Source organism: Carassius gibelio, chromosome B12 (assembly GCF_023724105.1).
Source record: "Carassius gibelio isolate Cgi1373 ecotype wild population from Czech Republic chromosome B12, carGib1.2-hapl.c, whole genome shotgun sequence".
Classification (NCBI taxonomy): Eukaryota; Metazoa; Chordata; class Actinopteri; order Cypriniformes; family Cyprinidae; genus Carassius; species Carassius gibelio.
This window is the reverse complement of record NC_068407.1, coordinates 19,484,187-19,555,578: the sequence shown is the minus strand read 5'-3', so window position 1 is coordinate 19,555,578 and position 71,392 is coordinate 19,484,187. Positions and strand designations below refer to the sequence as shown.

General features: G+C 38.3%; 5 protein-coding genes, 2 long non-coding RNA genes and 3 other non-coding genes across 10 annotated transcripts; 5 read left to right on the top strand and 5 right to left on the bottom strand.

Moving 5' to 3' along the window:
* Nucleotides 1-15,137: 15,137 nt before the first annotated feature.
* On the top strand, nt 15,138-17,224 carry LOC127969023 (uncharacterized). Its single transcript, XR_008156209.1, has 2 exons — nt 15,138-15,953; nt 16,986-17,224. It is a non-coding gene; the product is annotated as an uncharacterized LOC127969023 (long non-coding RNA).
* A 1,559-nt stretch (nt 17,225-18,783) lies between these two features.
* foxk2a (forkhead box K2a) lies at nt 18,784-27,835 on the bottom strand. The gene is made up of 9 exons (XM_052570575.1): nt 27,356-27,835; nt 26,231-26,425; nt 24,920-25,061; nt 24,629-24,775; nt 23,865-24,058; nt 23,439-23,635; nt 22,763-23,044; nt 22,015-22,215; nt 18,784-20,416 (listed from the first exon to the last, which is right to left on the bottom strand). The coding sequence occupies exons 1-9, from the start codon at nt 27,646-27,648 to the stop codon at nt 20,265-20,267; spliced, it is 1,803 nt and encodes a 600-aa protein (XP_052426535.1). The 5' UTR covers nt 27,649-27,835; the 3' UTR covers nt 18,784-20,264.
* A 703-nt stretch (nt 27,836-28,538) lies between these two features.
* wdr45b (WD repeat domain 45B) lies at nt 28,539-34,053 on the bottom strand. Its single transcript, XM_052570576.1, has 10 exons — nt 33,682-34,053; nt 31,954-32,028; nt 31,443-31,544; nt 31,238-31,325; nt 30,926-31,020; nt 30,655-30,845; nt 30,406-30,491; nt 30,214-30,315; nt 29,987-30,108; nt 28,539-29,838 (listed from the first exon to the last, which is right to left on the bottom strand). Exons 1-10 carry the CDS (start codon nt 33,746-33,748, stop codon nt 29,732-29,734), a joined length of 1,035 nt encoding a protein of 344 aa, XP_052426536.1. The 5' UTR covers nt 33,749-34,053; the 3' UTR covers nt 28,539-29,731.
* A 227-nt stretch (nt 34,054-34,280) lies between these two features.
* Nucleotides 34,281-34,353, top strand: trnar-ccu (transfer RNA arginine (anticodon CCU)). The gene has a single exon. It is a non-coding gene; the product is annotated as a tRNA-Arg (tRNA).
* Nucleotides 34,354-35,219: 866 nt separating this feature from the next.
* trnaq-cug (transfer RNA glutamine (anticodon CUG)) lies at nt 35,220-35,291 on the top strand. The gene has a single exon. It is a non-coding gene; the product is annotated as a tRNA-Gln (tRNA).
* A 135-nt stretch (nt 35,292-35,426) lies between these two features.
* mrpl58 (mitochondrial ribosomal protein L58) lies at nt 35,427-39,570 on the top strand. Its single transcript, XM_052570273.1, has 6 exons — nt 35,427-35,636; nt 35,752-35,779; nt 35,862-35,921; nt 38,873-38,955; nt 39,042-39,211; nt 39,311-39,570. The coding sequence occupies exons 1-6, from the start codon at nt 35,442-35,444 to the stop codon at nt 39,393-39,395; spliced, it is 621 nt and encodes a 206-aa protein (XP_052426233.1). The 5' UTR covers nt 35,427-35,441; the 3' UTR covers nt 39,396-39,570.
* Nucleotides 39,571-40,057: 487 nt separating this feature from the next.
* On the bottom strand, nt 40,058-40,130 carry trnar-ucg (transfer RNA arginine (anticodon UCG)). Its single transcript has one exon. It is a non-coding gene; the product is annotated as a tRNA-Arg (tRNA).
* A 904-nt stretch (nt 40,131-41,034) lies between these two features.
* On the bottom strand, nt 41,035-44,644 carry si:ch1073-357b18.4 (uncharacterized protein LOC797129 homolog). The gene is made up of 4 exons (XM_052571111.1): nt 44,207-44,644; nt 43,840-43,911; nt 42,674-42,954; nt 41,035-41,905 (listed from the first exon to the last, which is right to left on the bottom strand). The coding sequence occupies exons 1-4, from the start codon at nt 44,346-44,348 to the stop codon at nt 41,288-41,290; spliced, it is 1,113 nt and encodes a 370-aa protein (XP_052427071.1). The 5' UTR covers nt 44,349-44,644; the 3' UTR covers nt 41,035-41,287.
* A 7,834-nt stretch (nt 44,645-52,478) lies between these two features.
* Nucleotides 52,479-55,551, top strand: LOC127968917 (transmembrane protein 100-like). Its single transcript, XM_052570342.1, has 2 exons — nt 52,479-52,686; nt 52,782-55,551. Exons 1-2 carry the CDS (start codon nt 52,611-52,613, stop codon nt 53,285-53,287), a joined length of 582 nt encoding a protein of 193 aa, XP_052426302.1. The 5' UTR covers nt 52,479-52,610; the 3' UTR covers nt 53,288-55,551.
* A 4,086-nt stretch (nt 55,552-59,637) lies between these two features.
* Nucleotides 59,638-65,491, bottom strand: LOC127968748 (uncharacterized). Its single transcript, XR_008156112.1, has 2 exons — nt 64,995-65,491; nt 59,638-63,173 (listed from the first exon to the last, which is right to left on the bottom strand). It is a non-coding gene; the product is annotated as an uncharacterized LOC127968748 (long non-coding RNA).
* Between the last annotated feature and the right edge of the window lie 5,901 nt (nt 65,492-71,392).

The window sequence follows — 71,392 nt, the reverse complement described above, 5'->3', positions numbered from 1 at the left end:
CATCTCCTCCGGCTGACGGATCAGGGACAGACTCATAACCTTGCGCTTGTGAATCCTGGCCACACACAGACAAACACACAGCACATTTGCATTCATCTCATTACAAATTTATTTTCTGATTCATATTAATGGCAGCCGATAAATTATTTAGTCAGCTTTTTCTTTATTTCTCAAGGGTCATATCAAAGGCCATTTCTAAATCCTTCCCATTATCTATTCCAGAATAAATTGGCTCTGTCCCACTGGTCCCCCTTTGACCTTGCTGACTACAAACTTCAGAGGGAATAATCAAGCACTTTGAGGCACTATTCTTCTTAAATCCAAAGAGCAGTGACTTAAAAAATCCAGGTTGGGTGGCAAAACAATTTTCTATTCAGTCTATGTCATGATAACACTACTGTAAGGACTGTGCAGGTCAAAGTAACAGTTCTTCATTTTAATGAATGCATTTTTGTTGTAGTACATTGTTGGATCACCCAATTTAAAAACCGTTTTGGTCTTGAAGAAAAAAAAAAACATTGAAGGGAGCTGATAATGGCACGTTTTGTGTGATGTTTCAGTGCTAAAATACAATGGAGTGACATTTTCTTGTTGCTTTCTCTCTCTCCCTCTCTCTCATGAGAGGCAAATCCATTACAGACTGTCTTTATGAACTCGACTACGGCTTTAAAATGCTTAGGTCTGCTTTTTGCTACACTCAAATGGAAAGGACTCGGACTCAGAGAAAGTGTTTCATCATTATTCTAATTAATGGAGAAAATTAAATGGATCTGTTGTGTTTAAGTGAATGATTTTTCATATACCTCCTCGCTAACTTCAGCAGAGGGGATTTATACTTCTGCCTCCCACTCCAATTATGAAATCCATATCTCCTTCAGTTCCCCTCTAAATCTCCGTCCCTTTCTATCTCTCGTCTGTGTTCAGTTATCAGAGCGCTCAGCGTGTAATCAGCTGTATGATCTCGCTACTCAGTACAGCTTCACTTGGTAAATGTTGTCATATATCTTGGGAGAACATTTATTGCTGTTGGAAGAGGAGATTACCGCTAATGAGCCTTCCTGTGAAAGAAATAATCAGTAATTATGGCCACTGAAATGTACACTTCATGCTGAACACAGTAGCATCAATATATGATAACCCAAGTACATACAATGAAGGTCACACTGCAAATCAGTGGATGATAAAAAACGGGTCAGAGTATTTTCAGAAGTCATTTTCAGCACACGGTAAATACACATATGCCAGTCCTGTGTGACAGCTAAAAGTCCCTATGAAAAAGGAATAAAGAAATAAGCTTTATTATTTTTTTTTATTATTATTCTATATAATTATTAACAAAACAGTTTACAACTAGAATTGGTCATGTATTTTAATTAATCTACACAGTTGTAGTTTATGTAGAGGTTTGTTTAAATAATTCCTCTCGTTCCCAGAGACAGACGTCAATCTTTATTTATACAACAGTTCTTTCTGGTCCTTGAATCTGATTGGATGAGAGCCTTTTCCAGTGGTGCAATATTTTAGTTATAATACAACTCATTTCACGTTTCACAGTTTGTATCACTCCACTTGCAGTATTTCTCACAGTGAGAGTAATGGCTAAAGTTTGTTAGAATACAGTTTTTTTTTTTTTTAATATGCCATTTGTTAATAAAGATAATGTCTATTTGAAAATTTTCAAGATGTGAGCTCCAGGACGTCAGGGGCCATCCAGCACACATGAACCCTCGTAAGAGCAGCCTCATCTCAGCCAAATCTTCTGTAATTCGACAACGGCTCTGATGCCTCCATAAACATGAGCTATAAATTGTTTGGGTAAATCTAACGGGCAGTCTTTGGTCACATTTATATATTATCTGTTCCACAGCAAATACTTTTGGTTAAGGACAAAGTATCAGAGCGCTACCTTAGTACTTTTATGATGGCTGTTGTTGTTTATTAAATATTATTATTCAATAAATAAATGCTGGGTTCAGCCTATTTGGGTCATTTTATCGGGTTGGTTTTAATATTTTTACCCAGGTTCCGGATAGTTTTTCTGTAACCAAGTTGCAGGGTTATTTTTTTTTTTTTTTTTACCAACCGCTGGGTTAAGCCTAGTCTCAGCCTCAGACTACATGCCCATCGACCATTGGCTAAACATCTGATGCATATGGCACACCAGTATTACAACCAACAGTGGAAATGCATCATATACATTGTATAATTTTCACTTCCATTGAGGTACTGTTTACTAACAAGGTGACAGTGCCAACTACTGGCCTGGCATGTATAATATGTATATGGAAACACTTCAGGAGTTGATCATTGGATTGGTTGAATAATACAGGATTTCCTGGAGACATGTGTGTCGCGTTCATTAACATTCTGCCTGGAAACAAAGATGCCGTGGCACCAAACAACGAACCCTCTCACGAAAGGAGAAATCCGCCGTGTTTACATCTGTTAGGTTCAGGATCAACTAATCGCTGGATTCCCACAAGTATGTGAGATATTTAAAGTTCACAGCATAGAACTTTTAAAATATGTCCGAGAGTTTTACACAATGGTCTGTTATTGTGGCTACATTTCCACACCACGAAACGTGATGCATGTCGGTCAAATGAACTCACGGGCAGGCCTTGGCCAATGAAATCTTCCATGGATTCCAGACTTTCAGCCACCAGTCTGAAGGTCTGGCTATGCACCCATAGTTACGATTGAAATGCAAGGCAGGGGTCCAAATTTTGCAGTTTCCCTGCGAACATCAGCCCATCACCAGATCAGATTTTGATGACACACCGACACAAGAATTAGCACTATTTTGGTAAAAAGTGCTTACAGAGAACAGTTGAATACACTTCTATTAAAATGCTACTTTGTAAAAAAAAATATATGTTAAATTTTTTATGTGGAAAATTATTTTTAAATGAGTTTAAATGTCTATAATATTGTAAACTATGCTGTATCGTCCCAAATAAATTTCCAGTAAATTTTAAGCCAGCAATATAATAACTTTTAAACAATAGTTGATTTAAGTAAAAAAACCCAGAACCCAAAATAACCCAGAATGTCAAAATAACGTAGCATGTGTTCTGTCAAATATATACTTAGCACTGGGTTGCTAAATAACCCAAGTTGAGTTGATTTTAACCTAAAATTTTCTGTAGTATTGTGTAGTATTTAGTCATGAGAAACTGTGTGTGTGTGTGTGTGTGTGTGCGCGCGTGTGATGGTGATTTTAGTTGCAATATTCTGCCTTTAGATGACAACAAGAGACTGTTTTTATGAGTGAGTCAACAGTAAAGACTTTTATATTGAAAGAGACTGAAACAGGATTGTTAACAAATTACAGCAGCGCTATCATTTGAAATCCCCCTGAACAGATGAAAGGATAGTAAAACAAGATATTGCTTTCCTCAGCGGATATCCAAATGAATGTTTTATTGTGAATATGAGATTGAGCTGAAGAATGAATCCTGTATCAGATTCAGGTAATCAAACTCAGTCCATCTCTTTCTCATAATACTCTACATAATACAGTGAGCTTTTAATACAGTAATACACTAAGCTTTTTATAAAGCAACTCAACGTTCCTCTGTTATTAAAGTGACACTTTCAAATTAGTAACAGAGGATTGGGTTTAGCTGTTAAACTGTGAAACTGAGAAAGGAAGTAGTTCTTCACAAAAGAGGATTTTTAAAGACATTCTGTTTCTATTTTATTTACACACTTGGTCATTCAAATTGTTGTATAAATGCAATATCACAATCGTAGCAGTGCAATATGGCTGTATATCAGCACGCTGTGATTACCTACAGCGTGTCTAGGGCCGAATCACAGCTGTGCTGATATTCAGCAATATTGAACTTCTACGATTGTGGTATTGCTCTTGAATATCCATATTGTAAACAAATGCTAATGGTCAATACTTTAGACTGTGATTGGCCTGAAGACAGTGGCAGCAGAAACACTCATAACTTTTAACATAATTTTCTAATTTTCCTTGTGGCGTATTCAAGCCGCGCGCATCGGTTTGAATCTGAATAGCGCGTTCAGTGCGGGTGCGTGGTCACATTAGATATAATGAAGGTAGACGTGAAAAACGGACATCGCGTAGTTTTCATATGGATTACTTTATCACAGAATATTTATTTTCGGTGGCACTTGTTTAGTTTAAAAGTAGACATGTCAAGCTTTCTATAGATATCTCTGTCATGTCTCTTCGTTGAGTATTCACGGAGTTACAGTTCATTTAAATGACGTGTTTGTAAATGAAGATCACCACAGACCAAGGCTGCAAACAGCACACCTTGTTTGTTATCTTTATTTTATAAGTGGACAAAGTTTTGTTGTTATTATGTCTGTATACAAAAAAAGTAGACCCTTTACAGATTCGATTGATGCATTGCTCTTATCGCTACGATTAAAACTCAAAGTGTAATTTAAGTTCTTTTAGGGGTTATCAGGAAACAATGACTCATAACGCATATATGCTTTAATTGACTCCAGAGGGTTAAGGTCAGCAGGGTTTTTGATTTGCACCACACCCTTTCAGCAACCATGATGAGGTTAAGAGTGAGGAGGAAGTGCATTGAGGTGTGCAGTGGAATAACCAGTACATGATCAGTGGAGCAGTGTCATGTGTAAATAAGGTCCAGTTGGTTGCCTGATTTGTGAGTAGCCATAGTTAACATTCTCTTGAGATCAAAAGATTGAAGCAGAGTGTGGAAGTCTGCAGCTTCAGGTTTATCTAGGTGGATGTTGAAGTGTCCAAGCATAACTAGTGGAGAACCATCCTCAGGAAAGTCTTAGAGCAGTACATCTAATTCATCCAAGAAGTTACCTTGTGGTCCTGGGGGGTCGATAAAATACTACAAAATGGATTTTAAAAGAGTGGGTAATAGTGACTGAATGTGATTCAAATAAGCTGTTAATACCCAGAGAAGGCAAAGGAATAGACTGGCAATCATTAGAGATAAGCAGTCCAGTACTTCCACCTCTTCTACGGGGAGTGTGGAAAAATTAGAAATTATTGGAGAGTGCTGCAGGAGTAGTAGTGTCCTCTGGTTTAATCCACGTTTCTGTCACAGCCATGAGCTTTAGCCTTGAATGACTAGAAAGAGATGTAATGAAATCTGCTTTGTTTATGGCATACTGACAATCACAGAGACTAATAGAAAAAGAAAGTAGTGTATTAGTAGACATAGGCAAAGTTTGCAGGTTGTTAGGATTGCGCTACCTATAGTGTGTGATGCATGGTTTGCAAGTGGTAGTACTAGTAGGTATATAAAAACACATAGTAAGAATTGGTCATAAAAACTGAAACAGAACTAAAGCAAGGTGAAGAAAAGAGGATTAATCAAAAGCGATACTTATGTCTCTTGCTGGTGTCCCTGCATTGTGGAGTCACACGGCAGAGTCAATGGTCTTTGCACTCTTTGGTCTTCACAAGATGAGGGCTTCACATGAGGGCTGCCGCGGTATACTAACCTTTTTTATACCGTTTGACAAAAACAGAAATTGAATTCAGCTGAAAATACTCTACTGTTTATCGAAACAAAGGGCTAAGCAAGCGCACAACACTGAGAAGTTGTGCGATAGAGTGCGAGATCAAATGCAACTTCAGGACAGCAAACAAAACAAGCATTTCCTAGCAACTACTGTACAACTGTGCCAAACACTAATGAGACAAGAAATAAATACATTTACGATCTGCTTTTAACTTCTGCTGATTGCTTGCTTCTCTCAAAGAGTATTTCTTTACACCATGATTTGGTAGCGCTTGAACACACTTTACTTATTTTATCACAACACAGAGCTAAGCAAGCGCACAACACTGACAAAGTATGCAATAGAGTATGAAGCCAAACGCAACCAAACACAACTTCAGCACATCTTAACACAGTAAACATCCAATGAATGTCCTCCAAGCACCCCATTAGCATCTCAAACCGGCCAGTAACATACTGGCAGTGAACAGTATGTCAGCAGAGGAATAGTGAAAATGCTGTCAGTCATTGGGAAAGAGAGGCTAGGTCTCCATGCCTTACCACGGTACACTGACTTAGGCCCCATTTGATTTCCGAGGGCTGGTGTACTGTGAAGAGAAGCAATGCATCAAAACGCCTGCACAGGGGCTGCAGATAACAGAGCTCAGCCTGAGGAATAATAGACTTGATTGAATTAGCCATCTATTTCTCACCCTGCTCATAAATCTGGGATGCCTTGATCTCAGTGGCAGCCAAAAGGGGCCTGGACTGAAAAGAGAGGCAGCCTCTCAGCCACGGCAATCACAATGCGCCTGAGCCCAGAGAGAGCCGAGTGTCACGCAGTTAATGCATGGCTGCTTCGCCTGTATCTTAAAGCTTCTCCCTTTAATCTGGGAGAGGGAGGACAGGGACCTTGTCCAGCTAGATTGAGAGAAGTCTCAGTCGCTGAGCCTCTGGATGGCAGAGGACACCTCATTATATGAGAGATTCAGAACAACACACATAGATACAACCAACAAATTTACTGAACATTATATTGCAAAACATCTAAAGCATCTGACAATGTTCTAAAACATTTTACTACTTCACATGACAGCTATTACCTTATACTGGAGATTCACAGAGAGATTCAGATCCGATTTGATCCTTTAGACAATCAAAACTACTGTGAGTTACTGTTCTGAATAACGTATACTTATGGATAAAACCCTTTCTTTTGATGCCCTTTAGGGAAGACCTAAACAAAAACTTCTACGATATTTATATGTGAAACTAATAATTCACCCAAAAATGAAAATTCTGTCATTAATTACTAAGCCTCATGTCACTCCAAACCCATAAGACCCTTGTTCATCTTCGGAACACAAATGAAGATATTATTGATGAAATCCGTGAGCTCTCTGACCCTGCATTGACAGAAACATAGCTATACCATGTTCAAGTCTCAGAAACGTATAAGGATGTTGTTAAAATAGTCCATGTGACATCATGGTTCAACCGCAATTTTGATGAAGGTACAAGACCTTCTTAAACAAACAAAAAATTTAATTAAATAAAAAATTAATACAAAATAAATAATGACTGTATTCAACAATTTATGTTATTTTCTTTGCGCACATAAAGTATTCACATAGCATAATAAAATTAAGGTTAAACCACTGATGTCACATGGACTATTTTAACAATATCCTTTCTAACTTTCTGAGACTTGAACTTGGTGGTTCCGTTGCTGTCTATGCAGGGTCAGAAAAGTCTCGATTTTTAATAAAAAATATCTTCATCTGTGTCCCAAGATGAACAAAGGTCTTACTGGTTTGGAATGAAGGTGAGTAATTAATGACAGAATATTCATTTTGGGGTAAATTATCCATTTAACGTTTATTACAACTGTGACAGAGTGTTATAAGATCTCATTAACAAACTTCAATACATTATTATCTTAAACTAGAAATCCACATTATCTTGTCATTATTACTAGCTTGATATATCAGTTCACATCAGTACAGTAATTCTGTGCTTCTACAGGCCTTATTATAAACTAATAATTAACAAACTATGCTATTCATATAAATTGCAAAGTTAAGGTTTCAAGCAGACTTGAATACAAGACTAAATGCACTAAAATGATCATTCTGTGTGAACAAGTCATAGTTGACACGATGACCACATCATCAACAGTGCTGCGTTGTGTTCGTGTGGCTCCTCGTGAACAGCTCTGTATGTGTGAGGACTGACGGAGAGAAACTATTCAAATCTGCGAATGAATCATAACACATCTCTCTGTTTGTGGGATTATTTAGTAGCAGCACATCAGGCGAGCTGTCAGAGTCCAACTGAGACCGTCCTCGCTCAGCTTTTTACACACTGTGCTGATTTAAAAGGACCGCTCACCCAAAAATGATCATTCTGTTTTCTTTTACGCACACAAACCTCTGACATTTTTGAAAAACATTTCTGTCTAAACAACATTGGTCCTCTTAGACATGTATGGAGGGAAAAAAAACACACAGAAGGACATGACATGAAGGAGAGTAAATGATGATAGAATGATAATTTTGGGGTAAACTATCATTTTAAAATTAAATGAAGATACATAGAATAAATACATGCATTTCATGAATGATGGCACGGGTTAACCATTAAAAAACAAATAACAAAAGATTTTCTTCCTCCATTTTTTTTTTAAATCAAGAGAGAGTCTGCTACATGGAAACTGGAAACAACAAGGCTTTTCTAACACAGCACAGCCCTCAATCCTGTTGGGCCCTTCAGACTCGGTCTCCGAAACATGGCAGAGGCCTATCAGTATTCCTGTCTTACGATGCCCTTTCATGAAGGCCAAGCTGGGGTGAGCTGGATAACTAAGGTACATGCTGGAGGAATTTTCGGAAACCTGACCAGCAAGCAAAGCTGCTTGCAATCGAGTCTGCCTGCCAACGTCTGTGGCAGCGCTTTATATATTATACACACGCTGCGGCGCAGACACTGGAAACATTAAATGATTGTGTTCTGCTACGTCTTAATAATTTAAGTCATCCGTTTTGTTGGCTCTAAACCGAGACAGTGGTTATAATGCGTGTTTGCCCCACACTGCGAAGTGAATGGCGCGGCTCAGGAAAATGTGTGCTGATAATTATGGGTCCTGAGATGACAATGACTCAGTTAATTGCTCTAACCTTTTCTTGCCAAGCTGGAGCTGCATGTCAGCGTTGGAGGTGAAATTTGGCTTGTTGTTGTTCAGCTTCATTGATTGCTGTATTTGCTGATTTATGATTCATGTAATCCACAGCCGACAGGCCGTACTAAGACATGACGCTCACAAACAACATTGCACTGTCATTAAAAAAAAGTTACAAGTTTATAAGTGGTTGCTGATTTAAAGACAAGCACATAGATTGAACCCAAACAATGTTTCTCCAGTCATTCACAAATCACATTACTACTATTTAGATATTTTTCATCAGATGTCCCATGGCAAACACAATAAAAACTGAATGATGAAATAATTAAATAATGATAAAATTAACTTGATAAAAGAAACAAACTATTCATTCCATAAATTACATTTTGTATTAATCTGAAATATTCATAAGCATTTATATTTCTCTGTAGTTGTCCATACATGAATGTTTAAGAAGCTTTACTCGTTTAATTGTGTATTTTCTATGCACAAAGGTATGATAGTGTTTGTGTGGTAGAAGCACATCATTTATTCCAATACATATGAGACTTTAATCATTTTGAAAAGCTGAATTTCTTTCCAAATAATGTTCTAGTTCAATATTTATATAGTTTTATGCCACCTGGGCCTTAATAAGTAGATACTAATGTAAATTTCTATTTTTCTATTCATCTATTCATAGAATTTGCATATCTGCACACAAGGCTGCAACAAAATCCTTTCGTTTTTGGGCACACAGTCTGAATTCGAGTGGCTGTAACCTTTAAACCATCTTGGATTCATTGATTAATTGAAATTAAATTTCAAATGCAACATTTAACACCAGAAGTGTACACAGCAATTTCTGATGTATTTAAGCCATTCACACTCCACTGAAGGCACATTCTGTTGAGTTTGTATGCTCCCTAGGATTCAGTTTAAATAGAATTCACACTTTCAGCATATCTCACCAGGAAACTGAAGCAATGCTACGCTGGTTTTGTAAAAACATATGCACGGTGACATTCCCTTGAGAACAGGTAGGATACAGTTATTGATATTTGAGCCAGTAATGCAGCACAAAAATGGAGCAGGAATGTCGTCCTTCACACGATTATGCCAGCATCCATTCACTGAGTGCCAGAGGAGCTCCTAAAACGCTGTACGCTTTGTGAACAAGGCCAAGTCCACCAATCGGTCTTGGCATGGCCCAGTGGGCTGCGGGAAGTACTACAAATTGCTCTCATCCACCGAACCTGCCAGATCCCACAGTCAGAGGACAAATGTGATAGATGGTCCGTCTTCTGAGCTGTCAGAGGGTTTATTTTACAATTAGACATCTCCAGGTGGCGTAGCTAAACACAGAAGCCTCGTCTCCAGACGTGAACCCTGTTTACGTCAGACTCAGGTGAGTATCTGACAGGTAGGTCTCTCATAAATGTTGCCTGAAATCACATTATGCCAGACCTTCGCCCCGTTCCTGATGGGGTTTTGCCACATGTCCTTGACGCACAGATACAGGCGTTGTGAGGATCGTAATTACATTGGGTGCATGCTTCAAAGCACAATGATGCTAATTCAAAACAACTTGATCCTTGGGTAAACTAGAGTATTTGCCGATATGAATACACATATATAACAAATGGCTTTTGTTACTATCATACTTATGAAGTGATTATTCATGCCCAGATCCCTTAGTCCCCAAATAAATGAAAAGAGCTTAGCTCTGCAGACTCATTAAACAGACAACGGTTAAAACAACTCAGAATAGATCAATGAAGCACTAGCTTATCATACTGATGTTTTCAAATGAAAGCCGCAGCGGTGAAGTGTCAAATTGCACACTTCAGTCCAATTAAATTATCTTCCACGCTGTATTCAAGGCAAAATATGATTGTTTGTTTTCAGAATGCGAAGAATCTCATAAATTCCAGCCCTGTATCTATGGCAGGCTGTCTCCAAAGGAAAATCTACCTGATTAAAAAAATAGACTCCGATACTTCAGAAGAAGCACAGGAATAAACTGGAAGTCCCTTTAAGGCAAGTCAGTTATTGTGCAGCAGTTTCCTATTTTCATTATGTGAGTAGCTCTATCTATTGTAAATATCTGAATTAGGTCAAGACATTGGACTGCATTCCTATACCACATGTCTTCAACTCAGCAATAAAACCTGACAACAATGTTTTGGACATTGCTTCTATAACTCAAATCATGCTAAAAACTTTTTAGGATGCATATTACTAGCATTTTGGCTGTTTAATAGTACGTATAATGCATATAATAATGCCTTATTCTGCATGACTGTATTTAAGATCCTTTAATCCTACCTTACACTTAAACTTAACATTAATAAGCTGAACCCTAAACCCTTAGTTAATTGTAAATGTGTTCTATAATCTATTACACTTTTTAAATGATTAGTGTTTTTTAATATAAACTTTAAGTAAGTGTTATATGATGAAAAGGTAACCTCAATTCAAAAATGATGGAAATAAGCATGCAAGATTGAATATCCAATTTAGTCCATTACCTGTAATTTAAACTTGAACCTCTATCATCTGATAACATACAGTAATATTTCATGCATCCCTAATCAGAGATTTTACATCCTAACTTAGATGAAAAGATGAAATTCAGAGCAAGAATAGAAAATGTAGCTGTAAATCATAAACTGTAAGATCAAAACGCTCATGTTATTTAATCCCAGCACAAAACAATAAGACAATTTTAAAACTGCCCCCAGAAACGTGTCTAAATCGGGTTTGTCCTTAAATTATTATTTTAATTTCTCAGCACAAGCGCACTGTCTGCTTAACGCAATATTCAGAGATAAGAGCCTCATTTATGATCTGCAAGGAGAAACACAACAAAGAAATAAAAGATGATGCAAAAGAATGTGTCTGCGATACTCAAGACAAAACATCGGATGAGAAATTCACTTCTGAAAATTGGAAGGAAGGCACTCGACTTGTTTTGTCTCCAAGGAAAGATGTTTTTAGATATTAAAGATTATAAGAAAGATTGTAAGGCCATTTCAATAGCAAATGTCTCACGAGAAACCAGGCAGCGTCAAGTACCTGACAAAACATTAGCCGGAAGATAAAAGCTTCTTTACTTAACATCCTCAGCGCTGATGTATTCATCCTGCAATACGCAGATTTCTGTCCAATCACATGAGAGAATACATTCTGCGGCTAATCAGCAATCATGTTTATGCCTGTGATTTATCTGAAGCTTATTGTCTTTTAGTCTTCAAGATAAAGATCGCTCTTTTCTTCTTTTAACAGGTTGTAAATTGAAGTTGGCTCCTGATGAATGCAGTGGTTTAAGTCTTACTCCATTAGTTTCAGTTGGGAACACAGTTCAGGATACCTGTCGGCAGGCAGAAGATACATTAGCCTTGTCGTACCAATAGGGTTTAATCACGTACATGCAGCCAAGCGCCTCACGTGGGCTTCAATACACAAATATCCCTCGAGCTTTAAAAAGAATAGCCAGGAATGATGACAAAATCATAATCATCACAGATGGATGAATCAACCGCGGGTTTAGATAAACCTGCTGTGTGAGGATCTGTTGGGCGAGATAAGACTGATCTCTCTTTCTCTCCGCGAGCTGCAGGCCTTGTGATTATCTGCTAAATCAAACGCGTGGGGATCAACTTTTGTGTGTGGGTTGAACAGGACAGAGCTGCACTCGACGCTGCTGCAGGGTGGGAAGATGCATTCTGTTACTAAACACATGTATTCGATCTGCATCCAGTCAGTCGAGCCCGTCTAACTGAGACCCGCCAATGAAAACATGCGCACGGATTGTCTTTCAGCTTGATTAAAACACGAGAAGAAGTGACGTTTATCACGCCGCTGTCAGATGAGATACATGGCTTTGTTGGCACGCTTCCATACGTACAGCAAAACGACACACGCATACACTTTAGCTATTATTCGAAGGATTTCTTCAACAGCCACACAAATCCTACCCAGTAAGCCATTACTGAGACGGATAATAAAAAAACAAATTAGCCTCTTCCCACTCCTTTTTCTGAATTATTGCACTGCGGTTGTGGCACGGCTGATATTGAACGCTCACAGGGAGGTGATGATCATGAATGTAAACACTCAGCGAATATGAGAGCTTTGAGCCGCGTGGCCATCCATAGATAAACAACCTCGGACTGATGTAATGAACCAGTGCACTTTGACCCCAAGGAAGACACAAAGAAAACAGTTCTCCCACACTTCGCCCGCAGCGTCAACAGTCTGATCTAGAAATTACAGCCTTGCAGCTTGACTATATCCTTGATATGAAGCCCGCAGACTCACTGGTAGCCTACGCAATGCAGTTCTCGTCCCGGGGACCATCTGATTCCTCAAATTACTTTCACAGGCTGTCATTTCTTATATAAAACATCCCCGGATTTGGGGAAGATGCAGGTAAGAGGCGTAGAAAAAGCGAAACGGGGAGCAACAATGCCTTTGATAGCAGAACAGGCATGTCTGCTTAAATGCTCGGGGAAGCTCAAGCGTGTCAGGACTACAGATCCTTTGGGAAATCAAGACTTGGAGGAAGGCAGACGCTCTGGAAAGATCCCCAGCTCTGAGCGCTGAGATCTGACATTTTGAAATGTGAAGTTTTGGACCACCTGCTGTAAACGGAGGTCCATTCTGAGGCCTGATTAGAAAGCATTTGTCTTGTTACATCTGGTGCTCGGCTCTGGTTCTTCTGCTGAGAATCTCTCCTGTAATGAGATCAAGCTCTGAGCGATCGCTGTGTGATGTCTATGTCTCCATTCATCTTCTGACGCTGAATTATGCAGCGCCGATCTGTTCTCTGCAAAAGCTGTTCTGAAAAAAATAAATATTTGACATCATTTCCAATAGGCTTTAGAACCCAAGGAGATCTTGTAAAAGCTTGCATTAGTGATTTGAGGACGAAAGGCCATGAGAGACTGATGTGATGAGTGTGTGGGGGGCTCACAAAACAGAAGAATGGGTAACACTTTATTTTAATAGTCCACTTTAGATATTCTCGAGTTAGTAGACATGTAGTTGCAAAGTAATGAGAATTAGTTGAAATGTAGTTGCAAGGTTCCTTATAGTTAATAGGATGCCTAAAGTGGACAATCAGAATAAAGTGTTGCCAAAGAATGCATTACAACAATTTTAGATGTTACAAAATGTTTTAATGCAGAAAACGTCATCTATTGATTGGGAGAAACAGAAACATTACTGCTGCAAGCTGTCGGGATTGTTGTAAAAACTTTTTTTTTTTTTTTTAAGAATTATTAATTTAAACATTTCCATAGGCTGCAGATTCAGACTATTAAAAGCGCATGGGCACAATCTTTTCCTCTGAGTAATGAATGATCTACTGTCCTTCACATAAATGATTAGCTCGATACACAACATAATGTAAAGCTGTTGTGAATTTCACAGCTTCCAACAAAATGGCCACTCTGACCCTGCAATGCAGTCTATGACAAATACGGAGAGTTTAGCTTCTCTTAGTTCAACAACTGCAGCACAAAACAGCAAGTTGAGGTTGAATTCAGGTAAATGACAAAAAACATCTTCTCCACATGACGGGTGAGGACTTCAAGGGACAGTTTTACAGCTGTATTTAACATATGATCCGTCACAGAGCTCGTCTTCATCCTGTCACTCACACATGAACATCTGCATGCATTGTTAACATAATACTGCTGTCAGGAAAAGACTGTCGCTTTCTTTCACCCTAACGTTCCACTCAATTCTTGAATGTCTTCTATGAACAGTTCGAGGGGAAAAAAAGCAAGTTTTTTACTAGCTTTTGTCCCGCAGGACTTAATTATTTCCAACACCTTATTATGCTTGTCCCTAGTCAAAATATTGTATCCTCTGGCATCATCACTCTGAATGCCAGCTGCTCATTTCTGGAGGAAGATCTCCACGGTGTGGTGGGAATCTATGAAACATTACTGAGGCATGCTTTTACTTCTCACATTGATTATTTAATACAAGAAAAGGCTGTTATAATGAGCTCATATGCACTCATACATTAGAAAAGAAGATATAAATGAATGTTTTTGCTCCCTTTGTGGTGCCTTTTTAAATTATTTTATTCTTACAAAATGCATGTCTGCAGTTGCTCGTGGTTTGCGAAGATCATTAGCGCCATCTGCCGGTCAGACCATGTTAGCAACGGCTTTATTTTATTTGTATATTTTCAAATAAAATATCGTTGTCGTTTCTTTCGATAGTTCATCGCTAGGATGTTTGTATCGTAAACACTTGCGAATATTATTTGTACAATCTTTAAATATACAGCTAGAAAATGTACATTAAATTTACCTTAATTTTTCATCACACATCTCTAATTTTCTAAATCATTCTTTTTTTTTTCCCCCACACACATTGGTGATCTCAATGGTAAGGAGTGTTAGGAATAATAACAGTCAGTCAACCGAGAGGTTGTCGCAATTTTGGTGTATAAAAATAATTTTCACACAAAAGTTTTTTAACATTATTTTTTGTTTGTTTGTTTGTTTGTTTGCACTCATCTACTTAATGGTAATGAAACCCATGACTTTGCGCTACAAACACTGACTGCAGCTACACATTTGTAAAGCGTTCATATGGCACGTTTAGTTTCCTCAAAATAACTCTGCGCGTACACGCGTTAGTTCTGTTGACGTCACAGGCTAGAGGGCGGGGCTCCGAACAGGTGTATATCACAGGTGTAAAGAAAAGTAAGTGCCAGAGAAGTACGAGCCCGTTTAGTCCCGTTGTTTCATGTAGGTGTGCAATGGCTCCGAAGTGTATCGGAGGCTGCGCCGCGTTATTTGTCCTCGGGATTACATTTGATATAATCGGGTTTGCTTTGGTTTTGGTCGGTGTTTTTGCCAATCTGCGATTGGACGGCAGATTTTACGGAGACTTCTTAATCTACACAGGCTCTTTAATAGTTTTTCTCAGTCTTTTCTGGTGGATCATGTGGTACACTGGGAATATTAGAGTTTCCTCTGAGGATGTGGAGAAGAGGACTTTTGATAACTTTGCGCACTGGGCGAGGAAGCTCTCGGAGCGACTGTCCAAAAAGAGGATGAACGGCGAGAAGTGCATGGATGACATTAAGAAGTCGTTGAACGGCGATGTGACACATCACGCTCCGAGGCGGATAACGTGGGAAAACTCCGGAACCGCGGGGCGCGTGAATGAAGCGTACGACCGAAGCTCCGACGCGCCACCGACTGAGAAGACCGTGGAGCTGGAGATCCTGAAGAACCCCGAGATGTTCCTGCAGAGCTGCGGGAAGGCGGAGAGATTTCTCTGAACAGCGACTGGTACGGTGACACTTACCTGCTATCCCTTCATTTTAGAGAATAACCTGGGACATTCGTCTTGAGCAATTTCTTTTACAACTTTTCTTGTGCTGTAGAATATGATAATATCTTTATATTACGAAAATCTATAGCCGACTTTAATAAATCGCCTACTCACTGGCCTTGAATTATTAGAAGTTGATTTAGCCTATGGGGGGCAAGTAAATAAACAGGATGGAAATGTATCGCTAAAGTAGAAATTGAGAGTTAGTCGAAATATTAAAGTGTCATCTGCTCATTTCGAGATTATACATATATATATATATATATATATATATATATATATATATATATATATATATATATATATCCTACTGATTTATATAATTTTATCTAACTGGATAGAGTGTTTTGTACTTAGACAAACCACTAAAACTGATGTTATGAAGACTGAAATCTGTTAATTAGTACTTCATTCTGCAGACATTCACAGTTTTTCTATCTGTCCACTGACTGCACATCTATCGATCTGATCTTTCGGACACTGGGGCTTTAAATAGGGATGGTATCAAAGTCGAAAGTGAATCAAATTCACTTAAAAATTAGAATGGTATTTGCGAGAAAATGTTGAATGTTGAGAAAATGAAGTTTCTGCAGTGACACCTTTGTGTGTGTGTGTGTATATATATATAGCCCAAAAAGAAACAGAGAGAGGGACGGGGCATAACAAAACATAACAGGAATGGCCTCCATAGTATTTGCTTCAGGGTCATATTGCAGTTTGGTGTTGATTACTTAACTTTACAAGATCAAGCTCACTGTAGCTATAAGTACAACTTATTGAGGGCCTATTGATTTACAAAAAAAGACAAATATATTTATATCAAGTGTCGTGGCTGTTGTGGACCTGAGACTTTTTTTAAGCATTGCTGAAAAGCACCGTTAACATAATATTTCACACCTGTACCCTAACAATGTGTATTCCATGAGTATTTGTTGTCTTGAGGATATTGTACACTTATGAAACTTGATGCTGTTCTTATTTCCTCTCAGGTGCATTTTACTTCTGTCCGTCAGAGTCTAAGACGAGGAAAAGCAGCAGTGAGACTGGGATGTTTTAACCAAACCTTCATATTTGGACTGACTGAGAAATGAAGTCATTAATCAGGGATTTTCAATGAGCACTTTACACATGATTAATACATTTGTACTTTTATCTCGTGGAGTGAAAGTTTAATTTAAGATTTTATGTTTGTATTCATCTTTATCAAATAAAGTTTTCAGAAAATAAATTATTCGTCCAGTTAGCTACTTGTTTTTTTGTTATTTAACACAATACGGAAACTTCTCGTTATTTCTAACAAATCTTATTTGATTTTATTCTTCTGAAATGTCTGCATTGTTTTATATAACCCCTTTATTCCGGTTTTACGATTATGTAAAATATCTTGTTTGTTATTAGTCATACAGCCCTGGCAGGCATATGCAGTTGTGCATGAACTACTATTTGAACTCTGTTAAAACAAGCATTACAAATATTCCTCCGCTGACTTTTATTGGGCTCAAAGTATTTTAGGCTCAGACCCGGATCTTTTCAGGAAACCTGTTCACCTGGAAGCGTCTCGCTCTTTTTCCATCTTGCAGCTCTCCAATGACAGGAACGGACTGAAGACCTGTTCGGTGTGTTTACTAGAAACACAGTCAGTTGTGAATTATACACGTACTCTTATCAAACACTGCTAAATCATTGCTTTTCACCTAACATTAGGATTACAAACGGAGAGAAACCCGGCAGACAAATACAAGAGTTTAAAGACACACCCTGCTATTGTGTATCTGGACATTCGAGCCATTAAATCCTCCAGTCTTTCACAATCACAGTAAACGGACGATAAGGGAGAGGAAGGTAACCACTGGAAAGTCATGAAAATCCTATGTGGAAGGACTTGTTTTGCGACATGTCAGACGTGGGGTTTGTTTCGATATGCATTCAAACTCCAGCAGTACAGAGGTCAGTAATCATGCTGAAATAGCGCTCATGTAAACGACCTCACACAATCAAGACTCCTATTATTAATTCATTAGCACGGTCAAGAAATTAGACAACCTGTGCAACAAGCAGAACAAGACGGCCCAGATGGACAACAGGTCATGTTTCCCATCAACACCTGAGGTGTGAGAGATATCAGATGATCCCAACACCTCCGACAAAAACATTGAATGCGGCAGAAGAAAACATCCTCTTGTTCCAGTCACTGTGACCGTCCTGCTGCAGAATATGGCTCTTTAATTATCCTTTAACAAGGTAATGTTAGCTTTGAAGAAATACTGGCTACTGGGTTAAAAACTAAAAAAACATGCATAATAAATACGGAACACTTAAAAGATACTCTGAGCAACAATTAACTCCACTTCATTATATGTTGAACCCTTCTATTTAACAATAAGTTTCTGTCAACAGACTTAACTACAGAATCTTCATCCATGAATCATTTTCCTTTGTTTCCTAACCTGATTCCAATGACTAATCACCAACAACATGAAAAGAAAATGTAGTATATTTCACAATAAATCATTCATGTCCTTAATGTTTTGTGGCAAACCCTCCCTTCTGGGTGTCCTTTAACTCCACAAGGACGGTCAACAAAGCCTTTCACAATAATGGGCCGGCTATTGTTGTCCTACTTTTGATAACAAAAGAACAAGAGGCTTGGTTTTAGTTTTCTCTCGCTCGGAGATGTTGGAGACTGTTGCGATAACATTTATATCATCCTGCACAGAAGTGTCGTACAGTGCCATCTAGACAACGCAAATCATATTCTTCAGCGGTCACATAAATACAGAACAGAAATTATGGAGTTTTTAATTTAATTTATAAAAAATGCATATACCCACTGAAGCTGAACAACATCTACCACTTATTTGTCCTTGTGGAACATGTACTATCTGTGAGACTCTTTCAGTTGTTTGAACAGAATAAAATAATATTAACAGGCAAAGACAACTTCAACACAAAGATAACAAACACAGCCAACGACATCTCGAATATAAAAGGAAAAACAATGGGGAGGAAAGGAAATATCAGAATCAAAAAAAGGTAAGTGCAGTAATGATCCCAAATTGTATAAAATATTATTTTGCTTTTTTTTTTTCTTCTTTCATCTTCTGCAGTTTCCTGCAGTCAGGAAACAAATCAGATACAGCACATTTTCTCAACACGTTCATGCAAGCTGATATATTTTAAAGTACAAATGGAAATATATTTATCTCATAGGCTATTGGTTAAAATATGAAAAAGAGGATGGGAGTAAACATCATTTTGATTTGATGTAATAGCAAATAACTCAAACCCTCAATAGTGTTTTTTTTTTTTCTGAAAAAGAAAAACAAAGTTTGATGATAAAATAAACATGAAGAAACTACATTCATTTCCACGTCTTTAAAAACAAAAAGGAAAAAAAGCAAAAGCAAAATGACCTTACTTCTGCACTGCCTGTTAAGTTGAGCATTTGTGCCTCAGGAAACACACACAAATAAGATCCTAAAGTACACATACGACAAAATACTGCATATCTACTAAAGACTGCATTAGGTAGGTGGACATGGTAGCTAGCTGCCATGAAACAGGAGGAAAAAAAATAATAAAGTAAAAAAAAAAAAACTCCCCACATTTCCCTTTGCCCAAGAGAAGAAAAAAAAACGCTAAATTTCCCATCTGTGAATATGAAGCTGAAATAAGAAGCAGGTTCACATTTTAAGAGCTAATCGGTGTTAAACGATGTTTGGCAAGTCCATATCTGACCTGTCTTTTCAGTCGAATGCAAATGTTCAAGACCTGGGACCATGGGAATCTGGAGCACACATCTGATACACATGCGTGACATTACGTTAATATGTTTATCGATCATTGGCCGGTCGTTTGTTCGCTAACACAAAGGATGTTCGTCTATTTGCTCTCCATTCACGTTCAGCCCAGAGTTCACAGAGACGGAGACCTTCTCTGCTGGGTTACACCCACAATACATTTCATTTTATAACTTCAAGTAGGCTATATTAATATATGTGTGTGCATATATCTGTGAGTATTTACCTAATCATGTAAAAGGCCCTCCGTCCCTCTATCAGAACAGCAACCTCTCTCTTTACTCCTCCACCTCGCATTACTCTCAGCCCGATTCTAATCACTACTTCTCTCCAAAATCCACCGACTTTCATCTCACCTCACTATTTGGCACCTTAGATTCATTAACAGGTGATGTGGCTGCAGCAGGTGCGTGGCAGGCGGGGAGAAACTAAAAATGGGTTGAGGTCAAAGGTCGTGACATGGGAGCCCTAGTCAGTGGCGTTCTGCTTGTCTCTCTCTGCCGTGTCTTCAGTCTTGGCTCTTTTGGTGTCAGGCTGCTCTGCCTGGTCTCCGTTCTGCCGTTTGGTTGGTAGAGATGCCGAGGCCGAGGCGTGGGTCGCCAGCATGTGCAGAGGACTCGCTGAAAAAAAGCAGACGGATTGCGTTAGTTGTGCGCAAGACGAGCTAAAGCAACGCTCTGGGTTCAAAGCTAGAAATTGCCGACTGTAATACATCAGTTTGTAAAAACACAAATGTACTGATGGGAAGATTCATAACCATATAGAGAAGTGTGGAGCAGAAGCCTGTGAGCACTAGTGAAAACGTAGCTCTTTTCCTGTTGTGTGCAAACTGTCCTGCCTGCCCTAAAGCTAACACTAAAATCAACCACTAGGGGCAGCATTTCTTCCTTCAAAGGCTAAGATATCTTTAATGAGCTTTCTGCATCATTAACACTAGTCTTCCTCATTAGAAAATTTGAAATATAATTTTAAGAGTGAGATCATGATTGATTAGTAAGATTACTCACTGAGGTTGGAAACATCACAAATTTATAGAGCTTTTATCTTTTTAACAGTGGATTTGCTTAAACATGTTCATAATTCAAGGAATGTACATTTTCGATTATTCCCAAGAGCCATCAATCAAAGAATCATTATTCAAATTTTCATGTTACGATTAATTGGCAAAGCTTTTATCAAGGTATTATCATGGTACTAAAATTCAGGAAAAAAATTAATAACAGTATAACAGGTTTAGTAACTTTTCATATAAAAATAACTGAACTTTAAAATACAATGAAGCACTATACTACACACACACACAAAAAAAACTGAATAAAATAAAACATTTTACACAGATTAAAGTGCAAAAGATTTATAAAGACCAATAGGTATCACTTTACAACAAGATCTCATTAATTAATCTCAGTTAATGCATTAACATTCACAATGACAAATACATACATTTAGCTACAGAAGTTATTATTCGGTTAAAAAATAAATAATAATAAAATATTACAACTATTAGTTCTTTTGATTTTATTAATTATTGGAATAACCGAAGATTAACTAAGGTTTCAAATAATTTTTAATTGCAGTTAATGTTAATTAAAGAAGCCCTCATGTAAAGTTTGACTGAACAATAAAGAATCAAAAGACTTTCAAACAATATTTAGGTCTTGTTTGAAAATAAATAGTCTATTAGCGAGAATAGCGACATGACTTTCAGATCCAATGTAGTCATCACAGCATCGCTTTATAGTTTCAATCTTTTTGAAAATCCCATTAAAACATTATAAAGATAATGATCCCAACATTCATTGTAACGTTGGGATCAGAAGGAAGGCAATGCATATAATTTTAGTTTTTAGACCGCTTTAGTTTTGAGTTCTGAAACTTACAGGATGATTTCATAGCACAATGACCTCTTATATTTCAAAAGATCAAGGGAATTTTGGTTTCTCTGTTCAGAACCCCTTTAAAACAACGTTATTCACACCTAGACCAACACAATTAAAATAAAAAATAGATTAAGAAAGATACAACTAAATGAAACATTAAGGGAAGCATGGATTGCATTAGATTTGTAACACTACAAAAATAAGTAAAAACTCTAGTTGAAATTAAGATATAACCACCCAGCTTTAATAAATGTTCTAAGTTATGCCATATAAATTATGAATCCTGGCTGTGATTATAATGTAAATACATAGCGATAATGCAGACGTTGGTTCCTGACCTGTATTGCCAGATCCTTGGACAGCAGTGACCACATGCGTCCCGTTCTGAGTGATGGCCTTGACGGGCAGCTGATGCTGGCCAATGGGAGCCTGTTGCACTATAGTAATTGTCTGTATTGGGCTGGACTGGGACGTCTGAAGAATGCGACCTGTCCCACCTATAGAAGTGGTTGTAATAGCAGGCAGCGGCTCCACTTTCACTGAGAAAAATGTAAAAACAGGATTAAAGATTAGTCACTCTCTCTGACATCTGAAATGGTTAATCGACATCCAGCCAGCCTTAATCCAAACCCCTTCATGAAACACCGGATATACATTATCCTGCTCATTACATGGCTACTTGCCACATAAGTAAAGAACTGGACGTGAAATATTGATTAGAGTTAAACTCGGATAAAAAAAAAAAAAAACATAATTCAGCAAATGGCTTTGAGCCAACATGGACGAACAAATTCAGACAACATTTAAGGAAGAGAGTCAGACCACTGATTACAAGGCTTTTCACCAAATGAATAGATACATGGACAAGAAATAGCATCTAAAGTCCGGGAAACACCAAGCTGGCATCAAATAAATAACGCTGCTTTTAAAGTGAAACCTGCTGCAGTCTGTCATTGATGTAAATCAACGAAAAAAAAATCACTCTGATCAATGATTCACTTTTATAACTTGAAAAATACAAAATGAAGCATGTGTGTTTAATATACAGGCTTTAAGTCTGTACAGACCTTAATTCTGCATGCTCACCTTTGAGCTCCTGGAGCTCTCCGTTTTCATGCGGTTCTGCTTTAATGACGCTGGACTGGGTAAACACCGGCTCTGCCATGTGTGTGTTAGCTGTAGACAGTCCGGTTACTGTCGCAACGGAAACCGCAGGGATCTGATGCACCACATGGACCGTCTGCATGACGGGCTGCTGGGATGTGGGGGTGGACACCGGTGTGGCGACGGCGTAGGTCACAGGTTTGATGGTCTGCGGTAGCTGCCTCTGAACTGTGATGAGAACCGGTTGGGTGTTGAGAGGCGAACCTGTGTGGAAACATACGTTTGGTTCAAATGCAGCCAACCAGCAGTGGGAAAACACAATCTGAATGTTGGGTTGCTCTGTAATGTGCTCTAGAACAACGCCCCACACATGATGATTATATTTTAGAGAGATGCTTAAGGACGCTACATATTTACAGGTTTATTTATACAGTGAGCAAACAACAGTAAATGTGATAAAACAAGTCCAATGGGTTTATTACATTAAAGGCTTCCATAGTTTCTCACTAATGGATTTCCATGACTTTTCCAGGCATTTTGTGATAGCTGGATAAGGATGCTTCAAAACTGATTTGATCTGATTCACCAATGAACCAAATTAGGCTGATATGTGAACATTAAACTCAACTATGAACTCGTGCATGAGGAATGACCTTACCTTGAGCATTTTGTGCAAAGCGAGCCTCTTGTATGACTGCTAATTTGGGCTGAATGGCTGGAGCAGGAGTGGAGGCAGGTGTGGGCTCCGGGTCCATAGGAACAGGCGAGCCTTCTCTTGATAAGCTGTCTGGGGTCTGAACGCCACTGGAGTGGGCCGACAGTGCCCCTGTGTGGTTAGGAGACGCTGGAGCGCTCCTGAGACGCAACAGGAAGCAAACTTAATGAATAAACTCAAGTGACATTGTTCATTAAGGTCTGTTTGTTTAAAAGCATGGGAAGCAAGCATTCAATCTCTGGGACCCACACCACCATAAAATAGCAATTTAAGTCTGTTTGTTACAAAGAGTGATTACAATTTAGGCACGATTCATCTAAAATGATAACAGTCTTACAATAACAACACGGGAAGAATACTAATGATTACCTGGATGAGAGTGGCCCGAGTGGGGTCCTAAAACAGGGCACACCGCGCGGCCTGCGCTTGCGGAAAGCTTGTTCGATGAGCTTTCCCTCAGATGAGGGGTCTATTCTCCAGAAAGAGCCTTTGCCCGGCTCCTCTTGAGATCGGGGCACTTTGATAAAATAGCGGTTTAAAGATAGATTGTGACGGATCGAGTTCTAGGAGAGTTAAAAAAAAGCAACAAAAGGGTTAATGTTTTCGCAGCCGCTTAAAGTACAAATTTAATTGAATTTGTTATTTGTAAGGACGAAGCAATTAAAAAGAAACAACGTGGAAAAAAGGGGTCTGCAGAGCTGACACATAGTCAGTAGAGCAGAGCTTTGGAGTACTTCTCAGCTCTTTGGTCATTAAGAGACAATAGCTTTATCTTCTTTAACTTATAAATGTAGATAATCATGCTTTGATGTACCTATCAATCTGACATAAGTTGTGTGTGTATATGTGTATATATATATATATATATATATATATATATATATATATATATATATATATATATATATATATATATATATATATATATATATATATCAAAAGCACAAAGAAAGCATTGAGATTCCTCATGGTATGACCTCTTTAGATATTCTCACTAATTCAGAAAACTACTAACAAGTGCTTGTTACACTCAACTCCATTAAAAAAACTTTTCCTACCAATGCTGTATAATGAATGCATATGACTAATTACATTAAATGACTAAACAGTCTGAAGAGCTGATTGACACTCACTTGCCAGCCCTTGTCTGCTGTCCTGTAATATGGATAATTCTTAGTAATATGTGTATATATTCCATTCAGTGTTAGTTGTTTGTCTGGAGCCATTGTGATGGCCTGAACAATAAGCTGTGCATACGAGTAAGGAGGCTTGGAGTCATCCTGTTAAAGACAAGAAAAAGAGCATTGGGACAGGTTACTGCATTTCAGATTAGACCAGTCTGGTTCAGTAATGTCCACAGGAAGAGTGATATACAAGACATCATTATTCTACACGGCTGCATGCATTTTTTAAACATCTCGTACTTTTGGACTGTCTCCTCCAGACGCTTCCTTGTCATTTTCAGATTGGGAGTTTTCATTGATCAGTTCAGCTGTGAGACCTCGACCCATTTTATAACTGGACAGTCCCGCACCTCGGGGACTTGACGGACAGGAGTTGGCAGCGCTGAAAAAAAAAAAAAAATTACAAATTAGCATGATTTATAAAAATAAAAAAAAACATCCTAATGACACTTAAGTGTCTCCTCTAGAAGCCTGTGTTCTGTAAGTGAACGGTGCATTACTGTGACATCCTAAAGAAGCACAAAATCACGTTCACAGACTTTTACACTAATAGTGTCCTATGAATTCCGCGATGCAGAAAACGCAGACGGAATCGTGGAATCCAGTCATAAAAACAGAATTTACAGTTTAACACGGAATGTCACAGAATTTGTCAAATTTTGAATGAATTAATCAAAAGTAGGTCATTGCACTTACATCAAATCATCATATGGACTAATATCTGCAAATATTAAGCCGGTAAACTATTTAAATATGAATCCTGCATGTTCTGCATGTCTGTGCAAATGAATAGCGCAGAATTAAAAATTAATCGCAGTAATTTCAGCATCTGTCGTCTCTCCAAATAAGGATGAAAACACATGAGGAACATCTCCAGAACTGCTCTGAGAGTCACTTCATGAGCATCTGACCATTTGATTTCAATAAAACTAGCGTCATATCACATCATATGCTGTAGTAGCACATACACAGAACTGTAAAGGTACTGTAACCCGTCAAAATAAAAGTCTGGTTTAATTTAATGAGAAGTATTTGCCAATTGTACTATTGCTATTGTTCAGCAGAATGTACATAGCCCACTACTACTACTACTAAAATGAAACAAACATTTTTTTAAAGGAATAATCACACAACATTTCTTCCATGTTTTATTTTTAATAGTAAATACCCTTTGTATATACCCCATTTTTTCCCAAACGGAATTTGGGAAACTCAACTCAACTCAATCTGAGCAGATGAGTCCTTAGCCATCTTCAAGAAGCAAAGCTAAAAACATCTCTTCCATCTTTATTTGACCCTCTAACTATCTATAAAATAATACTTCCACTCTCTATTCGTTTTTTAACTGCTTGTTTTAAAGACTTGTCATAGCTCTTGCATATTATTGCTCTTTGGTTGGTTTTGATTGCTTCTGTTGTCCTAATTTCTAAGTCGCTTTAGATAAAAGCATCTGCTAAATTACCACTATAAATGCAAATGTTAGAATAAGGCCTTTGGATAAAGGGTCAGTATGAGATGATGAGACAAGGAAGTTGAAGCAGATGCGCTTACCTGATTGTACCTGTTGGAGACGGCAGGGGACTCATCAGGTGGGCGATGTTGTCAGGAATGTTGATGGTCAGCGGCGAGATTTGGGGTTGGACCGCTTTCACAGGAGACTCAGGCGCGTTCCTGCGGTCCCTTTTGTCACTGGACAAGGCAGTGAATGTAATTTTGATATTTGTGCTGGGAAATCGGAAAGTGCACCTACAAAACAGAGAACAGAGCTGGAATCTCAGCCACTTACGCATTGATGGAGTAGCATATTAAAAATACAGCAGACATACTGATTCACAAACCAGCCAGCAACAGAACACAAAAGTAGAGCCGGGTTTATATATGGACACCTGCTTGACCCGATTACACAACAGACACATTTAACCATCAGAAATATATTTAAACCTTTATCCACCATTTAACAGATTAACCCTGCAGCTCGTTCACATATCACATCATATATAAAGCATGAAATAAAAAATGCTCAGCTGTGAACTAAGTGGAATTAATAACTATGATTTGAAGCTCGTCTGATATACATGCACTCCTCTGCAACAACAAAACACAAGGCCATAACTTGCCACCCATTAAACAAAACAAAATCATTTAAAAATGGAATCACTATAAATGTAAATTAACGTACCAAATGCAGCTTTTAAGTCATGCAAGCAATACACTGAATGCAAGGTCAAAATAGTGCGTTAAAACGCATGACTACAATAGATTATTAAAATTATAGTGCATAAAAACATGAATTCTATTAACCAGGCTATTGTTTCTGATGACCATTTCCTATTCTTTCATTTAATCAGTGCCTCAGGCATACGTCATATTTTATTAACTTCCGCGATTTGGGTCAGCTGAGGGCATCAGGAACCGAATGAACCCAAAACACACTGACCATCTGGAATCTTAAAGGAAATTTGTCATGCTTTAGGCGACTAGTGTTGTGTAAACAGACTGAGGGGAACGGTTAGCTGTTGTGCTAATCGACGGCTGCACCGCGAGACGTGCGTAAGTGGCGGTTGTCATTATCAACACGTGCTGCTCGCGAAACAAAACAAATACCGCGAGCGATCGTCGCAAACGCCTTCACGCGGCTGGCGCCGGTCTAATTCAAACCGACAGTCGTTAGCTTACATGCGGGGAAGCTGGAGAGGAGGAGCCCCTCGTCTCTGAAACACCCCGTCCACGAACACCCCGTTTTTGCCGAGGCATCGAAGGTAGAAATCTCCGCCTCCCGTTCCATCCTCGCCGGCGGAGAAAATCTCGAGGTGCCTCCGTGAAATAAAGCTCGAATGGCCCATGCTCACGTCCACGGAGCCTTGTGACGAATTCCGACCGATGGTGACCGAGCGCTTCTTCATCAGATACTCGAATTCTCGGCCCTCGAGCCGGGCGACAAACGACCCTGACATCCCGCTCACCGCCATCTTTATTATTACTCTTGAGACTATCAAAATGAGGCAGCAGACGGCTGATGCTCGGTCGGGAGGGCTGCTTGCAGAATTTAGTGGGGGGGATCGAATCAAAGAATGAGAAATAAACACGAAGGAACGTGCCAGCCGAGGGACAGCGGCTCCAACCCACAGCCGCGACAGAGAGAATGAGAAAACGGTAAACGCTACCAAACAAATCCTGGAGGCGGGGTCGGGTTGATTGACAGCGGTAGTAACCAATAATTCCGCTGCTCTTGAGGAGAGAAATATAATCCACCAATCAGCAGTTAGACGAACAAGCCTAGCGTGTAGCGATGATGTTTGGTTGCGCTGTGTGCTGGCTGACACGCATGTTCGAAGTGGAATATCGGGCGATGATGCTACAGACTCAGACTTTGGCTAGTGATGCTGTCGTTTCTTGGCATCCTACCCACAGAATAACTCTCTTAGACTAAAATCGTGGTCGTACATTTTATGGCGATACAATAATCTACACATCTCTACGGAACTTCGGTTTTCTTGGCAATAATAGTGTTTCTTAATTAACGTTACGCAGCTTAGAAACTGCTCCATTACCCCGTTAGTCTAAGGTGCTTTCGTAATGTTAGTATGCTGCATTGCAGATCAGAGATGAATCATATAAAATGCAAAATCTACTGATCATTGCAAGATTTTCTTTACCATATATTTGAACAACATAAAAGCAGAATCTACTTTGCAAACGTTGGCACGTTTATCACAATAAACACACACACACTTTGGAAAAAAGCAAATAAATTAATGCTAAAATTACTTCCACACACATCTTTCCACCAACAGAGGAATCATCTCTGTCCCATCATTAGAGGCCTGAAATTGCTCTTATCATTATGAAACAATTGCCATTCTTGATTTTACAATCATCTTTAATTTGTCATATGATACTGAATTCTGTGGCCACCATCTTACATCATCATCTTCATGAAATTATGAAATTATAAGTATCACTTGCATGTTATCAATGACAAAAGCATGAAATGAGTAACAAAATAGCTTATAGATACATTTCAAAGAACAGTTAGAAGAATTGAGACAAAAACATTAAAACACTACGTTCTTCAGATGACAAGACAAACTGGGGACTTTTCTAGAATCTGAGTGCATTAGTCTTTAAAAGAGAAAGATCAGGTGTCAGCGGCTACTGCAATACTACATAAAGTGCTAATTTTACAGCTAATAAACAAAAAGATTAAGTTCAATGCATTCATCTGCAACCAGGTTTAGTATGCAATTCGCCTTATAATTAACCTCTTGTAAAGTAGCAATGTAGTTATTCTCAATTATCTTGTGAAGTAAACAGGATTTTAGAGTCGGCCATTTTATTTTTTACCCATTTAGTGTAAATATAGACTAAATATGATGATGCGACGGCCCAATATGTTGTGTATATCAGTCACGCATCTTGTATGATAGTAAGTAAAACGTTTACAGAGCACTGATTAAATTAATTTAGATTTTTTTTGTAAGCCAACAAATACGTGAACTGAGAAGCACACATTTACACCATAAAATAGCCGTTTTGTTATACTTGTCTAAACACTGTAGTTACATCCTTTTAATCCGGTATCCAGCGTTCATACAGCAAGAAAAACGATATCTAACGCTAACAAATAGTCGCAAATACATTGTGTGAATGATGTACATGTTTACCCCCCTGCCTCTGCTCTTAGTAACAGAGGGGCTTCATACATTAGATACGGTTTTGTTAGTGGATAAAGAGATTTGCTCTCGCTACCAAGCCAAGGACATCCAAAGCTTAAAAAAAAATCCAATGGAAGACCATTTAAAAAATGTTGTCCTTTCAAAAAAATAAGGTTTCCCTCTTGTCACTCCACAGAATGTGTTTTCTGTGGTCACAGTTTTTCAGTCATCTCTCGGTTTGTTCTAAGAAAGGTCTCTCATGTTTGAATCAAAGAGTATGTAGAGTTTCTTATGGTCTCTTCTCCATATGTCTGTCACGGTCATATGTGTTACAAATGCCACTCGAGTACTTTGACATCATCCTCAAGAAAGAAACGGATCTGGTAAAGTGAAGTAGTCAGATCTTCTCGTCAGTCATTTCCAGAAACTGAGCATAAACATCCCTTGAACACTCCCCTTTTTGGTTGAACAGAAACTTGTAGTAGCTGCCATCAGCACAAATAGCTGGAGGAGGATTGAAGAAAAAAATTAGTCATCAAACAGCTGAGCAATTGCAAGTCAGTAAATGATTGATTATTCGCAGCACATGCATCTATTTTTTTTTTAATATGAGCTCATGTTTAAAGTGTGCATTTAATACGCTTCACTCTACCTATGACAGCGTTGGGTTCTGTTCCAAAGGCACAGACGCAGGGCGAACCGGATGGGACCTGGAACTTGGAGAAACTCCACTTGGAGCTGAAATACTTGGGGAGAAAACTGGCCGATGCCAAGCTGTGGTAAAACAGGGTTTAAGGACTGTAAACAACATTTGCAATAAATAGATAATAAAAAGTTGATGATTTCAACTGAAAGCTTTAGTGTGGTCGAAACACAAACCTGGACTGCTTGTTCCTTTTGGGATCCTCGGCAGCAAATATGTGGACTGTGCCATGGTCACTCGATACGCAGATAAGAGAGGCATCTTGGTTGAAATTGATGCTGAAATAGAAACACACTCTGTTATAAATACACACATATATTCCTCTTTACAGTAATACAATAGAATATATATTGTGTGCAATGTTATACCAGTATATATTGGCAGTTTGCGATCCTCTTCTCAGCTCCTGAATAAGTTGACCTGCTGAGGTGTCGAATATTCTGATCAGGGTCCCCTAAAGAGAAGACATTTTCTCTTTTAGTCAATCGCTGACATGCAGTGCTGGAACAACCAGTGTGAATCTAGTGACATGATCAAATCGATTTGCTCTTCATGAAACACACATGAAGACGGAAATGATCAAATGGTGCCAAAATCAACAGTGGCACTGAACTGACTTTTTCAGACGCCGTGGCTATCCGTGTGCCCTGAAGATTGAGAGCGATGCAGCACAGAGCTCCTTCATGTGCAGGAATATCCACAGGAGGTTTCTCTGTATTGGCCAGATCTACGATCTGAACGTGTCCGGAGTGAGTGGCTGGAAACGCTAGCAATGAATTGTTGCTGTTTGGGCACAAGACACACAAACCTGCAAAGACAGTCATAGTCTTATAATAATGTTTGTGGGTTAGTATAAGACCACGGATGAATTGCTACAATACAACTTACCTTTAGGGTTATAGCATGTTTCAAAGACATGCAGCTGATGAGGATTATGAGTAAATGTGAACACTTTAATCATGGAGTCCAGGACCACCACAATTCTGAAACACACACAAAAACAGACTTTTATAAGGAACTTAAATCGAATCATTATTGTTTTCTTAATAAATCCACAAACTACGGACCAGAGTTATCAGAAGGCACCAACTCTGGTGGAGGGCTGCTTTTGTAGTTATCAGACATGTTTAGAGTTAAATTAATTTTATACCAAAGAATTTAAGTGAAGAGTCCAACTACAAGAACATATGAGATCAATACCTGTCACGGCGAAGCTTAACGGCTTTGACCTCTGTGGAAAACTCAATCTCTATCACAGTCTTTTTCTTCAGGTCATCCCAAATCATCACTTACACAAAAGACAGGAAAGATTTACTTGCAGAAACAATACATGTGTCAACCAGATGCAAAATCCAGTAGAACATGCATTAAAAAAAGCCATCAAACAGATGAAAGAGAAACATACCTTTATTGGGAGGGTACTTTGGTTTTTTCCCACCTCCTACAAGCGCAAGATAATTGCATCGAAAAAGCATCTCCACGTGACCAACTCCTCCCTCAAGAAACTCTGAGAGCAAAGAGAATTAATGAAAGTCAACAACACAATAAAGCAGGGATACTGTCGATGACACAGATCCCATAAACTGAATGGTGAATCAATAACTGTTGCTTAATGTTTAGAGATAGTGAAATTGACAGTCGTGGACTAAGCGTATGTGTTGTCTGTAACAGCTTATGCATTTATACTCAACATCTGTGTTACAAAAGACAACTGATGTCTTCATTTGTTGTGTGCATTTGCATTAATAAGGCAAGTTTTAAAAAAATCACAAGCCAAAATCTCAAATGACTAACTTTCACGTATTGTTTTAATCTTTGTGAACCCCTGCTGTAAATGTCTTATCCAAACATAGTTCAGGGTGTGTTTATTGAATATCTGCAGCATTTAACATGTCATGAAAGAATAGAAGACTCACCTTGTTTTTCCTTTTCTTTGAGAGGATCTGTGTTATACACCCTGAATCCATTTTCCATTCCACATGCAAAACATCCTGGTGGGGGAAAGAAAAAAAAAAAAACATTTAACGGGAAATACTGGGATTTCCTGCTGCTCTACAGTTTCACCCTTAAGAGGACCATTCTAGAGATGGACTAAACGAAGTAAACATCCACAAGAAGGTGTCAGTCTCAGAAACACAATCATGTATGTGCTTATGACAACCGTTTATAAGCATCTGCTTGGAAAGCAACTAGTGATTTGCTCCCAAGGATGTACTGCAAATGTATTCAGGCACATATACAGCGCTGGAAAAAAAATAAGAGACCACTAGACATTTCTTTCTTAAATCAGCATCTATATATGTATGGCAAACACTCCCTTCCAGTGTCTGTTGAATGAGAAGCAAAGAAGAGCCAGTCCAAGGTTTGCAAAAGACCATAAGGAATGGACCGTAGAGGAGTCCAATTTTCAGCTTTGCCCAACACCTGGTCGTCTAATAGTTAGACAAAGACCTGGAGACGTCTACAAGCCATCCACTGTGAAATTTGTTGGAGGATCGGATGCTCCAGGCCACACAACCAGGTCAATGGAGGTGTGGAAGGAGGACCATTCTCCAGACCTGAACCTGAATTAGAAAAAACTCTGGAATGTGAGCAAGAGAAAGATGGATGGTCAATCCATCTTACAGCTGAGCTGCTTGAATTTTTGTGCCAGGAGTGGCATAAGGACAAGCAACAGTATTGTGACAGACTAGTGGAGAGCATTCAAACGTGTGAAAGCTGCTGTGATGAAAATAACAAGGGATATTCTGACACCACATACTGATTTTTGAACTCTCCCCAAGTAAAAGGCATTAGCATCATGCTGTTTAAAAATGAACATGACCTTGTTTTATCTACATTATGAGGTGTGAAAAAACCTGCAAACTGCAAATAATAAACGCTCCAAATGACAATGTTTATTTCAGAACAGGGAGAAATTGTGTCAGTACTTGACAGAAAAAGACAACAGCGACAACAAAATGTTCACTTTACTCAAATGCATAACTATAAATAGTAAAACCAGAGAAACTGATAATTTCGCAGTGGTCTTTTAACATTTCCGTTGCTGTATTGAGAGAGAGATAGAGATTAAGGATACATGACACTGTTGTGATGACATAAATACAGCCTTGTTATTCACTTATATCGATGGGTTTTTATGGCCTAGATTGTGATAGTGTTAATCAAGTTAACTGAGATCCAAAATGCCCAGAATCATCCCCTGAAAGTCAGACATTAGCCTGGCTACATTAGCTGTCAATGTTTGTTAATATGTTGTGGTCCCTTTTAAGAATATTTCAGTTTATGTGCATATATACATCTTTCAGTCAATTAAAATACATACAATAAATCACAACAAAAAGCTGACAGCAGCACTAGAAGAAAGACACTCATGTGACTTCACCTTTATGGCTAACCAGCTGTTCATGGCTAACTGTTATGGCTAACAATTTCGTTAGCTTGCTAGGCAAAACGGTAATCTTATAGTGTGATAGATCTTACAACACGACGTCTGGACTAAAAACATCCGAATAAAAAAAAAAAAACTGATGCGTTTTTTGATGTCTAACATGAATAACAATCCACTGGCTTCTGTGTTTCTTAAACTTAAGTTAACGATAAGAGTGTTTTTAGCTTGCTTTAGCTAATAGTAAACATCTTACCGTGATCCTGGTTAAATCCAGCATAAAGTAGTCCATTGCCGTGGGGATTTGATGGTAATAAATCCATAGTGATTGACGTTATTTGGCTAATCTAAATGAAAAGACTGTACGCCTAACGAAAGGACGTCATTGCTCTGAGAAGGCTAGAGCTGGGAGGCTAATGCTATGTTCACGGGGGTTAATATCATGACTGTCTCTGCAACCAGGAAATGAAGTTGACAGAGTGCCTGTTGTTCCTCTTTTCTCCGGTTTAAGCGCAGCTACGACCGCGGATCGTACAGTAATCTCACTGCAGGAGTCCCACTGTTCAATCTTTATGTGCTCTGCTTATTTCTATAAATCAGGAAAAACATAGAAAGTATTACAGTGCTGCGGTCTACACATGACTAACATGGACATTTACCAACCGTTTACTTATCGATATATTTAAGTAGCTGTTGCGCACTTTCTGTGCAGCAAAAAACGCGGTTTTGCTAAAGGTTTATTTAAACGGGGCGTGAAAGGTATTTCAGGCGATATAAAATATTATACGTAAAGTTTAAATGTACTTGAAGAATCAACAGTTAACAGTGAATCGCCTGTGTTGCAACGTAGTCGCTGCCCCAGTGGCCTAATGGATAAGGCACTGGCCTCCTAAGCCAGGGATTGTGGGTTCGAGTCCCATCTGGGGTGACTGGTTTTCTTATTTTGCGTATGATTGATTTAGTATATCATAGTTTTCAGTCACGTGACCGGCTCTAAGCCTTAGAAAGCAACATAGAAGTGTAACATAAGCCTGTCAATGTTCCATCGCAAATATTTAGATCACCTCTCAAAAGAAAAAAAGAAATGTATGTGAACAAAGTGCAAGTTTGGGCCATTTGCAATCCATCTTAAGCACCCGCGGCTTGAATCATTTGAATCATTGTACAGTGCGACAAAACTACCATATTTTAGTTCAATTCTACTTATATTTTAGTCGATTTGTTGGTGCTAAATAATATGTGCGATAATTATGATCCATTATTTACCATTTAATATATATAATATTTTCTTAGTATTTATATTACACTTAGTGCAGTGTTTAGGTTTAAATTAGAAAACGTTTTTAAATGCAAGTGCAAAGAGGCAAATTAAATGCATTGATAGACAGAAAATAATTTTCATGTGTTGTGCCATGGTTTAACCACTAGATACCCGTATAAGCTGTTTAATGTTGCTCTAGACCAGTTATATTTTTGATTTTGCACCTGAATGGGTATTTAGACATTATCAAACACGCAATTTGAATAAGTTTCAAATTTTTAAATGTCTATTACTATAAAAAATTACTATTCACATAACAGTGATATTTTATATTCACGTAAGCGTACATCATAAGTGAATATTTAAAAGGCAAGCAAATAAAAATGTTACAATAAAAAAATACGAAAATAATGTTTATAGACACAAGGTAACCAACTGCATTGTGCAAACCGGTGAGAACCACAGACTGTATAAGTGTGTTGTCGGGGATAATTATTATTTTAAAAAAGAGACTTTCAGTTTTTGTATCAGGTGGTTCCATGGTGTAATGGTTAGCACTCTGGACTCTGAATCCAGCGATCCGAGTTCAAATCTCGGTGGAACCTGTACTTATTGTTTAATTGTGTTGCATAAAGAAAATAATCTACAATGCTGTACTTCGTTGTGTCTTCATGAGCACTTTACACACACTTTTTAATGTAAGCACGCATCTGAAACCAAAGCGGATTTCACCCGGATGTTTTCGTTGCACGAGCATGTTCCTCATTTTCAACATGGCGGCGACCATGGTTACAAGTTTATGTTTCTTACAGCTGCGTAAAATATTATGTTCGAGGAATATATGCCGTAATTTAGTAAATGTAGGCCTACTCGGTAATGTCAAAACGCGACCGAAACACATAACATGCAACAGCTATTCCCACATGAAACAGGCATCGCATTTTACACAGGTGATCATATTTTGATTTCTCCATGATACAAAAAACATAATTTGTGTATTTGTTCCATGATACTCATTGATGTGCAACATAGCACTGCTTAAACATAATGTTATTTTCTTCTAAGGACGATCGGTTCTCGCGCATCCCGGTCGGTAAGAAGTTCAGGATTCACATTCAGCATATCTGTAATAAACCGACCCAAATCCGCAGCTCATGAACTTTCATCTCTTCTAGATAAACTGAAGATAACATACAGTCGGAGCAGTGGACCCGGTGGTCAACATGTCAATAAAGGTAAACTGCGTTTCGTTCTTGAAGGTTTTCTGCAGCAGCTGCTATATGGCAAGCCGTTTTAACATTTAGTCTTTAAGCCGTGCTAGTATCCATATTCATGCTACTAGTACTTATTTTTAAGATACTAGTATCTGAAGTATTTTATTACTTAATAATTCTAATTCTTTAGCTAGTGTCTTTTGTAAAGTTACTAGTACTTAGTTATTAGATAGTACTAGATCTTTTTCATTAGTGTGTGGGCGCCCCTGGCAGGGGCGTCGCACCTGTGGGGGATGTGGGGGTTTTAACACCCACACTTTTCCCGGTGAGAGGGTTCGACACCCGCACGTTTTCTGCAGTTTTCCCGCAGTTTTGCACAAACGCCTTACTACAGTCGCTCCTCCGTTTCTCTGGCCGCTCTGTGTCTGCGCTCGCCGCGGCTGCCTCCTCCCCCTCCCTCTCAAACATGACACCGGCTTTGAGTGTGACTGGCTGATGATTGGCTGCTCTGCCTTAAGTCCCGCCTCTCTTGGCATGTTATTGGTCATCTCTTGTTGAGGAGGCGGGAACTTATGGATATGGTTATTTACATCTCCCTTTTCCAGGTACTTTGAATGAGTGTTTATGTTTTCGTGGTTTTTAAATAAGCTTGATATGTGTTTGAGAAGATGTTCTGTTAATCGTTTTGTTGACATGTCGAGTGTTTTCGGTATTATATTTCGTTTTTTAGACTAATGCTAATTGCTATTATTGGGATATTGTTCAGCAGCTATTGTTTGCATACCTGTTGAAGAACTATGAAAGAAAAGTGTATATTATTTTAAAGTTTAAAAACAGTAAATTGTTACATTATTTATACCACCAGAGAAAAAGCTTTGTGTGGGCGTTTTTTTCTCCCCTTTTCTGATTTTTTATTTTTTATTTTTTTTTAATGTAGGATTATTTTTTTTTTCCCAGCCAAACGCTGCAAGCCGGAAATCCCGCACAGTGCCAGAGAACTTTAAGCCTTGCATTTTGTACCCCTCTGTCAATGTATTCATCATTTTTGTTTATAAACAAACCACATCCATCCCCCGCACTTTTGAAAAGCTTGCTACGCCCCTGGCCCCTGGATACTAGTTTATTCCAATATTGACTACTATCAGTGCCGGTGTTGTGCCCAATTTCAACCCCCTGCCGAATTATTACCCCCCTTGTTCAAGACACTACATGATTGCCTAATTCTAACCCCGCCCCTAATACTAACCCCTCCCCCAGACTTACTCCTAAACCTACCAATACTAGGTGGGTAATAATTAGGCAGGGGGTCAAAATTGGGCACAACACTGGCCCTACCTAATAAGCTATGTAAGTGGCTGCATAGAGCCCCATGGCCACCAGGTGGCCCCGTGTCAGGGGTTCAGACAGCAATCACGGGAGTAAGGTGAGATGATGGTGATGGCAACAGCTGAGCTGGAGCATTCTCTGAAGCTGTACTTCCATAGGAATTAATTAAAAACGTTCAAGGACATGCATTGTAAGTTTCTGACAAATCTAGTAGAATACAATGCAAGCTCAGAACCTCCGGTTCTGATTGCGAAAGCGAAACTAAAAATGATGTGCGCGCGCATTCAAACGCAATATCAATTCCAGCAGTTTGAGAGCGGCTGGGGCTCTCTGATGCATGCAAATTAGGCTGCGAACAATATCTAGGCTGTAATTAGTATGCACAATTTAATAAGATGCGTAGTTATAACCATCTCCTAGCTCTGTATTATGTTTGAAGAGAAAATTTGTTTTCTGTTTGTGCTTTGATTTGAACATTGAAAGAGTTGCTTACTTTGATTATTATATATATATATATATATATATATATATATATATATATATATATATATATACTATTTTGATTACTATATGGTTGCACTTAGACTAAAAATTAACTGTTTTTATTATCATTATTATTATTATTTATTTCTATTATCAATTTGTAAAAAAAGTTCAGATATGAGGTCAAACAAGTACAATTCTATAGCTCGGAAGAGACTCATGAAATCATACAAAAGAGAAGTCAGTCAGTTGAGTCTGTGGCAAATTATTTTACAGTGCTTGACTATTGTTTGTTATTGCATATAATAATTCATAGTCATAAAGCAGAACTGAGATGGCATTTATTGCCAGATTAGTTAAAACATTTCAAATGCACCTGCCAACTATTTTAAAATTTCATTAATTAAAAGACAAGCTACATTTGGGTGAAACTTGTTTACTGTTTTTCATAATTACTGTATATTACTTGTAGAAAAACTTAAAGAATGTATAAAGAATGTTATTAGCATATTTTTGTGTTTTGCTTTGGTACTGAAATTGGTACCGAGAACCGTGGATTTTCACTGGTATCGGTACCGAATACTGAAATTTTGGTACCGTGACAACACTAGTTATTATATATTATTATTATTTATTTATTTTATTTATATATTTTTTCTATCTGCTGAATGTAAGCTTTTCCATATTCCAAGCTTGCCTGCCGCACTTGGGACATCACATTAATGTGCGAGTTTTCAAATCATTCAAATCAAATAAATTATTTGATAATGGATTTTAAATCAACAGGGTTGAGGCATCAAAAGTAATTAACTAAGCCGTTTTATGGATGGCAACTGAAATATTATCACTGAAATCTTATTAGTAATTAGTTACACTACTAGTTACTGAAAAATCACACACTACTATTTAATTATACTTTTCTTATTATGCTAAAAATGAATGTGTGTAAGGTTAGGGTTAGGTTAATGTAACTAAACAGTAGTTCAGGATAATATTGGAATGGTTTTGTCAAATAACAATGCCTTTCAGGTCAAACGTTTAACAGTTCTAAATATTGTTGAACACATCCATTAATCCTATACAATGTAAACATTACGTGTCAAAAAGGTATTTTAGTCAGTATTTTGTTTTGCCACTTTATATTTTGTAATATTTATTTGCAGTCAGTACAAAAGCAGAGGTCCGTTTCCATGTGCAAACAGCAGAATGGATTCCAGAAGAAGTGAGGCAAGAGATTCTCTTAAAAGTAAGTGTAACCTCTTCAGTAAGTCTTATAATAGCAAGCACGTGTGAAACATCCACTGCTCAAAGCATTAATACTTGTGTCAACAGAATAAAACACGTGTCAACAAAGCTGGAGAGTTAATTGTGACCTCGGAGATTAGCAGAAGCCAACAGAGAAATCTAGAAGACTGTCTTCAGAAGATCTCAGAAATGATTACTGAAGCCAGCCAGCAGAAACCAGAGCCTTCTGAGGAGGATATCGCCCTGAGAGCTCATAGGTTAGAATGCATGAAGCAAAGCATACGTGTAAAAAGTATTACAAATGCAATATTTGTTTTAACAAAAATAGGTAATAGATGTTTTGTCTGTCTGTGCAGATTAGAGAAAAGAAATTTGGAAAGACTCAAACAGAAGAAATTACATACCGCAACAAAGCAAGCAAGACGAATTGACTTTGACTGAACCCAAAACATTATTGTTTGTTCTGTATTCAAACTTTGATATAAACATTGCAAAATGACACTGTAAAGGTTGTATGTTCTTTTGCTGGTTGTAGGTTGTAGCATCTACTGAAGTACATTTCAGATTACTTGAATCAACATATGAATTAAATAATTAATTATTCTGTATTCATTAATTCAATACTATTGTAGTGCATTTAATTAGAATTAAGATGTGTATAACACTAGAATTTACTCATCCAGTTCACTTGCCATAAATGTGACAAAAACTAAAAAAAAAAATATATATATACACATATCAAAATTATTATTTGTCTCGCAGTAAACGAACGTGATACATTGTAAGAAAATGACGTCAGAAAGTGGTTTTGGGGATGAGGATATATAAAAAAAAAATAAAAAAAAAAAAGGGCACCTAGCAGAGGATGGTTTCGATCCATCGACCTCTGGGTTATGGGCCCAGCACGCTTCCGCTGCGCCACTCTGCTTAATATGATTAGGCAATCCAGATCTAGTAATACTGTGCACAAGCAGATTCAACAAATCTATATTCATTAAGTGATCCATTGCAAAATTTATACTACGTTTTTAAAACAAATTCGCCGTTTTAAAATTGAATTAATATTGCTGTATGTTTCTGTGACATAAATAATTGTAAAAATGCGACCACGAAGGGACTCGAACCCTCAATCTTCTGATCCGAAGTCAGACGCCTTATCCATTAGGCCACGCGGTCCACATATACGTGCCACTTCCACAACATTGTATGAACATTAATTGTATTAATATTAATACAAGCCACGATAACAACCTGATGACTCTGGTTTGACTTGGAACGATTACTCGCGGCAGAGGAACAAACGAGCATTTAGCAACAAACTAACTTAGTTTTCATGTAACGTTACAATTGTTACCATTATTGTTACCAATAATTAGACATCTAACAATTTAACTTACATTTTTCATTGATCGCAGGTGATCGATTCTGCATAAATACATTTTGCTCTGTAGAGTAACGCGTCCACTCAGCTGTTACACGTCACAACCAAAGGCGTCACCAGAACCAACAACCAGTTTAAAGAATGAATCACTCTTTAGATCTAATTTATCAAACAGGTTTGCAAGATGACAACTGGTCACGATTCAGTGTGATTCATTCGTACGGTTCACTAACTCTGATAGTTTACAGCTGTCTCTCCCATAGCAATAGTAAGGATATTATAAAAAAAAAAAAAAATAATAATAATAATAATACAAATAAATGCTGGATGAGGTGATATTACCAACAACCAAGAAGAAAAACTGGCGAGTGTCTTCTACCATTTGTCAACGACGAAGCAACTCCTTTTTACATATGCAGCTTGTGAACGACTCGCTGCTAGTAAAGCTGATTTATATCCAAAACAGTATTAAAAACTGAGTATCATAAAAAGAGCTGGGGCCTGTGAACGGCTAAAGACGCATATTGCTGAATAAGAGCATGTGTGTGGTGTGTGTATTGCTGTGTGTTCACTTGAGGGCAACAATATAAACTACTGCATTCTTATTTTTACTTTTAAAACTATACATCTTCAAAAAGAAGCTTTTTATTATTGTTATTATTCATAACTGCAAAAAAAAAAAAAATGTACAGACTAAACTTTTGGCATAAAACAATACTGTTATTCATTGTCAAAATAGCCAAATAAAACTCTTTGCGACACAGTGAAACATGAAAACTTACAAGGAAGGACATTTTTAAAGGCTCTGTATATGTTGTTTTCTAGTAAGTTCTAGTTTCTTTCAAGCTTATTCAACTAAAAAATGGGTTCCCAAATCAATTACTTATACCATGAACAACAGGACACACTTTATATGCTTTAAATTAAATTCAGGTTTGTTGCAAAAGCAGTATTAGTGCTTATCAGCCAGTCTCTGAAGTAGAGCGATAATGGTGTCCTGCTTGGATGAGATCAGCTCCAGTGCCGTCGCCATCCTCCCCATCGCATCAGCCATGGCCCGTGCTGATTTCTCCTTGCGCCGCTCACGCACATCTGCCTTGCGCTGGTGTTGCTCGTCTAAACGGATGCGCTCTTCTTGAGCGGTGAGGAAACTGCGAAGAAGAGCGGTGCGTTCCTCAGCTTGCCCCTGCTGCTGAGCTACTCGAGAGGCCATGGAGTTGAGCCGAAGATGGTGTAACCTCCGCTTCAGCGGCTGACGGTTCACCAGCGGCACTGACTTTGGTGAAAGGGAGGGCAGAGGCGTCTCTGTGCTACAAGAGGGGCTGGGGTTTAATTTTGGGGTAACTTTGCACAGCACTGGGGACGTCACAAGTGTAGGGATCGGGGAAGAGGTTGTGATGATTCCAGTGGGAAGGAGGCACGAGGCGGCCATTGCAGCCACCGGCACGCTGTTCGACGCACGATCCTCTGATCTTACACCTGCTTTGGCTGTGGTTGCAAATCCAACAAGAGTAGCTGAAGCAGGGCCTCTCTGAGCAAATTTAGTCTTTCCTAGTATATTATCCATCATCTGTAATGAAAAAAATAGAAAAGAAAACAGAACAGGGAAGATTATTCAGTAATTCACCACTGTATTTCCACTGTCCTAATTTTTTTTTTTTCGTCATTGATATTCCTGATATCAGCATTTATATGCATTTTATTATTCAAGCACCTAAGGTAATATATTTCAGTATTTCTATAAAGGGCAATACCCATGCGTTAAAGGGATTGTTCACCCAAAAATAACTCACCCTCAAGCCATCCTAGATGTATACGACTTTCTTTTATCAGACGAATATGAATGGAGTCACATTAGAAAATATCTTGGAAGAGCTAGAGATTACATTTTATAAATTTGTAAGCATGGATATTTTTTTCTTCCAAAAATGCATTGATTGCTTCAGAAAGACTTTATTAACCCCCCAGAGCTGTGTGTGCGGAGCCTTTTTTATGTTGGATTTATGCGTTTATATTGGACTTCAACATTTTACACCCCATTCACAGCCATTATAAAGCTTGGAATAGCCAGGATATTTTTAATATAACTCCAGTTGTATTGGTTTGAAAGAAGAAAACCGTATGCATCTAGGATGGCTTGAGCGTGAGTAAATCATGGGCTAATTTTCATTTTGAGTGAACTTTCCGTTTAATATTATGGCTTCTTCAAACATTCTTGAAATGGGAATGCTTGGAGCAGCAAACAATATGATAAAAACATGCCAGAAATTTCAAAGGAAAGAATTTAATTTTGAAGAAATAAACCTGCATCATTAACAAAATGCCCACAAGCTCTTACTTCAAAGTACTCCCATGAGGTCTTTGTTTGGCCTCCACACAACGAGCTGCGATCTTTAACTCTCTTGTATGTAACAATGAGGTTATTCCATTTGCGGCGAATCTTCTCTACGGGTAAAGAGTGACCGTGGCTTTCCAGTTCTTTCTGAACGCTCTGGAAGAGAAGCGAGCGCTCGCGTGAGCTGTACACATCCCAGCACCTCTGCATGGCTTCGATGAGGTGCACGATGGCACCATGAGTGAACTCAGAAGATGAGGAAACAGCTTCAATCCCTCGACCACCTGCCAATTTTGAGGACATTGTTTAGCGGCTGCAACACATTATCAAATCAAATCGAAACATTTCATTTTCCATTGAAAACAATCAGAGTGTTATTTTGAAAATGAGCCAGCGTTGGGAAGGTTACTTTGGAAATGTAATAGGTAATAGATGACAAGTTACCCTATTTAACATGTAATAAGTAGTGTAACTGTTTAAGTAGCTTCATTAAAGTAGTGTAACTGATTACTTTTGATTACTTTTCTAAATTTCTAACAAATGTTTTCAACTGTTAATCATTTTGAACATTTAAAACAGGAAGGATTGAGCTTTTTTTTTTTTTAGTGGAACTCAACACTGATTAGTCTCAGACTTTCAAAATCCTTCATCACTATTTAAAAAGAAATATATATTTTAAAGCACAGACAGCACAAAATTAGACTTTAGCACCTCTTTTTACTTTGAGATCATTCTGAAGCTAAATACAGATTTAAAATCATGAAAAGAAATAGCGATGATACCATTTTTGAAATTAAAGAACAAAACAAAAACAAAGCATTAACCCAAATAGGAAATAAACGTGTCCTGAACTCCTGCAACATTAGTGTCTCATATTATAGAGCAGTCAATGCAATTTGGGAAAGCAACCAATCAAATGTAAGAATGTATGTGTGTGATAATATCCAGGTGTAACCCCTTTTGTAATCGTTAACATTTTCATAAGTGACTATTTTAATTACACTTCTTTTTTTCTCTCAGTAACTGAAACAAATTTCCCTTGCATCTATTTTGTAATTATATTAGGTAATTCTGTTACATGTAACTAGTTACTCCCCGACACTGAAAACAGTTACAGCTGGACAGTTCTTCATGGTTTAGTCTTTTACAAGTTAAGGTTCCATACTCACCATGTGGGACTTTGTTGTCTCTGTTGTTAAAAATTGGTGAAGCTGATAAAGCACTGTTAACGCTGATGGGATCTGTGGAGCATACAGAACATGAGATACATCTTAAAACAATGACACTGCTGCAGCTCAAAAGGTTTTAATGAAGCTGACTTGTGCAGAAATACTATCCCAGAGATTACTGGTAGGTCTTGAAATGGCTCAACAATTGATTTCTATGTGAATAAATTAATTAGTTCAAGGCTGCATAGAAATTTGTGATCTCTGACCAAACAGTAGCCAACTTTTCTGAAAGAAGAAAAAATGCATGCAATAGCTGAAAAACAGTTCGCGTGTAAGACTCATGAAAGCAAGCGATAATAACACTCACAGAGTAAAACCGGAGTCGGGGCCTCGAGCTGCTCGCCCTGCTGTGATGATGCTCGTGCAGTCGAGTCGCCGGTAGACGTAAGGTCACCACATAACGGCATGCAACCAGCTGCAGACGGCTCGTTTTTCAGAGGTGTGCCCATCACTGCGCTGCATCAAAGCGCGCGTGAGACGCGAGCAGAGAAACACTGACACTAGCAGACGCGCTACACCTTGTGAAGTAACACGGTTTATAAAGTTTCACAACTTTCCTGAGCAGAGATCACTAAAATCCCGCTCGGATTTTAGGTTTAATTTCAGAATACTGTCACGCAAATTGTAGAGAAAACTGACTGGCCAGTGCAAACCCAACGACGATTTCTAAAGATTTAAGATCAAGTGTAATGGCTGCGCTCCTCTCACAATGTAACTGCGCAACTCTGCTGCGTCTGTGTGTCACGCCATTGGCTGCTGGTCGCCTGCGTCACACGCAGATCTGCAGACGCACACCGCAGACGACGATACTAATAAAATCAGCGTAGGACCGCCGGAGAAACGCAGCTGTTTGATACTATTCATTCAGCCATACAGCTACATTTGAAACCTTTCTCGGTGAAGTCACATTAGTTTGCGGTGCTCGCATAGAGTCATGTCAGGTTATTTCATTAACAGCTGTTAAGAATCATAATTTGAATATGGATTAGTTTAACCCAGTGTTCTCAATATGGTCACAAAATTTTGAGCCCCATTCTATATACATTTTGAAAATACATTTATCAAATATTTTTTTATATAGTTTATTACGCGCGCTTAGAGAACCAAAGTGACCACCAGATGGCGCTGTAGACAAATTAATCAGAATTTGTGATCGTGTTTTCTCTGATGAAGCGCAATTCGCAAACCATATTAATTACACAGAGAAATTATACTTAACTACTGTACTGACCGCTTACAATGTTTTCTCCTATAATACACAACTATCACAAAACATGCCATAAAAAGTTTTCATAAGCCTGTTTTCACTATTTATGGATGTACCAGGTTTGGCAAATGTAGTTGCCAGCTGGAGTGAGATTTTGATGACGTGCTGAATAATTGACACGCCCAGATACGACTAGTATTATTATTAGTAGTAGTAGTAGTAGTATTTCATTTTGTATTCATAATGGAGATTACAGAAATGCTTAAGCCTATGTTGTTTTAGATGCACTGTTTGGAAACTGTCCCCGTGTTTACTTTGCCTACCATATATGTGGGTTAGTAAGATATTTCATATTTCCGAACAATCAGATTTCTTAACTGACTTATATATATATTATGCTCAACATTATTCGGCAAAAAAGTGTATATGAATTGTCAGAGGTGGATTGTTCTGTAAGAGCACACACACACATTCTGTCCCCTGAATACAGTAACATGTTACTGTCGTATTGTTTCTTCATATTCTCCATCTGCCTGTTGACAGTTGACACAGATTTGATTGGTGCAGAATCTTACCTGTTCAGACCAGTCCTGGTTATATCTATAACTGGGCTTGTGTATAGATCATGAGCATCATTGATAACGATGTGACTACTTTTAAAAGTAATGCATTACAATATTGCGTTACTCCCTAAAAAAGAAACGAATTACTATTTAGTAACTTCTACAGAAAGTAGTTTGCTTTTAATATAAAAAAACAACAACAACGTAAATTCATGCCTGAAGGGTGCAGCTGAAACAAATTGCATGAAGAATATAACGCAGGAGAAGAAAGTTCAACAATATTCAGCAATAACCAAAATGAAACACAGTTGTGCCATTTTTGCTTTATATGGTTGAATTGGATCATTGAAGGTCAGTGGCATAGACTACTCAGTTAATAAAATGGGAATAAATACGTAAATGATATGTGTCCTATTTAACATGTTTGTATAATATACTGATTTAGAATTTGACTGTTTTTATTAATTTTGAGGAAAACTGAATCTGTGAAGGTGAATTGAGTAAATACATGTTCATATTTACTCTCGAACTAAGCATCATGTTCACACAGCTTGTGCAATGCCTTGCAATTACTTCTCTCAACTTGACAACACAAGAACTTGTCAGACAAGACATGGGAAACAAAGTAACTTGTCACTTATTTGAAACATTAACTCAGATATTTCCTTCTAAATTAAAAAGTAATAATCTATTGCTTTACTATTTACTTAAAAAAGCAATCTGATTATGTAACTCATGTTACTTGTAATGCGTGACCCCCAACGCTGTTAGCGACATCCAGTCAAACTCTCATTAATATCATGGCCTCCCTTCTTCCAAGAGCGAATGAGTCACCCGGACACAGAAGACAGGTTCCCTTGGCATTATCTCCCCTGTTCTCTCGATATGCTGTCTGGAGTATAAAGCGGTGAAGTTGTGTACAGTCACACTGATAGTCTCTACAATGAAACGTACACAGGGTTATTTCATGGATCTTTCCCCAGAGGGTACACATTCCAAACATATCGCAATTCCACGGATCAGATGACCTGCAAACTTGCATTATGTTGTGTACATTAAAGTTTCTGATGCCCCAAAGTTTCATAGTTGATATGGCATAGACCAATATAAAAACCCATATATTATTTTGCCGGTCACAATGTCCTTATACAGTAGTTAAACTCTCTTTCTTCTTCTTCTTCTTGAAACTGGATGTTTATTTTTTCATGTTTTTGGTTTCTCCTATAGATGCTCAGGATATCTCCAAATACACTGAATTTACTATTTAATTTGAAATGAAGCACTGATGTCCTTTGAATGTTAAGTGAGTGGGCACATAGTGACTCACTCTGATGACTTTTGTTATACATAGTATGGCTCAGTTACCACAGAGACATCTATATGTTGCTATTAATATTGACACCAGCAAACTTGTTTTGAATCTCTAAAGCTTAACTGTAATTGGAAAATATGAGATGATATTGCTTGTTAAAGCTGTGATTAACACAGAATGATGGAACTATCCTTCCAGCATAGAAGTGTGGATAGAATAATGACAATCATATCACCTACATAATTAAAAATAAATAAGCTTTGTGAGGGATTTATGAAAGTCTATAAACCCAGAAAAGATCAAACATGGCAAACATGGTTTTAAATTCTCTGAATAAGTCATCTTCTAATCTTCTGAGGATTTTACACTGCTTGTAGGAAATGCTGAAGATAGAATGTCATTTTGTTCCAGGTAAATAAATATATAATGAGCTAATAGACGTGGGAATTTGCCCTTTTAATCATGTCATCTTTCTCTCTTCTTCTCTTGCTTCTCGCTCTTCTTTCTGCTGTTTCCATGTTCAGCATGAGATCTTCTCAGCACTTACAAGGAGACTAAATTAAAACTATGACTCAAGGCTTCAAAGTATGTCGTTGTATTCTTATTTATACGTCACTTTGGATAAAAGATGAAAATGTGCAGTGATACTATATATGATATACATAAAAAAAAAAATCAACTAATGAGTAACATTTTAAAGCACTTATTTTATTCATCATAAATATGTTGTTTATATTGTTTTATAGTATGTTCATTGTATCTTAATGTTAGTCATTTCATTTGAGGGTTAGTGCACCCAAAAATGTCACTTCTGTTATTATTTAGTGTCCCTCGTGTCATTTCAAATCCGTGTGATGGACTTTCTTCTGTGGAATAAAAAAGAAGATTTTTTTTAAAGATATTTTATATATAGAAACGTTTGTTTGTTAAACCATCATCTAAAAATAAATTGTTAATAGTTCCAGACTGCCATTTTTCTAGTGCATTTATGAGTAAATTTTCACCTGTGATGGATATTTTCATCACTATTTATGTTTGTCCATCTTTTGTCCGAGAAAAAAAAAAAAAAACTACAACAGCAAAGCTGTGGAAGTTTCTGAAATTCAGTTGTTTTGACAAAATATCACCCAATAAGCTGTATTCCTCCTGCAGTCCCTTAACCACCCTTTGATTGAAATCTCCGTATTTAGACAGTTACCTGACATTGGCAGTGTGAAAGTTTCATTATTTCCTCAGATTTTCCCTATATTGTGTTATATCTTCCTGCAAGCTTGCCTCTGTCAATCCCATTTCAGTTCATACAATATGGATTAGATGCAACAAAGGAGATCAATCCTTGCTCTTTTCTTGTACTTAAAATCAATCCACTAGTGCTCCTAGTGCCATGGACACCCACAAGCTCCTACAGAACTGGGCTAATTACCCATCAGCAGCATCCAAGCCTCTAGGTCGTGACTCGTTTGCATTGAAGGTGCTCAAAGACTTGCACAATTCCCAGCCGGCTGACCCTGATCTATACTGGTACAAGTGTCTTAAACGGACTCAGCGGGCACATAAGTAGATAAAAAGTACATTTATTTTGCTACAATAGTGCATCTATTGCTTTAGGCTTGTTCATTTTCAGAGATGCAATGGTAAGTTAGCACATATGACACCAGACCGGATGACAGGTGGAGCCGTAGGCAGAGCTCCAGTTGTACCTCCCTGAGCACCACTGAGTCACACAGAAAGGTCAGGTGACCAGACATATGGCATCTTCTCCCCATGCAGCTACAAATTATACTGTTCTAAGAATTTTCTGCGAAGGTTTTCAGTGGCAAGTTTTATTTTAGTTACCAGAATATTATTCTAAAATGTAGGATACAATTCTCTTAAAACATTCAAAAAAAATTATTAGTAACATTATTAGAACATTATCCCAAACATTCTAGTAAAGATTTTAGTGGGAAGCTTTCCACTGGACACTGGATGTGGACTCAAGTGTTAAAAACCCAACCTTTGTTTGATGATAAATTTAAATGTTCTTATTTTTAATAATTCCAAAAACAGTTTTTCCAGATTCACTTATAATAAGACATATTGACTCTGTCATACATGTACAAAAGGTCTTATTGATGTTAACAGAGGTTTAGATTTTGATGTCTGTTAAAAAGTAAAAGTTTGGTTGGATATCACCATTATGGTGATCAGTGTTTATCTTTAGTTGGGCAGTTTGATATATAAAGATATAATCATTATGAAGCGGATTTGTTATTAGATGTATTCCAGTCTAATCTATGGTATTAGTTGCACACTATTTATCACAGGCACTCAGTGGTTCTACAGATTTAGATCCAGCTGTGTTTTAATCAGATCACTTCAAGGATAAAAAAAAATAAAATAAATAATTGGCATTAAGACACACAGTCATCAAGAATTACTCTATGAATCTCAACAATGGAGACATGCTTCATGCTGCAATCCATTCTGGGTTTATCATACAAAACTCATCCATGGCTCCCAGATTGCATTGCGCCATGGAGCATGTCTCCATTGTTAAGATTCATAGACTTATTATTGATGTCTGTGTGTGCGTAAGCTTTCAGTAGTTCAAAGTGATTTATGAACAATGTGTTTTTAAATACAGATAGAAATACAGATTATCTGATTAAAGCACTGCTGGATCTCATGCTGTTGAAATGTATTACATAAAAGTCAATAAAATGAAATCAATAGCATAGATTACACTCTTGATGAAAATAGCTGATCAGATCACTACAAGATGATAATATCTTTGACACCAACATCATCTGATCACACTTTATCTTGTTGTTTTTGCCATAGCAAACATAGTTAAAACAGCCAAATAAAAACTTATATTGAAAAGTCTAGTCAAACTGCCTAATTACTTATTCAAACCAAACTATTATTTTCAATAAACTGTCAACATCTAAACCTCTCAATAAGAACTTTTTTAAATGTCTGGCAAAAAAAATAAAGCCAGTCTTATTCATAATAAGTGAAGCTGGTAATGCCGTTTTTTTTTTTTTTTTTTTTAATATTTAAAGGGGGGGTGAAATGCTCGTTTTCACTCAATATCCTGTTAATCTTGAGTACCTATAGAGTAGTACTCCATCCTTCATAACTCCAAAAAGTCTTTAGTTTTATTATATTCATAAGAGAAAGATAGTCTGTACCGATTTTTCCCGGAAAAACACGACCGACTGGAGGCGTGACGTGTGGGCGGAGCTAAAGAATCACGAGCGCCAGTAGGCTTTTGCGTTGAGAGCGTTTGGAAGCTGTGACATTACCGTGAGGAAAAAAACATCCAAAACCAACCATGGCTAACAGTCAGATTCAGCGTATATTTATGATCCAGAATCAGATCCAGAGGCTGAAATTTAACAAGAGCAGCATCAGCAACGACGTCTCTATGTGGTATGTACTGAAACTATATATTTGCTTAGCGCTTTTGGAAAATGACTAAGTTCCACTTTATGTCGTCTTTTTTTTTTTTTTTTTAAGCTGTACATGTGGAAAGTGCAGTTTGATGACAACATCGCATGTTGTTTACTTGATGTGCTTACACGCCGATAGCTAAGTTAACAACACAGAGATATTTGAAGCAGTTTTACTCACCGCCTGCGGTTCCAACACACGATCGTGACCCTTTTTCGTTGGGACTGCATTATCCTTAAGAAATAAACGATGAGCAAATCGGGCGTCAAACTGGGCCTTGTTTGTAAAACAAGTATCTTCGAAATGCATCGTCTTGCCCTGGCAACCAAAAACACACTCCTTTTGTGACATTTCGCGATGCTCTCGCTCTGATCAGGCTGTGCTCAGCCTCTCAGTGCTCTGTTCTACGGGAGCACACGCTCTTCCGGCAGAAGTGCCTTAGGACCCATATAAGGAAATTCCGCTCCATCTAACGTCACACAGACCCATACTCGAAAAAAAACTTTCCGAAACTTGTGACAAACCGGAAGGAGTATTTTTGGAATACCCCCCCCCCCCCTTTAATGACAATGGAGGCTGAGATCAAACAAAGGGTGGGTTTTCACTTACAACCAAACTTTCACATCCACAAAGTCCACATTTAGTGCAATGGGAGGCTTCCCTCTAAAATCTTTATTATAATGTTAGGGTATAATATTCTAATATTGTTACCAATAAACAGTTTTAGAATGCTGTTAGAGAATATTATCCCACCTTTTAGCAGAACATTCTCAGGATAAAAAAACAAAACCTGACACTGAAAACATTCTCAGAACTAGATGGGTCACTCCTCAGGTCCGTCTGATATTCAGCATTTATTCCCTATGCTCTTCACACAATTTATCCCTTAAATGAGTTTCCATAGATCCAAGTGCCAGTTTGTGTTTACTCCTATTTTTCTCCTTCTCTCACTCTCAATGGGTTCCCCTCTCCTTTTTCATTCTGTGTCACCTACAACATCCATTACATGGGGATTTTCATTGTTATTAGATAAGACCCTGCAGGCTACACTTTGCTTCCCACGACATACTTGAGACCCATACTGGAAGGAAAACATACATAGTGGAAAGTGCAAGTGATGCATGAGCTCGACAGACAGCTGCACGCTAAACTAATGCATGCAGAGCTCAGACGGAAATACACTCAGTTGCTTCTTCAAGATATTTTCCTTTGACCAAATGTTCTTGGTACTGTGTTATTTCTCTCAGAATATGATCCAGCTAATCAGATTACATTGTTCTGACTCTGTTCTCATTTCATAGATTCCCCTGGCTGGGGTACTCATGACTGTATAAATAGAAACAAGCGTGCAATTATCCTCATGGACTGCAGATGTTGAACATCTTCATCAAAAAGCTTCTTGGAGATAAATAGCACTCCCTTTGTGCATCATGTTCCATTTGGCAATGTCTTTTATCTTGCTTTGTGATGTGGAGAGTGCATGCTATTATTAGTATTCATTTCACTGTCTGAATAGGTGTTTTAAATCAGAGGGTTTATAAAATAGAAACAAATGCAAATCCATTTTCAAAATATATGCAATGACCCACACTGGTATTCTTATCATTATGGGTTTATTCCATAGAAATGATGGTTTTTCTACCATCAAAATTGACTTTTCTGTTCCCTTTCCCTAAACCAACCCTTCAAAAACAACTTTTTTTGATTTTAGATTTAGAAAAACATCATTCTGTTTCCCTATGGGGACCGGGAAAAAAAAGTGTCCTGACAAGGTCAAAATATATTGGTATTACTATCCTTGTGGGGACATTTGTTCCCTAGAATACCAGGTACACACACACACACAAACGCACACACACACACACACACACACACACACACAAACACACACACACATACACATCTTTTATTTATGGTTTTGTTGTTTCGTATTTTGAAAATGTTATATGTAATTATAGAAAAACAGACGGAAAGTGTTAGATGGAGGAGATGAGCATGAATGTAGGTGGCATAAGCTGTGGATATATCAGCATCATCAATAACACTCGTGTTTGGAGCTCTCTCAACCATCTGTGATGTCGCAGGAGAACGGCAGCCAATCGGAGGCTCCGACTGGCCCCTCTGCTTTCATTGGCTCCTCCCTGGTCCTCAGCTCTGTATACTCCAGTCAGCTCTGCTAGCAAAACAGACAATGTGCTGCTGTTTCAAGCAGGGCAGACACACCAAATGCAGCGGAGCAAGGAACACATCGCAGCCTGAGAGAGGAAGTGAGTACACCTTAGCCGATAATGATTGCATGACTCTTCCTGTCCTCATGAAGCTCTATTTATAGATCACACCCAAAAATATCCCTCCTTCCCAGGCAAATGCTCACTCCTGACAGAGCCAGCAGAAGAAGGAACAGCAACCAGAAAAAGCATCAGCGGCGACAGTCAGAGTCAGAGGGTCAGTGAGATGGGCTGCTCATCTGGCCGCTTGCCCTGCCAGCATCCAGCCTCCGCTCAGCTGGCCATGCTGGACCCTGAATGCAGCCTGGCCCCTGACGGGATGCCCCCGATGGCTGTACCCAAAGCCCCAGAGGATCTGTCCACGCTGGAGCGTCTGGCCCAGGCCACCGGTGGCACTGAGAAGTCCTGGTACCGCTGTGTGTTTCCCTTTGGGGTCATCTCATTGGTGATCGGTATGGCGGGAACCGGCGTCACGTTCACCTTCAACACGCTGCCCCAAACTAAAGTGGTGTCTCTGGTGCTGCTGGTCACAGGGTTCGTCATGCTGTTGATAGCGGCCGCATGCTGGAAGGTGCATCGCTCTCGGAGGAGAGAAAAGAAGGAGGGAGGCATCTTCAGCTCGGAGCAGTGCACTCTATGAGATGCGCTTCACAAAATCAGAAGTTTTTCTGGTGCTCTGAAAAGAAAAATAACCAGTTTAAGGGTAAGCTGTCTGTAACATCTCGTCACTGTCGCTGATGGCCTGTGGAAACATTTAGCGACGGTACACAGACAAATGCATTTTATCAATTGTGTTTCTATTAGGAAAAAGTCAGAAAGAAACAATGACAGTGGAGGAGCCCTGTGAGTGTGTGTGTGTGTGCGTGTGTGTTGTGTTTAAACATGAAGAATTTAAAAGAAGATTTTAAAACTTAAATGCTGCAACTTTCCCTGCTTTCTTCTCGAGAGATTTATGAAAGTAGGATGCAAAATAAAATCATGGAAGTCTCTGGACAGATGACTCCAGGTCAGTAAAGGAAGGCTTTAGTGATAAGCATAAACACTGATGAAAGAATGACAGATACTGACATTAACAAGTATATCATTTTTTATTAAGTAACATGCAGTGTCAGGATTTATTTATTTGTTTATTCACGCCAAGTCATTACAGAGCCTATTTTAAATGTAAAAGGACAAGCTGAAGGGATCTCATGTTTTGCATGACAAATTAACTTTTTTGAATTTTTTATATTTAAATTCAATTTGTGCCAGATTACATGTTTATGTTGCAACAAAGAAATGTTTTTTTGACATTCCAGACTGTTATTTTGCTTTAACCTATCGTTTTGTCTATCAAGTGACTTCTGCAAAGAGAAATCTAGGGTCAGTGTATGTGCACATGAAAACGTTCCTACATGCTTGCATGTATTTCTGTAAACCTGTGTGTGTGTGTGTGTGTGTGTGTGTGTGTGTGTGTGTGTGTGTGTGTGTGTGTGTGTGTGTGTGTGTGCGTGGGGGGAGTATATATATGTGTAGGCATTCAAGTAATAAATGATTTTACTTGCACACTGTAGCTAACTCCAGCAGAGTAGAGCAGAAGAGACACACATATATCTACTGACACGTTAGCAGTAAACCAGTGTCTTGCAACTATTGTCAGCCAACTGAATGTGAAGTAGAAAAATCTAATTACTGACATGTGAAAAGTGGTACATTTAGAATATGCTGCATATGTGAAAATGATCAGTATTTTGGTTTAGTACTTTGGATCTATTTGCACTGGTTATGTATTTGAGCTTTTGTCCTTAAGGAGTTTATGGCTGTTTGTAAGGCTGTTGATTTTTTGCTATGTATTGTATATCTGTTTTTGGTCATTTATATGTTATATATTTGATTATATATATATATATATTGTATATTTCTCTGTGAGAAAATCTGACCGCTGTTTGTATGTGTTCTCTGAGTGCCTGTATTTTAACAGTAGATATTTTTGTATTACCCACCACTAGGTTTTGTGAAGAAGAAGAAGAAGAAAATATTTTTTAAAAGCCTTATTCATTTTCTGTCCAACAGACATTTTATGTGAATGCTGACACCTTAAATCACTGAATATGACTGCTGTCTGAAACAGAAGGGGCTCATGTTTCGACAAAGTCATGAGGCTGATGTGACAATATCTGTGATTTTATCTTTACGGTCAAGATGGAATAAAGAGAGAGAGAGAGAGAGAGAGAGAGAGATTGAGAGGTGAGTGGCAGGCAGAGTAGTGGTTGGGTGGTATTGAGAAAGGAGGAGGGAGGATTCATTAAGAAAAAATGGCAGGAAGCAGCACAGAATACGTGCTTGGAATAAAATAACTGGGAGAGCTGTGGCAGAGCACGTCATATAAAACCAGCCTAGAGAAGGTGCTGTGTGCCGCATGCTGTAACTATGACTCATTTGACAAAAATGTATTCTTAGCATTTTTGAATATGTACGCATTTTAACCCTTGCATTTGGTGTAGCACAGGTGACTATCTGAAAACACTTTTGTAGTTTGACTCATTATGACAGACGCTGTGATACACATTATTAGACAAATCAAAGACATTTAGAGAGATCTACCTCATTCATAATACATCACACACAATTTATTCTTATCCAGTTAGAAGTACGAAAGTTGTTTTCCAAGACTGCACACTTGCTTAACATATTTCGGAAAAGAAAGACTGAAATGGTCACCAAGCATAAATTGGATTTTTGTGACAAAATTTCAGGTTTATCCTTAATGACACTCCCTGTATTTCACTTTTTTGTTTTATTTATTGGGCAAATATACATTAGAATTATGCATATTGTTTTGTGCATCTTATTGTCAATAGATGTATTTATAATTTTTTTGTTGTATCAAAAGAATTGTATTAAATGGAGGAATGCAATGTGTGATCAAGCTTTGTCAATTTCATTCTTAATAACTACAGCAAGTCAGGACTATATCGTTTGCTCCTGATATAGATTATCTTTAAGTGTAGACATACAAATTACAGCTGAAAGAGTTCAATAGTGACATTCAGAGACAGGCAGATAACAGTCAAAGGCATGTATTATATTGCAGACCAATGTGAGTGTATCTGCATTACTGTCATCTGTGGCCTCACTGACTCACTGCTCCAGCGTCTAAGCTAATTAGCAGTCATTGATTAGAATGGTTAACCACACAGGGAGGGTGGCAAGAGCCATGTAACATCTTTGCCATTGCACTCCATGTGCCATGAGGATGGGCTACGAAATATACATGCCCAGTCCATACACTCAAACCAGTGCCAAAACCCAGGGCAGACTTCTGGAGACTCTGATTCCAATGACCCCAGATGATAGTTAAATAAAGGCATATATTTTAACTATTATTGCAGTTATATTTAAGTTCCCTAGATATTTAGGGATAATGCACAGTGATTTTAATGCATGACGTGGAGGACGAAGAAACCATCTGACGCAAAGCGTGACCATGGTCAATAGCCAGCACTGACATGCTAAAGCTGTTAATGATGTTTGTGCTGCAATATTTGACCGGAAGGATAAACATGAGCTATATTCGTCAGTTAGTAAAGTGGTATGCTCACATGTATTGGAGTAAATTATATGATTTATCTGAATTATCGATAGATTGAGACAGTTGTGTGTGTGAGGCATCTGCGTCTGTGCATCTGTGCAACGAATGAGGTCGTACAAATTCATATTAGCCACCTCGTAAAATATGTATGAATTGCCATGAGATTAGGCTGATGTTTCTGTGCTCACATCACAATCTGCGATCTTCCTTTTTTCGCTGTTTGTGTGCAAGCAAGCAAAACATTTAATGCACTACCTGCCAGCCAATCAGAATCATGTTTTTAGACAGACCATGGTATAAGGTATTTAAAGTTACATTTTAATCTGCATGTTCAAAACCACTACTTGCTTTTCTTCCTTCGACAAGATTATATAATACATAAAATCCACACTGGAATGTGAAACTTAAAACAGTTAAGATGAAACTGAAATGGACAGGGACACTGAAATAAATGCAGTATTAAGCATTGTGTATATATATAATATATATATATATATATATAAAGCCATCTTGTTTACTTTAGCCATATTTAGCTGCATTTAGCTGAAAACCTTGCCAACTAGCACAATTAAAGGTGATTTGCAAAGATTCATGAAAAAAAAAACCTTCTAAAAAGATTCAGGCATGTTTAGGAAGATCGGGGGATGCAATCTCCTCAAAAACAAAAGTAATCTACTGCATCTTCAGTGGCTCAGATATCAGGAGTAAATGATGACTGTTCGTTATTACATCATATTACACACAACAACAAAACACCTCAATCGCTATGGAGCTATTCTGGTCTAAATCCATGCTCCGGTGTCGAAACAATGGCAGACTGATGGCAGCTCACTCAGGATGGGTCTAAGGTAAGACGGCAATGTCAATCAACTATCGTGGAGCGGCCTTGGTCTCTGTGACGTCACACAGACAAGAAGCTGAGAGTGGCTTGATTGAAAAGGGGAATATGATTCATAGAGATAAAAAAAACACTGGGTGGATTTTTATCATTATAGGATGGTTGTGTACACACTGCTAACATACATTTATGTACAAACAACTTGCGAAAGTGAGTTTTGCATCTGATGACCCCTTTAAGAAAGGTAATAGGGACATTCCAGGATCTATGGTTTCTCTAAGAAGCAGAATAAGGCAAACATAGCGGAGTTTGGAAAACCTGGACTAACTCCTGCCAAATACACCTTAACACTGACCACAATTCTAGACTTTCTAGATTTACCTCTCAGACCAGCCATTACTGATCAAATTAACAACTCTGTACACGTGAGCATTAATGTAAGAGAGAGAGAGAGAAAAAAAAAAGCAGAAAGTGAAAATGGTCATGTATTTTTGGAAATATTCAGTTCATTGTTACCATGGTAAATCTGGAAGCCAGAGGATTTGCTTTACATGCTTTTAGTCCAGTGTGTTAATTAGGCACAATTATATGCCAGTCTTCTTTCAGCACCATGTTGAACTTGGAGTATTTACAAAGCAATCTTTATTCAATGAAATTTTAACCAGGTCATAATAAATTAGAACCAAAATATCATGTTATTTGTGCTAATTCTATGCGAGTAAAATCCTTCCAACAAATAAACTACTGTGCTAAGTGAGTATTTAAGGAGCTCTATTGGAAGATATGGCTTGGAAACTACACAACTTGGCATCATGGACAATAGTATTCTGAATGATGAAGGAAAAATACAAGCCAAAATAATAATGGTGAATGGACACCCTCCCACTCTGTGATGTACGCAAGCATCTGAAGTTAAAATTAGCTGCTTCTTCTTGTTTTTGTGTTTTGTTTTGTTTTTAACGACAGAGGTTCCTGCCACAAGCAGTTGCAGGCAGCAGGTGGGCTCTAATGTCCTTGCAATCAAAGTCTTCATCTTGAAGGTGGTTCAAGCAGTTCAATAAGCCAGCAGCACTGTCCTTCATCAGCCGCCAGCAAGCACACATGTACAGTACATGCGCACATATACTCTCATCAGACGAGATCTTCTCATCAGGACCATGTCACACTGCAGATGGAAACACACTCACTCTTCTGTCATCTTGTGTATCAGCCACAGCTGCTGCTATTTTGGAACCAACATGTCATTACTCGAGCTATAGAAAGGGAGATTTAAGGAGATAAAAAGGCTTTTATAGTGAAATACTGAGCTTCATGTATATTGTGACCTTTCGATTAGTTTAAACACATGCAGTCATTTTACCATTTTAAGTTTAAAGCACACATCTAGGCAAATGTTTCAGATGCTGCTTTTCTAGAGCATGCAATTGCATATTTCAACCATCTAATATGAATGTGTAATAATGACACATAGCAATGAAGCGTAGACAGCAAAGGTCATGTGGATTTGTTCACCTTAATCCTCCCAGATTGTGAAAACTCAGGTTTACCAATTAAATTATTTTAGGACAGCGAGTATATATTTCCAACTTTTTGTAAATGTAAATGTAAATAAAATTTCTATTAATATAGCCATCAAAAAGTGAATCCCCATACTCATTCTACCTAATGGCTTGGCTGTTCAGATGGGAAAGTGTTGATGTGATTCCTTCTTTTGTAGTTTAATTTAGTCTGTCTGTTTCGAGAGAAAGTCTGCATCGAAAAACAGGAGAAGGGTACTTTTTGAAAGTTTTTTTGAAATGTATTCATCTGACACTGATTCCCACCTTTTTGTGGGTTAATAATCCCAGGTCCGGGAAGAAGAGAACAGCTGAGAAAGCTAGTGGGAAAGAGGAAGCATGTGTCTTGGCTGCCAGAACTGTCACAAGTGCAGAGCAGCATGTCCTCTGAGCTGAAGTGTCTCACCTCTGCTGCCCTGCGCCTCCGCTCTGCACATGATATTTGCCAGCACATAAGGTCACAAACTCATTTGTGTGTTGCATACTAATACTAACTTGAAAAATAAATAGCATATAATTAACACACTATATTTCTATGAAAACATGGATTACACATGATTACTATCTTTTTATTCCTGTTTAAAGGCTTACTATATTTCATCCTGAAATGAAAAATCTGTCACTTTTGCAAGAAACAACATAATTTCACTATTCACTTTAGTTTCTTTAATTGAAAACCAATCATATTTTGATATATAATGCCATGAAACTTATTGTACTTGCAGCCCTCAACATTAACGTACTGAACATGTTGCATATTAAATCATTTGAAAGTAGTTCCCCTTCAGGAACTCAAGTTGCATCGCTGCAATGCTATGGGAATGTCCCAAGCATAACCGCGCTCTGAATCACATGAGTAATCAGTCCAATGGAAGGGCGAGACGTCATAGGCAGGTAATGTAGTAACCAGGAAGCTATAAAAGCATGCAAAGTGGAACTGGCGTCAGCTTTTTGTCATTCATCAAGCGCACTGTGTATTGTGGTGTATTTTGCCGGTTCTCCAAAGGATCAAACTCAGTCAGGGATTTTTCTCTCAGAAGAAAAGACTTTATTTTAAGCAAAACAAAGTCGAGAGCTTGTTGCAAGGAGTTCTGTCGAAATGCTAGGTTGCATCTCATTATATACCCTATACAGGGCGTTTCCAAATAGTAAAACTTTTCCTTTAGATTACACTTTACCTAAGTCCCTAGGGAGGGGAGGTCCTTAATGTATGTCTAACCATATGTTATTCATTAGCCCTGTACATTCCTGCACGTAAGCATATTCCTTTCTATCCATTTCCTATAGGATTATAATGGAAAAACAACTAGCAACAAAAATGGCTAGATTCACATTGAGTATTCTGGATTGATTAAAATCTTACTAATAAAAATCTTCCACATATTCTCCCCTTTGAGACTTAATAAGTCTCACATTTGATTATTCTTATCCAGAGTGCTACTCCATAATCCAGTCATATTATTTACACTACCTAGTGACTAGATAAGTCACATTGTATTATCCCCAGTGACTAGATTATGAAATTCCACTCTGAGGGATTACTGGACCAAACATCTCTCTCCTTTTTTAACATGGAGTGAGTAAAAGATCCAGTCTCCCTAACCCCTCTTTAATAGTAGACATTGTTAAAAACATGAATGTGCAATTGGTTCAGCATTTGCCTGGTTATCACAGTTTTGTATAAAAGGCGTAAAAATACATACACATACAAATACAAATCACATCACACATTGAATATCACAAGATTATAAGAGTTGAACTTCAGCTTAGATACCTTATGTATCAATTTCCCATTATTTTGATATCTTTGAATTTAATTTGCTTAACTGTGGTTTTGACTAGTGACCTCAATATAGGAAGTATACAGTAAAATAGTAAATATCCTGTCATTAATGCCATTCCTAAAAACTTTCCCTATTTAATTATAAACTATGCTCCACGTGCTCCTAACTGTAAATCAAACCAGTCTTACATTTTATTATCTTTTCCAACATTTTCTTTATCTATCATTCTTAGCCTTTTCAATTTGATCAGTTCTTCATTAAATGCTCCCTTCTATAAATACAGCATTTTCCCCAAACATAACACATACTTTTCCTTCTTCAATTCACAAATCTTGAGCTTTTCTATTTTGCTCCTTTCATTCTATTTGTTGCATCAAATTGCTCTATTTTCCCTTCAAATCTTCCTACATCCATATTTCCCTTCTCATAACCTTCAAATTCTTCATCTAACATTACTTAACATTCTCTTTCCACTTTTTCTTTTCCATTTCTCGGCTCATATCTGCATCCAAGTATTTTGATCTCAGTAGCAGTCCCATCATTCTCTCATTCCATCTTCACCAGGGAGACTCTTTGCGAGTCGTTGCAATGGTCTTTCCCTCGTTGGCAAGGGTGGGTCGTTACTAGCACGCCCTTCATCCCTCACTTCATGCTGTGTGGAGTTTTTGAAGCTGGTTGGGGTATTTTAAGGTTAGAGATGTGAACTCAGGTGTCACTCTGTAACCGTTTTTCTGATTTATGCAAGGCTCTCGAGATCATTTCTGCACCCTCACTGGTTCTCTTTGATGGGGCGAAGCATTCCTTGGCCTTACTGGAACTGCTGTCACCTGTAAATGGAAAACTTAAGAATTTTTTGTTAGTGTTATCAAGCATGCTAATTTGTTCATCTTGCCAGTCGTCCTTCTTGGTGTGACCTGTGGAAATGTAATGTGGGTTGAGGGCTGTCTTGGCCCCTTTTTGAGTTTTCACAATTCCTGTGCTGTCTTTACTATTTTTTAATTCCTTTCAATTTTATTCTCAACAATTTGCTTATTTAGTTATCTTTTTATTTTGTAAACTGAGTTCCACTATATCATTGGATAATTTATCTAGGCCTATCTTGCTCAGTAGCATAGGCCTTTTGACCTGGAAAACACTCAACCCACTGCATTTATTTTAACAGTCAGAAAGATAATGTTTCATCCTTTTGACACAATCAGCTCCATCATGATATGCTGAAAAGAATGTTAAATGTGGGGTGGACAGAGCAAGCTTGCTTTGCTCTGCCTTCCCATGTTATACGCTGCGCATGTGTGGCACTGTTTTTATTTCTGCCACAACAAAGACCTTGGTACTGACCAGGAAACTTAACCAAATACATCCATGGTCATTATTTTACTGGGCATAAGTTTGCCCTGTGGGCCCACATTCAAATTTGTATACAGCTGTTTGGGCAAATTGATTGAATTGCCTCAGTGTCTCGTCAGACACTCTCTTTTTCTGCCATACAACACCATCATTCATACTTTCTCTCTTTCATGCCATACAACACCATCATTCATACTTTTTCACACACTTTCACTCCCCCCTTTTTTTTTTTTTTGCCAAAAACTTTTGTTTTCTTTCTTTCCTTCCTTTTTCAAAATCTCATAGATTAATTTGTTTAGAATATTAGGCCTAGGCATTGGGCATTTGAGAGAGCCAATTATCATTTCTCAAATGTCATGTGTTTGTCTAATTTAAAGTTTAGTCAAATACTTTTTTGTTATTGCTCATGAGCGACTCTGAGAAGAGGATTGGAGATCTCTGCATAATCTAGGATCCATGGCCATCAACATTTCCATCTGGTTATCCCCAGTGATGACAGTATATGTGATTTCATGATTTTGGATCTTTGGAATAATCTTTTATTCATTATTATTTTATTCAGTTTTACCTTAGAAAATTACCTTAAAACAAAATGGAGTGACCAATATTTCTATTTTCTCAACAATATATATTTTTCTATTGTTCATCAAGATACCCTTTTTCATTTTATTTATTTATTCTCTTCTTTCCCAAAGAGCTCATCATTGTTGTCAAGTATTTAGTTGTGCATTTTCCCCTAGTTGTTTAATGAAACTGTCTTACTATGCCAAATCCAGCTCCATGTTTATCTGATTGGTGAGTCAAGTACTCACTTCTGTCTGTCACAATATTATTTTTTCTTTAAGACATGAGGCTGGACTGGTACCTATTGAAAAGCAGATTGAGAAAGTTAGTTAAAACACAGAATTTAAGGAAGTGCTGTGAGACCAGTGAATAATCAAGATTAAAACATAGTAAATAAAATAATAAAATAAAATAATTAACATTTGAAGCAGTCTCTATGTGTTCATTGAATATGCAGGACCTGTGCACTGAAGGGATGGAAGTCCTTCTGGTCAGATCATCAGCCTGGGCTGTTGTACTGGGTCGTCAGTCTGTGATGGCACTCAAAGACCTGATGTTGTGGTGTACGGTCTCCGTTGTTTCTCTGATTCTTCTCAGTCTGGCTTCTGGTTGCTTTCTGCCAGAGTTTTGCATTTCATAATGTTCTTTTCACCCTCAGGAAAAGTCTCAAGTGAAAGATTCACCTTTTCCTGCTTTAATTTCAGTCTTCTCCTTGCTGAAGTGTGTTCTTCTCTTTCAAGAGGGGAGGGGAACATCCATCAGCCCCTCCCTCTTCTTCTCTCTGCAGCTGTGTTTGCTGCTTTGCCATTCCTCGACAGACTCCATTTCATTGCTTTCCTTTGTCAAGGCACTGTTCCAGAAATCATCTGAAAGTTTAACACTCAGAGACTGCATTAATCAAATGTACCTATATAACTTCTGACCAAATTGTTTCTGAGCAATCAGCTCTTTTCTAATTTTCTCTTTTCAACCTCTTCTTTCAGTGGTCCCTTAATAAAAACTAAATCATCTGGTTGATAACAGCAGTTCTCTTATTCTTTGTTAGTAAAGCAAGTTCTTCATTGCAGGAAAATGGCAAGCATTTTTTCTTCTTTGCAAAATGCAGAAATCAGCTACCTTTATTATCTAAGTATACTGCAATAAAATAAAATAAACCTTTTTTTATAACAGCATGACATGCATATGGTAAAATAAGGACTTCAATCATCATTTTTCTTCTATATTTGCATACATGATTCAGAATAATCTGGTATTTGTGAATTAATGTTTCCTAACCAACATAAAATAATTCCTATTACTGTAAATAAAATAATTAAATTTAATTCTCTAAGCAACTAGTTCCCTTCCTATTGTAAAATGCCTATAGCTTTTGAATCAAAATGTCTATTAATTTGGTCACCCAATCGTGCTTTCATTCCACATTGCGCAAGTTATTTCTTTTATTTTTTACATTTACACAAGCCCAATCTCTGAAACTCTGTAATGGATTAACTTTCATACTGTGTCCCAGGAATAACAAGATACAAATTCTAGATGTCTTCACGTATTAAAAAAGTTTTAAGCACGTGCATCTTTTAAATTAATCTATTAATAAAAGTTATTCAATAATAAATGCATATCTTATTTTAATTAATTTATTATTATTTCTATATTCCACCATATCTGCCATTTCTATATTAGTCCATTTCTTGGAACATTTGTATTTATTTTTCTCTAAAACAACCTTTATACAGTTGACTTTATTGTTTTAGGGCTCCTGCATTCCTTTCTCAACACCAGCCACCCCCGTCTCTGTAACCTAATCACTCCCAAGTGATGGTCCAGGAGGGGAGAGCACCTCTTGCTCCCCCCATGTAATACAACTTTACTGTGGAAACGTCCTCCTTTGTTCTCACTCCCACTACACTGGGCTCAGAAAATTTTCTCCCATTTCACCCAGACATCCTAAATGCAAAAATCTATTATAGATCTTGGTTCAAACTTTATTGATGCTAATTTCCTAACCTCATTCACACTTTCTGCACTCTTTATTGAGCCAGAGTGCTTATTCTTGCATACTTTTTCCCTTTATCTAAGGGATAATCAGTCGTTAGTTGTCCTTTTATTATCAAGGCTCATCATACATTCATCCCTCTCAAGTGGATACTAGTTGCGTCCAACTCCACCCAGCCACCCTGAAGTGACGGTCCAAGAATGGTGCGCAACTTTTACCCACCCAACACAGAATTTATTTGTTTACACATTCATTCGTCCGGACACCGATACATCCACACAACAAAACACAGCTCACCTAGAGCTCCTTAAGGGCCCACCTATTCTGACCTTCGAAAATTTCACTTATACATTCTCAAAGCGGTATCCGTGGGACTTTTCCTCGCGATTCCTTAATCTGCTTATCCGTTTATCACTGTCCTACCTAGGCCCAGCTATCCGATAAACACAGACACACAGCATGCCATGTCTTTCTGCCTACACCATATTTGTCTTAAATCGAGGTTGCCTTCCAAGGCCTTCCCATTAATAACCCAAATATGTGCATGCAGTTATTTCTTCTGGAGTAAAACCCCTTTTTCAATTTAGATATCATATTATTTTTCTAAATTTGGAAGAGCAGATTTTAAGTGTCCTTACCACTCAGAGCTGACCAGTCAACAACACACACTAATTATATAAGCAAAAATGCTTACCTTATTCTATGGTGGCCACCACTGTGTGTGTGTTGCTCATCAGTCAGCTCAAAAGCAGTCGTCCACTCTGCTCCTTTCCAGTCCCATCTGGGGTGCCAAATCTGTGGTGTATTTTGCCGGTTCTCCAAAGGATCAAACTCAGTCAGGGATTTTTCTCTCAGAAGAAAAGACTTTATTTTAAGCAAAACAAAGTCGAGAGCTCGTTGCAAGGAGTTCTGTCGAAATGCTAGGTTGCATCTCATTATATACCCTATACAGGGCGTTTCCAAATAGTAAAACTTTTCCTTTAGATTACACTTTACCTAAGTCCCTAGGGAGGGGAGGTCCTTAATGTATGTCTAACCATATGTTATTCATTAGCCCTGTACATTCCTGCACGTAAGCATATTCCTTTCTATCCATTTCCTATAGGATTATAATGGAAAAACAACTAGCAACAAAAATGGCTAGATTCACATTGAGTATTCTGGATTGATTAAAATCTTACTAATAAAAATCTTCCACAGTATGTGTCAGTCACCATCTGTTTGTGAGTCTTATTTAGTGTTGTTTGTCCACTTATAAGCTCCATTATTAAGCTCCAGGACTGCAGCATTGGCTTTCGAAACCCAGAGAGCGGGTGCCAGATCTGGTGGTTAAGGAAGCAGATAGGGACTCGCCCTTCTGCATTCCCTCCACCGGATCCATAAGCAAAACCCTCTAGCATCACGAAAAATGCCAGTGAATGCTCCTTCTTCAAAGAGAGCCCTCTGAGAGCAAAGCACGGCTGAAACAAAAGCTCACCATGCGAGAGCTGACTCTGCGTGCTTTGCTCCCAAGCAGACAACAGATTGGATCTCAGCTGCAGCTATTTTTCTCCTTAGAGATTGAAATTGTTTGTGTGACCAAGCGGCTTGCGCACTGCCCAAGGCAACCCATGTATTACGTCATTTTCAGTTTTTGATGTGAATCTTACCACAGTGTTTACTCGTCTTGTTGTTTAGCCAAATTTAGTTCTGAGGAATAAAATGAAGTATTTATCTGGCTATGAGAAGTTAGATATGCAGGGGATAACAATTTCTTGAGTGAGAGCACTTTTACCTCTCTTCTTTTGAGGAGGTTGAGGCGGTCAGCAGGGGCTGCTGGGCAGGAGCATTCCCAACCTACCATGTTCCAGCTTCTCATTCTGGGGACATCACTTCTCATACTCTGTATAGTCTAGAGTCAGCGGCGCTCACAGGCCAAGGGTTCTAGTGGAAGGTGGTTCTGCGGACTGTCATTCTTGCTAGATAGTCTTCGTCTAAAACGTCCTGACGTCTAAGGCCTATAGGACTTCTGAGGACCAGCTCCCTATGTGGAAAAGCAGTGTACACCGCATTACACATTTCTCCTCATTCTCCTAAGTAGACCAGTCTTCCAACCCTGCAGGTGCTCCAGGGTGCAGCGGCCACCGGTGGGAGTTTCTCTCAGTTATCACCCAGAATCGTAGCAGTGCTAAGAGGCTCGCGACCTCGCGAGGTCTCAAGAGCAGCTAGTATAGCCATCCCCTGCTTGTTCCCCACTTCAGGACACCGAGCTAGCTGTTATAAGTGCACCAGAGGTCAGTCTCAAGAGACTGATTCCCTTAGTAGACTATTTAGCAGCGTGAAAACTACTGCTAAATGTGCCTCAGTGGGTCTCTTACATCAACCACCAAGGAGGTCTGTGCTGACACCATTTGTAAAAACTAGCATACCAGATCCTTGTGTGGACCCAGGGCAAACTCCTTTCAATGAGAGCAGTACATATTCCTGGGCTTCTGAATATGGGAGTAGACATCCTGAGGTGGTGAAGCAGGTATGGAGAATTTAATTTAAACAGGTCCAAGGTGGACCTGTTTGCGACTCGAGAGACATTGCATTGTTTTCTGGTTTTCTCTGACACATCTAGCTCCACTGGGGCTTGATACCATGGTACAGATGTGGCCGGGGATTGTCTGTACACCTTTCCCCCAATCGCTCTGCTACCAGGAGTTCTGGAGAGAGTGCGCCAGGACAGGGTCTTGTCTGCTTCTAGTAGCCCCCTTCTGGCCAGTTCGAGTATGGTTGTCGGAACTGATTTCCCTTCTCGATGGCTCTCCATGGAGGTGGAGGGTACGACTCTCCAACCCCACCCGGAGCTGTTGAATTCATGGGTGTGGACTCTGAGGGGGCACAACTTGATCTCTCAACTGAGATTGTTGAGACCATCCTCCAATCCAGAGCTCCCTCCACGAGGAAACTGTACACCCTGAAGTGGAAGTTTTTCACTTCTCGGTGCGGAGACTGCCAGCTCGACCCAGTATACTGCTCGGTTGGTACAGTTCTGGAGTTCCTGCAGGCCTGTTTATCAACAGGGTTGACCCACTCCACACTAGAGGTCTTCATGGCAGCCACTGTGGCCTACCACGCCCCTCTCATGGCCATTCAGTAGGAAGACACCCTCTTTTTACATGTTTTCTTGTGCTGAGGCTGAGAAGCTAATGCTATGTGGTGGATCAGGATGCTATTCCATAACCTTGAGTCCTTTGATCTCCCCTTTCCTTGGGGGTTAAGGTTCACTCGACCTGAGATATGGTGGCCTCCAAGGCCTTCTTAGCAGGTGTGTCTATCCAGGACATCTGCAATGCAGCAGGATGGTCCATGCCCCTCAAATTCACCAGATTCTAAGGCATGGATATGCGAGCCACTCCTGGCTCTTCTGTTCTCTCGTGTTAGCTGTGCTCTTCCACACTAGACAGGGATTTGACAAGTCTGGCTGCATGGGCATTCTTGTTCCCATAGCTGAAGGGGAACATCTCCAGGTTATGTATTTAACCATGGTTCCCCGAAGGGAACGAGATGCTGTGTCTCAGGGCCATACTTTTGGCATCCCTAAAAGCGATTGCTTCATTCCTAGAAGCTGACGCTGGTTCCACTTCATGTGCTTTTATAGCGTCCTGGTCGCTATGTCACCCACCTGAAGTCTCGTCCTTCCATTGGACTGATTACATGTGATTCAGAGGGCACTTACATGGGGGTCATTCCCGTAGCGCATCAACGCAGCGTCTCTTTCCCTTCGGGGAACCATGGTTACATACATAACCTGGAAACGTTTTCTGATACTCTACCCCAAAATAGCTCTAGAGTGCTTATGGGAACAGTTCAGAATTAAATTATGTGTAAATAATCCAGTTTGTTATTAAATTAACTCTCTGTGCATACTACACTGTAGGACTCCTGACCTATAGAATCCAGTGATAATCATGGTTCACTAACAGTGTAAATCAATTTATTGCTTTAAACATGGTTTTACAAGTTGCATTTTGATGGATCCCCTGCCAAAAATATTAAAGCATTAAACATCAGACTTTGAGAATCAAAGAACTAGCAGGAGCAGTAAATAGAACTAGTGAGTCAGCAAAAATGTATGCTTTTTAATGTTCGCATGTTATCAGCCAGAGCAGAAACACCCTGAGGAATGAATCTTACCTTAGCAAAAGCCTCTGCTCACACATTCAGAGCATCTTTAAATATGTTGGTGTGTCATATGGCAAGTGCTGAGATATGGCAAAAAGGAGGCTTGGTATTTACAAATGACATTGTTTTCACAATTGTCAGAGATCTCCAAATTGTTAGAGATCTCCAAATAGGAAGGAAATAATTAGACCATCTTCAGCTTATTCATATCTCAATATTTCGGAGATTCCTAGAATCTTTCAAATGCTAGTTTCTCTTTGCCCTCCAAAAATGCCTAGATCAGTCTATCTTCATGCAGGCAGTCCTTTCATGCTGCACTTCTGCTGTTTGTCCAGATGGAGAGGAGTGGATGTTTATGACAGTTATCTTAGAATTAGACTGTTAGTCCACTCCCACACCAAACACTCATATATTTGGGCACTTTACTCCTAACTCACTACTCATCCTCTCTATAAAACTAGAACAATTGATCTAAAAGCAATATTGACTCTTTCTCCACCTCCCACCCACACTTAAGTATCTTTTTATAGCTGGCAATGTCACATGGTTGGCTGGCTGCGTGGGTGGAAGGGTGGATGTGGTGTAAGTATTTTGGGAAATGTAGAGGAAGAGAGGCACACGTGTAAGCATTGATGATAGGCTTATTAATAAGGGTGTAAATATTTACTCGCAACAATTCATGATTATTTAGTAAATGATTGTACTAAAGCATCAAGAAATTTTATTATTTTAGAGCAAGTCAATTCAAGTCACCTTTATTTATATAGTGCGTTTAACAATACAGATTGTGTTAAAGCAGCTTTACAGTATAAAATAGGAAAATAAGGCAAGTCATAATTATTATTAAAACAATGCTAAAGACAGAAATATGGATAGACAATCAAATGAGTGTTGACTAGAGGTTTTCACAAATGAAAATGGTAACTGTATTTTAGGTAAAAGCAATACATTGAGAATTGCTACTTAAAAGGTTGTTGGGATGCTGCTGACTAGCATATCATCTTGGGCTGCAGGTACTATCTATCTATCTATAGGCACCGAACCCCCAACTGCTCCCTGGGCGCTGCAGCATAAATGGAATTGAATTGAATTGAATTGAATTGAATTGAATTGAATTGAATAAATGTCTGCCCACTGCTCCAGGTGTGTGTTCATGGTGTGTGTGTTTGTTCACTGCTGTGTGTGTACACTTCCGATGGCTTACATGCAGAGCATGAATTCTGAGTTTGGGTCACCATACTTGGATGTATGTCACATCACTATCTATCTAATGAGTAATTATCTGTGTATGCCCTTATAAAAAAAAAAAAAAAAAAGAAAAAATCACAATATCTAATTATTAACAGTATTAAAAGCAGCAGACTGTAAAAATGTTAATAGTATACCACAGTGCATGCTGGGAATTCAAAAAGTCATGCAGCATGTTACAACTCTCATTATTAACATTATTAAACTTAATCCTGTCACTTTGCATCTACTTGTGATTTAACACATGAACAACATCAAAACTAAAAAATCTCTTATAACTGAGCAGAAGTGACAGAAATCATTGTGATGATTTCACTTGATAGAAAAGAACCGTGGTTTTCTTTTCTGTTATTAAGCCATTTTTCAGTAATGGTTGAACACAAAAACGTTGTAAAGCATATTATCATGATTTTTTAACAACAACCTCCAGTGTCAGATGTAAGTGACGATTCTTGTGGCATGCACATATATTTAGCTCTTTTTTAAATAAAGCATTAAACTTTTAAAACTTTTTAAAGTGTTCTCACTTGCATCACAAATATATGGCCATGCGCTCCCCGGGCTGGTGTAATGATTTCTGCCGAATGACAGTCTCACAGGTTAAACAATGCTGATAGCCAATCAGCCTCCCACTCTTAGTGAGTAAGTGCACTGATCTAATCGGTTCGGCCTCCAGGCAGAAGCCGTCAGTCACCTCACTCCCAGCTCCTGTGTAGGCTGGGCCATATATGGAGCTGCTGGATTGGGTTTTCTTCTATGTTATATGCTCTTTCTCATCTGCCTTTGGCCTAAACTGAAAATATACAGTCTGTCCCTATATACTAGTAAGATAAAATAAGATTAAAAAAAAGTTTTAAATGAGCCTCCTGCTTCCTAAGAATCATCTCTTTCAATTATTAAAGCAACAAGTGTACATTTCAATTCACTGAATGTAAAAGCGCTTCACCTCTGGCTCAGATTTCACACACTGCCAGCTCTTCTTTTTGTTTTATCGGGGCAAGACCTAACTGCAACATCTCATGAGCTCTTCAACCTCATTTTACTTCATAGCAATTGTCTTTTTAATACTGTGTGCTTTCGGCCTTTGCTTTCTTTCATTTCTCTTGATTTTATACTGAAATGTGACCTGGATGCTTCACCCATCATTAGTAACTCTATACAGATACATTTTTCCACATTAGCCATTATTCTACATATGAGCCTTCCATTATATCTACAATTGCACTTGTGCCTGCCAAGTAATACAGGCTTTCACATTCAGATCTCACTGTTTAGTCAAACAGTAAATATTACGAATAATCTGTGATTATTGTTGTCAAAAACAAAGCATAGTGCATCTTCAGGGGCTTTGACCCCTATTAGTGCTGGTTATTATTTTTATAAAGCTTCGCCATTAGCTGAAATTGAAATGCTAACCTTAGTTTAGGTTCATTACAATATTTGCTGTACACTCTATTCTTGTAGCTTGTGAATGAGGCTGTTTCACATACAATCACACATGCTAGCCTATGTATTTTAGAGAGAGAGAACATTTCCGCAAATATTCATCTCATCTGTGGTTGATCAGGCAACAGATAGTCCTGTCCTACGATTTGAGCCATTGGTGGAGATAATGCTGAAGCTCAAAACAAACAGAAATATATGGTATAGCCTCATAACAGCAGTTTAATTTAAAAGAAATTGTTTACTTATACT

Coding starts and splice junctions, on each gene's coding strand:
- si:ch1073-357b18.4 (XM_052571111.1), bottom strand. CDS start 44,348: ATGGGCACACCTCTGAAAAACGAGCCGTCTGCAGCTGGTTGCATGCCG. Junction 43,912..44,206: donor CCCGACTCCGGTTTTACTCT/GTGAGTGTTATT, acceptor TATGCTCCACAG/ATCCCATCAGCGTTAACAGT. Junction 41,906..42,673: donor CCTCATGGGAGTACTTTGAA/GTAAGAGCTTGT, acceptor TTTTCATTACAG/ATGATGGATAATATACTAGG.
- LOC127968917 (XM_052570342.1), top strand. CDS start 52,611: ATGTGCTGCTGTTTCAAGCAGGGCAGACACACCAAATGCAGCGGAGCA. Junction 52,687..52,781: donor ATCGCAGCCTGAGAGAGGAA/GTGAGTACACCT, acceptor CCTCCTTCCCAG/GCAAATGCTCACTCCTGACA.
- mrpl58 (XM_052570273.1), top strand. CDS start 35,442: ATGTTCCTCATTTTCAACATGGCGGCGACCATGGTTACAAGTTTATGT. Junction 35,637..35,751: donor AGGCATCGCATTTTACACAG/GTGATCATATTT, acceptor TTTTCTTCTAAG/GACGATCGGTTCTCGCGCAT. Junction 35,780..35,861: donor GTTCTCGCGCATCCCGGTCG/GTAAGAAGTTCA, acceptor CATCTCTTCTAG/ATAAACTGAAGATAACATAC.
- foxk2a (XM_052570575.1), bottom strand. CDS start 27,648: ATGGCGGTGAGCGGGATGTCAGGGTCGTTTGTCGCCCGGCTCGAGGGC. Junction 24,059..24,628: donor CAGCAGACAAGGGCTGGCAA/GTGAGTGTCAAT, acceptor TAACTCTCCTAG/AACTCGATCCGTCACAATCT. Junction 20,417..22,014: donor CCAAGGATCTGGCAATACAG/GTCAGGAACCAA, acceptor GCTTTTTTTCAG/CGAGTCCTCTGCACATGCTG.
- wdr45b (XM_052570576.1), bottom strand. CDS start 33,748: ATGGATTTATTACCATCAAATCCCCACGGCAATGGACTACTTTATGCT. Junction 31,021..31,237: donor GTTAAGCTTCGCCGTGACAG/GTATTGATCTCA, acceptor TGTGTGTTTCAG/AATTGTGGTGGTCCTGGACT. Junction 30,316..30,405: donor CAAACTGCCAATATATACTG/GTATAACATTGC, acceptor TTTCTATTTCAG/CATCAATTTCAACCAAGATG.